The sequence below is a fragment of the Euphorbia lathyris genome, chromosome 1, assembly GCF_963576675.1.
Source record: "Euphorbia lathyris chromosome 1, ddEupLath1.1, whole genome shotgun sequence".
In the NCBI taxonomy this organism is placed as follows: domain Eukaryota; kingdom Viridiplantae; phylum Streptophyta; class Magnoliopsida; order Malpighiales; family Euphorbiaceae; genus Euphorbia; species Euphorbia lathyris.
Genome location: NC_088910.1, coordinates 60,323,713 through 60,395,801, shown reverse-complemented (window position 1 = coordinate 60,395,801; position 72,089 = coordinate 60,323,713). Strand labels below are relative to the sequence as shown.

At 37.4% G+C, this 72,089-nt stretch overlaps 2 protein-coding genes across 3 annotated transcripts; one reads left to right on the top strand and one right to left on the bottom strand.

Moving 5' to 3' along the window:
- The first annotated feature begins 2,592 nt into the window (after window positions 1-2,592).
- Window positions 2,593-3,780, top strand: LOC136206683 (probable carboxylesterase 6). Its single transcript, XM_065997861.1, has one exon. It carries the CDS (start codon window positions 2,605-2,607, stop codon window positions 3,598-3,600), a length of 996 nt encoding a protein of 331 aa, XP_065853933.1. The 5' UTR covers window positions 2,593-2,604; the 3' UTR covers window positions 3,601-3,780.
- A 33,185-nt stretch (window positions 3,781-36,965) lies between these two features.
- Window positions 36,966-45,079, bottom strand: LOC136234975 (serine/threonine-protein phosphatase 2A 65 kDa regulatory subunit A beta isoform). Of its 2 annotated transcripts, XM_066024480.1 has the most exons (13): window positions 44,936-45,079; window positions 43,815-44,231; window positions 42,889-43,135; window positions 42,178-42,290; window positions 41,924-42,003; window positions 41,300-41,441; window positions 41,130-41,210; window positions 40,614-40,718; window positions 39,981-40,163; window positions 38,793-38,885; window positions 37,722-37,861; window positions 37,564-37,630; window positions 36,966-37,390 (listed from the first exon to the last, which is right to left on the bottom strand). In XM_066024480.1, exons 2-13 carry the CDS (start codon window positions 44,205-44,207, stop codon window positions 37,271-37,273), a joined length of 1,764 nt encoding a protein of 587 aa, XP_065880552.1. In that variant the 5' UTR covers window positions 44,208-44,231; window positions 44,936-45,079; the 3' UTR covers window positions 36,966-37,270. The 2 variants fall into 2 exon arrangements, with proteins under 2 accessions (XP_065880552.1, XP_065880560.1); XM_066024488.1 differs by lacking the exon at window positions 43,815-44,231 and having other exon boundaries at window positions 44,936-45,060.
- Window positions 45,080-72,089: the final 27,010 nt, after the last annotated feature.

Genomic DNA, 72,089 nt, shown 5'->3' with positions numbered 1-72,089 from the left:
GTTGACTTTTTCATTTGATGTAATAAAAAAAAAGTGTGTTTTAGTGGAAATAAATAGATAGGAGTGGTAGAAGTTTTTATATTATAATGGAAAAATTGAAGTCTTGACACAAGACTTTTGACTTGTGAGATGATCGATAGCATAGCACTAAAAGAATCGGTAAAGAAAATGGGATGAGAAAGTTGAGAAATATGGACGACCAAAGGAAGTGGCTATGGCTATGGCTATGGTCAAAAACCACCAATCTCAACTCAACATCCAACACCCTAACTTTAGGTTGTTCCCCATTAGCATCTTTTCAAGCCAACTACTTGGTGTTCGGATGGGACCATTTTCTATTTTCTATTTTCTATTCCCTATTCTCTATTCTCTGTATGTATCTTTCTTCCCATCAAAAGAGGAACATGTGCTATCAATGTCATCATTTTAATAGAGCTACACCAAAATGCATTTTGACCTCCAAGATAGAGGGAACTTGTGGTCCACTCATCTTAACCATTTCACTGTTTATATTAAGTGACAGATCCATTGAATGTTTTATATGTTTTTATATAAAAAAATTAAAGATCTGTACACAATTTGCATAAATTTTTTTGACGCTTCTCAGGGACTAGTAGATACTCAAGCCTAATATTTTTAGATTAAAGGGGTTGAACTCAGTAACTAATACTTTTAAAGTTTGAGGCTTTTATATAGACATTTCGAATCCTTATTAGAATTAAATATAAATTCAGTTGATTTGTAGGTTGAAAATATCTCTAAAAAGTAGAAGATTGAAAAGAATTTGTTAACAAATAAATAAAAATAATCATCTACTTTTTCTTCGACTGCAAGCCGATTTTTGAAACGATTCAAGAATGTATAATGGTTATAAAACAACTATAAGTATATTGTGTTTGTTGACCGTTCAATTTGTAACCAGATTTTCAATGCTTGAATTTTTTTTCTAAACAGATGTAAGAGTGTTTGGTTTGCTCATTTTCATGCTTATATTTACATTTTTATTTCAAAAGGAAAAGTTTTTAGATGTTTGGTAGGAGCTCCTGTTTGAATTTTAAATAGTCATTTACAAATGAATCCATATTTTTTTGTAAAAAACAGATTTTTTTTAACAGAAAACGGTAGGTAAACCAAACGGACTCATAAACATATAAAATGGTTACTGAAATTACTTCCAATCATGCTGTTGTTTAAACTCCAAAGTAGACTAAAAATTTTGTAAGTTGAAAATTGCATAAGTTGAAGAATAACTTACTTTTTTTTTTTTATTAAAGATTGGTAGCAAGGAAGGGTAAGCGGCGAACACCTCAGCTATGCTGCACCTCCCATCACACACCCAAAAAAGCCCCGAATCAAATTTATTAAAAGAGTAAAAAAAAGTCATAATACAAAAAGAATAATAAAGAATAAAATGAAGCCAAAGAATTAGGAAAAGCGATAAGCGCAACGTCCTACACGATCATGAAAAAAAACCGATCCACAAAAATTCAGGACAACATCCCACCAAATCGATGTTGTTTCCGTCCATCCATAATTTGCAAGAAGAATAACTTACCTAAAATCATATTTGATCAACTCAATTTATCTTTATTTATTTTATCCTTAATTATTGTTGGGTAGAGAATTGAGCTTTTATTTAATTAACTTAATCCATATTCATGAAATATTACGAATTAAAAAGTAATTATAAATTTAAAAGAATTAGCAAAAAGATCTTTCGCAATATATTATGTAACATATAAATAAATTTATGTAATTTTGAACGAAAAGATTGATTTATTGATAAACCATTAATTTGTAGGATATGCTAAAAAGAAATCAGAAATGTGAAAGGCGAAGTTGGATTGCAAAAGGCAATTATAATGTAATGAAACTCCCAAAAACAAAGTTTTTACTATGCCCCAAAACATTTTGGGTAGTGTTATCCATATAGAATATTTATGTTTTTTTCAAGCATTCTCTAAGGTGATTCTTCCTGCGATGGTTGTCAACTATTAATATGAAGTGGACCTTTAATTATCAGCTTGAGCCTTTAGTTAAAACGGTTTCATGACATGGTATCAAAGCCAGTGTAACCACGGTGTGTCAACTATTAATATGAAGTGGACCTTTAACTATCAGCTTGAGCTTTTAGCTAAAGCGGTTTCATGACAATGGTGAAGCGGTTGACATTTGTGAGGCCTTTATGTAAATAGTTTAGGTTTAGATAATTGTGGTGTGAAATGGTACGCAGCTATTGTTACTAAGCATTTGTAGCAATTCTCTTTTATTTAGATGGTGCTTCTTATTCTTTATTTGGTATCAGGCCCTCATGGTTTTTTTTTTTTCTAAAAGAAACTTGAAATTTGGAGTGAGATGGGTGCAATTAACCTAGAATTTGTTGAGGGGAAATTTCAAACATATATGGACCACCGCACCACGTCTTGGATCATCACATGTGGCCACTTGGCGAGTCTTCATACCATATCCTTCACGTGATTTTGTCTTCCAATTTCCAAACAATAAAAGTATGTTTGTTTACACGTGTCTTTGTGAATGTGTATATATACAAACAAAACTTGTTCTTCATTTTTATCACTCCCTCCTCTTCTTATTTACACAAGAATGGTAGGCGTTAATCTAGATTCAGCCTTAAGCAAAGGTCGTCATCAACATCAACATGGCCCTTTAAAACACGAAATTGCTGGTTTAATTAGAGTTTTTAAAGACGGCCACGTGGAGAGACCACAGATGGTTCCATTTGTATCTTCAGCTTTGCCCCCAAAGTTGAGTCTCAATCTTATTTCAACTGACATATCAATTGACAATTCCACAAACATATGGGCACGTTTTTATGTTCCAACAAACCATTGTCAGAATCTCCTTCCTTTACTTGTATATTTCCACGGCGGCGGCTTTTGCGTCGGCTCACCTGCCTGGACTTGCTATCATGAATTCTTAGCCAAGTTAGCAGCCAAATCAAGCTGCATAATCATGTCGATTAATTACCGTTTAGCCCCTGAAAATCCTCTCCCTGCTGCTTATCATGACGGGATTAAAGCTCTCATGTGGTTAAAACAAAAGGGTTCAAGTCAATGGTGGTCAACCCAATGCAATTTCAGTAACATTTTCCTAGGCGGTGATAGCGCCGGCGGTAACATAGCCTACAACATCCTCAAAATGCTGGGATCTAAGTCTAACAACGAATTAGCTGCAAGATTATATCCTTTAAATGTAAACGGTGGCGTATTGATCCAACCATTTTTCGGAGGAGAAGAAAGGAGCAATTCGGAGAAGTATTTAGTACAGTCGGAGAAGTCAGCACTTAGCTTAGAAACATCAGATACATATTGGAGGTTAGCTTTGCCGTATGGTGCGAGTCGTGACCACCCATGGTGCAACCCTCAAATGGAAGAAAGTGTGGAAATTCCAATAATGGTGTGCATAGCAGAGATGGATATACTGAGAGATAGGAATATGGAGTTTGGGAATAGTTTGGGGAAGAAAAGGGTAGTGGTTCATAAAGGTGTAGGACATGGGTTTCAAGTTCTGAGTAAGTCTCAAATATCACATATTCGGACTCTTGAAATGATGTCACAAATTAATAACTTTATTAATTAATAATTCTCTCTATCTTCCTCTTCCACTTAGAGACAAACATTAGTGGCCAGTTCTATTACACTTCTTCTACACATTGTTCATTGAGCGTGTACATGTTTCTAAAACCAACTCTTTTGTGATTTTTGTATATAAAATATTGTCCTCCACTGCTTTATTTATAATAATTTGGTCAAAGGCATCTTAGAGCTCTTAATCTCTCAATTTGGTTTATTAAACCCTAATATTTTATTTGTACACATCAAACTCTTAATCATCTATTTTTATTTATCTTTTATTATATTAACCCTTGACTACCAATACATATGCATTGTGTCAGTTAGATTTTGTTAAAATGGATTCTACATGCTTCATCAGGCATCTTTTTATCCAAGTATCTTACAACAATATGTTAGTGTTACTCAACTCTATATTAATCACGTTAGGGATTCCAAATACTACTCAACTCTATGTTAATCATATTAGGGATTCCAATGTGTGAGAGAGAAAGTCAGAATTCTTTATCATTAATGGAGTCCTCCTATTTGTGGGGGTTGTGCAATGAGTTTAATGACTAAAGTATCCTTCGGTATTTGGCTAAATGGGCATGATTTCTATTGGGCTTCCCTTTTGGATGGGCTTGGATATGGGATTCTCGGACTTAGTTGGTCTGCAGACGCATATCCCTTATCAATTAGACTCCCGCCGAATGCGTGGTGACCAAACCATTTGATGTGAGGTTGTGGGGGTGGAGTGGAGCATAGCAAAAAAAAATTGCTTAGGTGTTTTGTACCTTGTGTCAGGCTTGATAAGAAAAGAGCTCGTGGGGGTGCCACGTGTCTACTGTAATACTGCCATTTGTCTGTGTCTGAAGATGAATTGTGCTTTATGCAAAACATGCATCATTAAGAGATCAGATGTGACGAATGTGTTAAAGTGACATGTGTGACTAATTGGCTATAAATGAAATTTAAGTAGTGCGACCCTTTATCTTCCTAACTATGCCTATAAAGTGAAGAATTTTGTCTTGCAAATTTTTTTGCTTCTTTCACATTCTGCTTAGAGCAAACGAAAGTGAAAGTTCTTTTAGTTCGTTATTCATGGCGAAGGTGGTAGGCAAGTGTGTCGTTGTTATTTGCTGCTTCGAGCGGGATACACTAACGAGAGTGGGGTCAATATCTTCTTCTTAAACCTTAATTCTTAGGCGTTTTCTAGTTTTTCTTAGGCCTGCTTTCGGGTAGTTCGGGTTTGTTGGTTACATAGTATTTCCGGAGAAACAAGTGGTAAGAGAGTGGGGTTTTTTTGCATTATTTTGAAAGATCTTACCCTTGTGGAGACTGGTCGTTTGAGATAGAGGAAAAGGAAAGGAGTGGCGGTGGAAAGTGACCAGTTGATGAAGGGGAATAATGAAAGACAACGATGGATAAACCGGGTGAACCCACTTCTGAATTTGCGGCCCCAAATCTCCATAGACAATGAGCAGGATGACATCCGAGTGATAACTAATCTGCCTGTCCCAGCGCTCCAGTTGTTTCGAACCACCTCAAGAAATTCACTTTCAAATAACCACGCCATATCGAACTTGAAATTCTGTTTCCTAAAATGTTGCAGATGATATGAAAAGTTCAGCAGCAGTGGGGAATGATCTGAGTAAGCCGAGATCAGTTTTATCAGCTTGTGCTCTTGAAAATTTGAAGCCCATGAAGCCGAATGGAATGCCCTATCTAAGTTTTCTCGAATCCATCCAATCATACCCCGACCTCTTTCCCAGGTGAATGGGTCCCTTGTTGCCGGGATTTCATGTAAATTGCACTAATCAATTGTATCAGTGAAATTCTTAATGAGCGAGAGCGGATATTGGGCCTCTTTGCTTTTCTGATGAATGCAATATGTAGTTGAAATCACCTATAAAACAGAAGGCAGAATGGATGATACTACAAGCAGATTAAGTAGATTCCAAGAGAGTCCCTGCTGGTTTCGATTAGCATAGATATAGAACCCTATAAGTCGCCAATCCCCCTTAGTTTGATCCGAAATTTGGACTTCCACATGGCGATCAGAGTAACCCACCATTTCTACTTCGTTGGTATTTTTCCACAATACCGTCATGTCTCCACTATGTCCCCTGCTACAAATAGCAAAACATCATTCAAACATCAGTAAATTTTTTACCTACTCGATTCTTTTTTTATCACATAAAGTTTGAATAAGAATAACTATAGATGGGGAATGAGCTTTCACTAGCTCCAGAAGATTTCGAATTGCCCGAGTATTCCCTAACCCCTGACAATTCTAGTTAAGACAACTCATTGGGATCGACGGACTTGACCTGCAAGTCTCACCGTTTCATAAGTGATAGAAGATGCCACATCAGTTTTAGAAATAGCTTCTTCCGATAATTGCCAGTAAAAGAGCCTTCAATTACACTTTCCAATATCTGCCCTAATTCAATTCTTGGCCTCTCCCGTCTTTGTTTTCTGTCATCAGTGAACTCCATTCCCTCCTCTTCATCATTGATCATCATAATGTCACTATCATCCTGATTAGCCCTTATCGAACCCGAGTCTCTAGGATGCCTGGTTGGGTGTGCATCTAATTTATCGCTCAAGTTAACAGTTGACTGTTGAGCGATACCGGGCAGATTAAATAATCCACTTACGGCTCCATGATTACTAGATGTTGGATGAATAGTAGTCTAAGCAAACAATTGATTTGGATTTTGAAATCCTGAACTCCCACCCTTCACAAAGCTCTCACCAAATCTACTGTTACTCGTTACCTGTAGCCACTTAGACCCCTCTTGGTCTCCTCCTTGACGTATTGGGGATTTGAGCCACCCCATTCTTGTTTTAGATCTTTTCCTCCAAAATACTCTCTCGCATAAACATTCCGAATGTCCTAGCATACCACAAAGATAACAAAACAGCCCCAGACTTTCATATTTCAAAGATATGTACGACCACATATCCTTTTATCAGAGATTCTTCTTGACATGATTTAGAGGTTTCCGAACGTCAAGTAGAACTCGAATCCACATAAAATGCCTACTGAATATTGAGTCATTATGTGGATCATATTCAACATAACTTCCAACGAAGTTCCCTATTTGTTTCCCAACATGTTCTGACATTACCCAACTGACAAATGTACACTTGCACCCAGGTATCCATAAAATGTAATTGCAATATGCCAGGGTTTGAGTTTCACTTCCATAGATCCATAATTAACAATTGATTATCAAAGGACCATGGACCCCCATCCAAGATTCGTTCCTTGTCTGCTATATGGAAGAATTCAAACGAAAAAAGGCTCTCAGACAGCTCATCAATGGCTTCCCCACATCTTGGCCTCCATAAATTAGCCATCTTAAGTTTCATTGCATTAAAATTCACTGTTTTATTATTGAGGGCTCTCTGCTATTTGTGATAATTTTCAGTACCTTTATGTTATTTTCCCTTTTTTGTATTGTTATATTAGATGCTTTTCTTTTTGTGCTTGACACCTGGTTGTAAAGGTTGTTATTTCCTTTTGTCCTGTTTTGCTTTTGGGCTTTATAACCTGTAATAGCAGCTTTGTGCAACCATGGGAGGATAAACAATCATTTTGGTGATATCTTTTCATTCCTCTGATATTCCTCAATATTGAAATCATTTGTTGCTCTTTCAATCATTATGGTATCAGAGCACCAGGTTAATATGAGTGTAATAAGAGACTGATTTTTTCACCATTATTTTTCATCTCCTTCTAAAGCTTCCATCTTTTTCTCTCTTCTTTAAAGTCTCCATCTTTCTTCTTCAAATTAAAAGCTATCTCCTTTATTCCCTTGTTGTTCTCTCTGATATTATTTTTGCCTGAGAACTGTTTGATATTTGTTCTTAATGGCAAATGGAACAAAAATCACCTACCAGGATATGCTTAATCCTCTATTTTTTTCACCCCTCAGATTGCACAGCCTCCATTCTAGTGGATAAACTTCAAGGTTCTCATATTACAGATCGTGGCGAAGAAACATGGAGATCAATCTTTTGTCAAAACGAAAGCTTGGAATCGTTACAGGAGGAGTTACTAGATCTACTGATGATGAAGCCAAAGTTGAGATGTGGGACACCTGCAACAATATGGTAATCGCATGGTTAACTCATAATATCTCTCCTACCATCAAGAAATCTGTGATGTTCATGAACTCAACTAAAGATATCTAGCTTAACTTAGAAAAACGTTTTCAACTCACAAATGGATCTAGATAATATAAGTTGAGCAAAGCGTTATTTGATGAAAAACAAAATGAAATGAGCATTAATGAATACTATACTGCCATGAGAACATTGTGGGAAGAACTTGATTCTTTAAATCTGTTGCTTGCTGTAACTGAGCAATCAGATGAAGTTAAAACCTTGCTTAGGACCATTGATACTCAGGGAGAGGAAGCCAAGCTGTTTCAGTTCCTCAATGGTCTAAATGACATATTTAATGCTCAAATGAGTCATCTTTTGCTGCAAAGTCCATTACCTTCTGTGGAAACTGCATCAGCAGCTTTGCAACAAGAGGAGGCTCAGAGAGAGGTGCTAAACTCAGTGAAATTTGATGGTGATTCATCAACCATGTATAGCAGAAATACATCTGATAAGTTTCAAGTTTGTACTGCATATGGAGGAAAAGGTCATTCAACAGATAGGTGTTGGACTATTGTTGGCTATCCTAGGTGGCATTCAAAGCATAAGGGTAAAAATAAATCCTCAAATTCTCAAACAACTGGAGCTAGGTGGAATTCTGCACCAACATACTCCAAGAATGCACAGTCTTTGAATTCATTTAAGGTTGCATCTAATGTTCAAATTGGAAACACTTCAGAAGGTTTGGGATTGTTGTTCACACCACAACAGTTGGAACAACTAGCAAAACTGATGCCTCAGTTACAGACAGCTCAACAGAAGGGTTTGAAAACTGATGACGAGATAGATACCCATTTCTCAGGGATGATATCTTGTCACTTTGCTGTAGAATTCTCTTGGGAGTGGATTGTTGATTCCGGGGCTTCCGATCATATGACACCATATCTGCACAGTCTCATTCAACCATCTGTGACAGTGAATGTCCCTGCGATCAACCTACCTAATGGAAACACTACAATGATTTCACATGTAGGAGATGCAATTCTTCCTACTGGCATAATGTTGAAGAATGTGTTGTGTGTGCCACACTTCAAACACAACCTTCTATCTGTGCAAAAACTGATTAAGGACAGCAATTGTGAGGTAATTTTTCACCCATCTCATTGTTTGATTGTGAATTGTTCTACTAAGAAACTTGTGGGAATTAGAAAAGCAAAGAATGGACTTTACTATTTGATGAATCATCTTGACACTCCCATTCCTAAGACCTGGTTGACTCTTAATGATAAACTAATTTGTCTCATTGCTGACTCAAATAGTGAATCATCTAACACCTTAGATCTTTGGCATCGTAGACTTGGTCATGCTCCTGTTGGTAAACTTAAACACATTCCTTGTGTCAAACCTCAAGCTCACAGCAAAGTATGTCTTGTTGAAACACCTTTCCACATGATTTTGATTTGACAAAATTATTTAAGTAGAATTAAATCTCCATGATAAAAGTATTCTAACACATTAAATTTAAATGCTTTGATTTATTTCTACTAATGTGTTTGTTCAATGTTAAGTAAAATTGAATTATAAGATTAAAGACATTAAGAGTGTAAGGCCCAAAAGCCCACAAGACAAAGTCAACGTCTGAAAGCCACACGACCCAAGCAGATCAAAACGTAGCTCAAGCTGAATGAAACTCAAGCCCAGCAAGGAGAAGGATCGAGAAGCCTTCGACCAAAAGGTTCAAGACGAAGCTGTTGAGTTATGCGACAAGGAAGTCAGGTCAGTGGCTAACCTGAACAAACTTGGAGACAAAGTATTTCTACTTTGGGTAAAGTTCAGAAGACGCAGGAAGCTGTCTGGAAGACTTTGCCAAAAATATGGAGACACTCTGACCAGCATGACGAAAAGCTGCTGAGCACTGCCGAAGACAGAAGATACAAGAATTTGATTGGCCGAGGATGCTGAGCACTGACTGAGTGAAAGCGACAGGAAGCTGTTTCCCTCCAACGGTTATTTCGAAATTCGAAATGACCGGTGCCTCAAGAGTCACTATAAATAGGCCTTTCAAATGCTTCTTTCGATGCAGATCTTCATCAAGTCGAAACGCTGACCAAATTGTTATTCGAAGTTCTGTATTAGAAAAACAAAGCAAATCTTACACCAATTCCAATCTTTGTGTAAAAGTCTAGAGTGATCTTAGTTCATCTAAAGTGTTCTTAGCAATTGTTGTTTAGAACAGAAACACTTATCATTTCTAGAAGTATAGAAAGGAGAAGCTGAGTACTTGGTCATAGTACTCAGCGGTAGAAATAGGATTGAGTAGAGGAATAGAGGAAGGTACTCTTGTATACTCAGTTGCTATTGTAAAAGTTTTGTGCTCTACCTTTAAAGAGTAGAGGATTCTGAAAAGCTCGGAAGGAATTCCGGGGACTGGACGTAGGCGGAGAGGCCGAACCAGGATACGTCTGCTGAGTAATTTCCTTCTAACCCTTAACTCCTTTATATCTTGCTTGCTTAAATACTGCCTAGTAAAACACTAAAATGAACAGACGCTGAGTTGAGTGAACTGAGAAGCTGAGTTCAGGAATAGACTTAAGTGCTATCTCCTCACTCAAGAATAGAAGCAGTCTTAGTCACTAGTTGACTAAGCTTGTGTCTAAAACTACCCAGTACCGCTGTGCTAAAAGACTAAGTTAAAGTCTTGTAAGAAAAGAAAATTAACTGCATATTGTGACAGTGACTGGGCCAGCTGCACTATCACACGCCGATCAACAACTGGTTTTTGTATTTTCCTTGGTCATTCACCAATCTCTTAGAAAGCGAAGAAACAATCTGTCGTTGCTAGATCATCTGCAGAGGCAGAATACCGTGCTATGGCTCTTACTACATGTGAAATTACTTGGCTTTTTGCCTTTCTCAAGGATCTGGGTCTCAAGAATTTACCTCCAACTATTCTTAACTGTGATAATCAGGCTGCGTTGTCTATTGCAGCAAACCCTGTGCTCCATGAGCGCACTAAGCACATTGAAATTGACTGTCACCAAATAAAGGCTGGTACCATTGCTCCTGCTCTGCTGATCAGGTTGTCGATCTCCTTGCAAAGATTCTTCCAGTCAAGAACCACAATCGACATGTTCACAAGCTTGGAGCTTCTCCTTTCTCTCCATCTCCAGCTTGAGGGGGAGTATTGAGGGCTCTCTGCTATTTGTGATAATTTTCAGTACCTTTATGTTATTTTTCCTTTTTTGTACCGTTATATTAGATGTTTTTCTTTGTGTGCTTGACACCTGGTTGTAAAGGTTGTTATTTCCTTTTGTCCTGTTTTGCTTTTGGGCTTTATAACCCGTAATAGCAGCTTTGTGCAACAATGAGAGAATAAACAATCATTTTGGTGATATCTTTTCATTCCTCTGATATTCCTCAATATTGAAATCATTTGTTGCTCTTTAAATCATTATTTATCAGTAACAAACCTGCCAACAAATCGCAAACCCATGTCAGTAGCTATATTGCAGTTCACGTCGCTTCCCAAAATCCAATCCATCGAACTCATCATCAACAATTGAAGGTTAGCCGTACTATCCTCCAAGAATGAAATCAATGGGAACAGTGACAGATATGTGAAGAAGTAATAGAAAATAAGGGCTAGTGAAAAGGAACTCGGAGTGTAGGTGGTACTTCCACGATTTGCGAGGTCGGGTAAGGCAGCGCTCTACGGGGGGAAAAGAGTCACAAAAGAATGGAACTCTCACCAGGGAGACAAAGACGAGGAAAACTCTCACCAGGGAGACTTTTTTTTTTCTTTTTGTCGCTTGAGCGCCCATTTTCTAGTTAAAGTTATGTAAGTTATCTTTATTTTTTTTATTATCTTGTAATTATATTTTTAGAAGTAAAAATATTTTAATATTTATTGAATTCCTAAATTTCCATACTGAATTAGATCAGATGAGACCCAAAGAGATACTCTAAATCTTTTAATTGGATTGGACCGAATTGGAGCATGCTATGCCCAGGCGCTAGTAACAGTTGATGAACTAAAGTGCTTGACAAACAAGAAAGGTTGTTGGAACAGCGGCGGTGGACATGCTGGACGGCTAGGGTTAGGGATCAAAGCTCAGATACCATATAACAGCATAAGCCCTAATGTGTGTGTGTGAATATAATATTAAGGTGTTAACTTATGGGATATGAATGTAAGGTTGGGGCTTGGGCTTGCAACACGTCACATGTTGCATGTACACCAACTTGCCATGCACGATACACCAACGTCCATAGGGTCCACGATCAATTATGGATCCATTATTTACATAACGCTCTTCCTATTAGATCGCCCAAAATTGTCCATTAATTAATTCATCATCCACTTCCACAATTACACATTCTGATTAAGTCCCAGCAACAACTTTATATTCAAGATTGTCATTATTCAAAACCAAATAGGATTCATACTCATACAATATATTTTCTTTCATCAACCTGTGAAATTGAATGCAGATCAAAGGCTGGATATAAACTTGTATAAATGGAGTACGAGTAGGTAATTAAAGGAAAAACAACTGTATTCTAATTTATGGTAGAAAGAGAAGAACCCCTTTTCTTTTTGTGTGTGCCACGTGAATACCAAAGGGAACAAAATATGCTTTCCCCTTTTTTCTCTGTCTACTTTCATCTATGGAAACGACTAAGAGGACAGATAAATACTTACAACAAATTTTCTTCTAATAACAAAGTATCTTTTGACATAAAAATTTACATATTGGATATTCTTAGTCTCGAGAAACAAATTTAATTAAACATTTGAGATGGTAGTTAAAGTTTAATAATATCTTTTAGACTTATATTAATCTTTGAGATATCCCCCACACATGAATGTCCCTAAGGTTTGAAGGATTAAACATTTTTGGGATCATGTGCTAAAGGAAAAAATTGGGTCTTATTTAATAAAAAAAATTAATACTTTCATATAACGATGATGTTTGTATAAAATTAAACACTAAAATGCTTTAACTTGGTCTTTTACCTAATAAAAATAATTTAACTAGATGATGTATAATGATAATAAAAAATTGAGCCCTTCAAGATTCTTAGACGGTTGATTTTATATATTTCCTGAATAAGTTAACACTCACTTAATTTTTGACATAACAAATAATAAAAAATAATTTAGTTAGATGTTGTATAATAATAAAAAAAATGGGTTCTGTGTAGGAAGCTGTTTGTACTCACTCCATCATCTACGCTTGACTATCATGCATTTTTTATTTTACCAATTAATAAGGTGATCATGATTCAAATTCTCGACCACTTGTTTAAAGAGACTCTAATATCATGTCCAAGAACTAATTGAACTAAAAATTTAAACTAATAGTTAAAGTTGAATCACATCTTTTATATTAATATTTAACAGTTACCGGAATGTTAAAAATGAAAATTTATACTATATGTCTTCATCCTTGTCCATCATATCATATGTGCCCAAGTTATTAATTTGATGCACGAAGTTAATAATTTTATATCACGTCATATATTTAGAGTTTATATTTTACTGTCTAGATTTTATATAATTCATTAACTACAAATATTTAATAAGTATAAATTTTAATATTTTATGGGATAAGATACAAATTTAGCCATGATTATTGGATGAAATCGGATTTAGCCTCTACATATAAAATAATGCAATCTTAATTTTAACGTTAATCATACGGTGCATTTTGGAGTCTCGTTAATGGAAGATGAGTTCTTTTATGAATAGCAGATGTGTAATTTCAGTCTTAGGCAATGGAGGTTAATATTAGGGTTAATAGTTATACTAGGTTTTACAGCAATTTTATCGTATACACTGATTAATAGTTAATACAAACAAGCTTAACTATTAACCTTAATATCTTGAGTTTTGAAATTCCATAACCACTCAGTTTCATTTTCTTTTATCTTTTTTATTCTATAGATCCGGTTTGTCGCTATCTAATTAAGGAGGAAGAAGGAGGCTTGTCTTCTTTCTTTCTCATCTACGATTTCTATTCTTTTAGTTTTTTTTCTAGTTGGATTTCATATATCTTGTTGTATCTCTTAATTCGTTTGATGTTTTTTCTTGTTTAACAAGACCGGAAATGGTAGATCTTATCCGTAAAACACTAGATTTACGGGATTGCGAAAGAAATGATTCAGATCCGAAAATTCCGAATGATTTAAATGAAGAAATCATGACTACAGTTGCTTCTCTACGAATTTGGAGTGACAATCAATATATGTTCCATTTGTTGTTTGTTTTAAAGGTACATTTAATGACTTTTTTACTCTTTGTAGTTTATTTCTTGCCTTCGTGGATCTTACTATTTGTAGTTTATTTTTTTCCTTCATGGATCATGTATTAAGCATAACCTATACTTATGTAAGGTTTTATTACTTACTGTTTTCATGTTATCAATGTTATCATTGTACTCATATTATCTAATGAAATTTTAGCATTCTGATCAATAAAAAAAATTAACCTTAATATTAACATCTATTAATAGAATGTGTAGAATGTTGGAGATTGGAGGATGATCAAAACATTAAACTACACATAAAAAATTCCATTATTTCTTAATTAGGTTTGAAATTACATCTTCTAGTAAACTTTAATTTTAAGGTTGCACTGTTTTGTACATCAAGAGATAAAATCGGTTTTTTTTGTAAGTGGATAAAAAAATTATTGTCCTCCAGTATAAGATTAAATTTGTACTTATGTGATATGATAACACTATGAAATTATTGATTGGCACTTAGAATGGTAAAATTTATTGGTTAAAAGTGAGTTGAAGTCCCAAATGACACTTTCCTGTTCCACAAAATTTTCTCATTGAATGACTTTATTCGAAAGACTTAAAAATAGTTTTTACATTTATATCTCTAACAGCAGTAATAACAATAATTTAAAAAAAAAAAAAAAAAAACTAAAGTGCCGTAGATTGAACGCAATTGAATTGCTACATTTGTACAAAGCAAATATAGTGAGTTAAGGTGTTCAAATATTAAAATCAGCTATACCTCCAATAATTTAAAGAAAAGAAAAAAAAGGTGTTGTGAAAATGAGGGGGGCGCCATTGCAGACCTCCATGAAGGTCCGAGGTCGAGGTTGATGAAACTGCTCGACCCTGGAGTTATCTATCTTGCTCAAATGAGTATTCCATACCTGTAACATTTATATATCAAAAAATTTACTTGTTGCTTCAATCAATGTAATTACGTGAATATACATATACATATATGTCTTTAATTATAAGAATGATATCTGTCAAAGTAATTTTATTTTGCATTATAGTGAGATATGCATATTCTCATCTCCATTAGGGCATAAATTAACAAAAAATGCAAAGTAATAAAATATAAATTATATCTTTCATTTATGTATGTGTATCTCTCTATATATATATATACCTGAAATGTAGTGGAAAAGCAAAAGGGAATATATAAAATCTTCTTTTTCTTCTTCATCTTCATCATGATCATGTATGGAATGGGATATTGAGAAGAAAAGAAGAGGTATAAATAGGGAAGATGACGAGTAGAATAATAATATGTAGTTGAAGGGTGAGTAGAGGATGAACAACCGTTCTCAGGTAATTAAAGTGCCTCAACCCCCATTTTCAACATTCCCCTCTCTTATAGCTACCCATCTTTCTCTTCGTTTACTCACTTTTTTCTTCTATTCTTTTCATTTACTATGTTATTAACTAATACCAACATGCTAAATTAAACTTTTGTGTTGTATACTATTCAAGCCCTCGAGACATTTGCCTAAGAAATGTATTAAAAATAATAACAAAAGCTATTCTTTAATCTTAATCATTAATTTAAACTTTTAACTTTTAAGTCAAATAATTTCTTGATAAATATTAATACGGAGCAAGACATGCAGTAGTTCTTGCTCCTGGAAATTACAAACACCTAAGTTACAGAAATTGAAGAAAAGATGAAGAAGAAGATGAACATGCAAGAGAAGAGAGAAGAAGCATATGAAGAGTTCGAAAGAAAAGAAGATGGGAAGAATAATGAGTTCTGGCAAAGTACAATAAATGATAGAAGACTTTCAAGTCTTTTACGTAACCCCTTGATCAAAGGGTATTTCTGACCTTTTTCTCAATAGATTATTCTAGAAGCAGTCCACCTTTGTAGGATGCACCACACCACATGTAAGCCAAGCCCGAATCAATCACAGTCATCCATCACAAGGCCTCTTGATCAACGGCTAGGATAGAAACACTTGTTATTGTCCTTGTAGTCCTTTTTACTTGTTGAGCAAACCTAGTAATTACGATACAATTATCGTATATAAATAAACTTTTTGCCCTCCTTATCCTTATAGACTCTCTATGTGATTGAAGCAAGTCAAATGCAAATCTCGAAAGAATATGATCGTAATTAGTTTTCATATAGTATTCAATGAGAAATTAAAAGCTTGAGCTTTACCTCATTCAATCTTCATATGGTATCAGAGCAAACTCTGAATTTCTGCTTCAAGTAAGCATCAATGGCTACCCCTATAATCAAATCTAGTAGCCCTTATCATCTACCCCCTAATGAGACCCCGACCTTGTCCCTTGTCTCACAAGCACTTGTCGGCCCTAACTACCACCAATGGTCACGAGTCGTCAAGGTGGCCCTCATGTCGAAGAACAAGTTTGCTTTCGTTGATGGAACATCAAAGCCCCTGCTTTAGACGATGCTATGTACAACCAGTAGGAGAGATGCAACAACATGGTCATATCATGGATACACCATGCCATCTCTCCCTCAATAGCTCGAAGCATCATGTGGCTGGATAAAGCGGACCAAATCTGGGCTGATTTGAAGGAACGCTTCGCCCAATCAGATTCATTATGGATCTTGGAACTCCGACGAGAGATCCACAGCCTGAAACAGGGAAACAACAACGTTACTAACTACTATGATGAGCTGCTCAACTTGCGGCCCATGCCCAAGTGTACCTGTCGTACTGCTTGCAGCTGTGGTGACTTCAAGGTATTGCGTGATCAACAAGACGCGGATCAGGTGATCACTTTCCTGCAAGGATTGAACGAGTCTTACTCAACTGTCTGCTCTCAAATCCTCCTCATGGAGCCACTACCTTCACTCAACAAAGTCTATGCTTTGTCCATTCAGCACGAATGACAGATAGGCCTTGCGCCTGTCAAAAATGAAGAAGGGAGTGAGAGTAATCCATTCACAGGATTCACAAACACACAAGGCAGACAAAACAACAATCGCAGTAATACAAGGTATGGAAATCGCAAAAATAACAACAAAAGCTCATCCCTGTGCACTTTTTGTGGAAATACAGGCCACACTGAAGATATCTGTTTCAAAAAAAATGGCTATCCCCCAAGTTATGGCAACCGAAACAAAGGGGGCAATTTCAGAACTACACAGCCTAAGGCAAACTCAACAAGCAACCAAAACAGAGAGCATGGTGATTCAGGTGAAGAAGATAACAGACAGACCAGCCTAGAACCCTTCTCCCTGACCAAAGAACAGTATCAGACATTGGTTGCATTGTCAACACTTTTGCTAAGGCATACCACTCTGGTATGACTCTAAACATTATTCCTAGTAAGCTTATCCAACCTTACTAGATAATAGACAGTGGAGCCACAAACCACATAGTATGCAATGTTAAATTCTATATGACATACTCCAAGATAGACAATTGTTGGGTGAACCTACCTAATGGGGACAAAGTTAAGGCCGAATACGTGGGCACTGTAGTGTTGAGTCCAGAACTTATTTTACATCACGCATTGTGCATCCCTAATTTCGACTACAACTTGATATCCACTAGTAAATTGCTAGCCACTAGTCAGATGTGTATACTTATAACTGGGTCCACATGTGTGATACATGATATCAGAAAATGGAAGAGGATTGGCTGGGCTAAGGAGCATGAGGGCCTATATTATATATTATTTAGAACATCCTATCCCTAGTATAGTTGATGAGCATTCTATCTTTTCAGTTAAGGCCAATGTATGGCATTTACGTTTTGGCCACCCCTCTTATGAGCGTTTAAAGGGCCTACATCTATCCTGTAGTGATTTTCATTCAATAAAAAATGCACCTTGTGACATTTGTCAAAGAGCTAAGCAGAAAAAAGGGATCATTTCCATTAAGTAATAGCATGGCTAACGACATTTTTGATATCATTCATGTTGACATTTGGGGACTAGTCAGGGAATCCTATTCCAATAAACATTATTTCCAAACTATACTTGACGACTATAGCAGGTATACATGGATTTCCCTAATGAACACCAAAGCTGACACAAGCATCACATTACAAAATTTCTGCATCTACGTCAACAGACAATTCAACAAGCAAGTCAAAATTATACGCTCAGATAATGGCCCTGAGTTTCTCATGAAACACTTCTATGCAACAAATGGCATTATACACTAGACCTCATGTCCGGAGACACCACATCAGAACGGTAGAGTCGAGCGCAAGCACTTAGACATCATGAACACCACTTGTGCTATCATGTTTCAAAGCTCGATGCCTAAACTCTACTGGCCTGAAGTAGTCAGCCATGCCGTGTACTTAATCAACAGGCTCCCTTCGACACCAGTTCAAAACCAAACGCCTTATGGACGCTTATATGGGGAGACGAGTAGCCTAGATAACCTCAAAGTATTTGGGTGTCTAGCTTATGCCACCACCCTTGACAGACACAAAACAAAATTCACAGACAGGGCCGTGAAGTGTGTTTTCCTAGGCAACTCACATGGCATCAAAGGATTCAAACTCTTAAACTTAACTACTAACGTGGTTTTCTTTTCCAGGAATGTCAATTTTTTCGAGCAGCATTTTCCTTTCTCAGACAACGACAACACGGCAAGGACATTATTCTGCAGTGAAGACAATCTAGACACTTTGCATACATCACTCATTGACGACGACGATGATTTTCAACCAAACACAGAGGCAGAACAAGTCATACAAAATAACATGCAAGAGATGGACGCAACACAAACTGGCAATGATAGTGATAATGAACACACAATTCCACCAGCAGCACAAACAATGGGAAGACCCATCAGAACAAAAAGAATTCCCACATACCTACAAGACTACATAGCCTTAGCTGCAGGATCCTCCCTGCCTTGCCTCACCAACTCGCCTCACGCCCTTTCCAAGCACCTCTCCTACTCCAAATTCTCCCCAGCAAAACAAGCCTTCCTGATCAACGTTGCCTGTCACGAAGAACCTGCATCATATAGAGAAGCCCAGTTAGATGACAACTGGAGACAAGCTATGAATACAGAGCTACTAGCTCTTGAAGCAAACCACACTTGGGATTTAGTCCCCTTACCTGCAGGAAAACGACCCATTAAGTGTCGATGGGTTTACAAACTCAAGCATAAGGCCGACGGCAGCATTGCTCGTTTCAAAGCTCGCCTTGTGTCAAAGGGATATGCCCATCAAGAGGGGGTCGATTTCACCGCCACCTTTGCATCTGTAGCAAAGTTCACCACCATCAGAATCCTTCTAACATTAGCTATTGCAAAAAATTGGCACATCCATCAACTGGATATCAACAATGCTTACCTGCACGGTGAGCTTCATGAGGACTTCTATATGTCTCTACCTCCGGGGATCCCCAAGGCCACGCCTCCACTTGTTTGCAAGTTACGCAAGTCCCTCTATGGACTTCGATAGGCCGGCCGTCAATGGAATGCAATGCTCACCACCACGGTTCAACAGATGGGATTCATTCAGCCCACGGCAGACCCCTCCCTTTTTGTCCTAGTTCGGGGCTCTCACACAACCGTCTTGCTCATCTATATCGATGATGTCATCCTTACCGGAGATGACTTTCTGACCATCTCCCTTGCCAAACAGCATCTTGACACCTCTTTCAGCATCAAATATCTTGGTGCTTTGCATTTCTTTTAGGGCTTTAGATTCTCCAGAACCAAACAAGGCCTGCATATGTCACAAAGAAAGTACGTTTTAGAACTACTTCAAGATAGACACTTTCTAGATTGTAAACCGGCCTCCTCCCCAGCCTTACCTAACTAGAAACCCAACCTGAACTCCACCGCTATCCCCGATATCACCCTCTACAAACAGTTAATCGGCAAACTACTTTACCTTACCCATACACGGCCTGATATCTCATACATAGTCAATCACCTCTCCCAATCCCTTACCTAACCCACTACAGATGATATGAATAAAGTACACAGGGTTTTGCGTTACCTTAAAGGGACCATCGGCTTGGGTCTCTTCTTTCATGCATGCAACGATCTCACTCTTCAGGCCTTTTCTGACTCCGACTGGGCTACTTGTGCCGTCACCCGCAAGTCCATTATGATGGAAATTAAGGCTAACGTATGGCAGCGGAAATATAAAAATTTTAACCTTTTTCCATTAACCCAAGATCCGTTAATCGTTATTTCATATAAAGAGGGATAGAAGGAAATACCTTTTGACGAACTATCTACCGTTGCAAGCGAAGTGCCCTCAACACTTACTCCGAGTTCACGAGCACAAAACAAAACACAACCCAAATCAAGTTAGTGATCAACCGTGAAAACAATCAAGTATAGATTGTCTCTAATCAATCAACACAAGATCAAGGATAAAGAGAAAGAGATGAAATTAATTGAATCGGTAGGAAGCGGTGGATTATTTCGTCCTCGTCTAGGGGGTCGAAATTCTCTATCTTGGTTGCTCTAGTGTGTTTCAAAAATCACTCATATAGGGGGTATTTATATTTTCTTGTATCTAAACCCTAGTTAGATAGAATTAGATTATTGACTAAGAATTTAATTCGGAATATAATTCTTATTTATTATCTATGATTATATCCTAAATATAAAGATAATAATAGTAACTTTATAGGATAATAATAGGAGCAACTTAATCTAATTAAAACTCCTAACTTATTTATTCTTTAATTAATTTAATTCACAATCATAATCTAATTAGAATTGTTAAAATCAAATTAAATTATTAATGTATTTTCATACATGAAAATCGCCCCATATATACTGGGCCTTAGTGGACTCAGTTGGGCTTCCATTAATTAATTAACATCTGTTTCTCTTTAGGGCTCCAAGTCTTATGTGTGACCCATTAGGTTCTTATTGCTTCTAGCCGTATGCAACTATTAAATTAATTTTCACAGAATTATATTTAATCTTTGCATAACGGAATGAGTACGCGAAATGTGATTAGCAAATCCGAAACATTCCCCCAGAGCTATAAGAAGACAGGTTGATTTTGTCGTTGACCTTTCCGTATTAGTTACAGTATAATTCGATCATTTGTCAACTACATCCTTAAACTGGATCTCATGACTATGGATAATGTCAAGTCACATATAGCGAGACGTTCATTTTACTTGTACAGGCCGAGTCAACTCCAATTAGATAGGTTAAGTGAAATCTGTATTTCAAGTCTTAAGCTATCACCTTGCAAGGATTTAGAGTCGAGTCTTCCACAAGCGATCCATGGACGTATCTCCCATTTATCGGGAGTGACAAATGCTCAATCCAATGTATAATTATCCTGCAATTACTTTCTGTGATACCCAACGTCTGTCGTTCACACCCCAGAGTCATCTCTGTTATGGATCGTGTTACAACAGGATCAAAGCATCACATTCCGTAATCCAGAATCACCAATTAACATTCCTTTGAGTCTAAGGATTACTTATACCTATTAATACCAATGAGATGAACAGGTGACAAGGATGAATCTACCCATCCTGTTATCTCAAGTCGGGTCCCCAATCCTAATGAACTTCTTTTCATTGGATCCACGTAACTGTCCAGATATCTGTATATATGAAGCTTGTGAGATCAGCTTTCTGTCTTGACAGATGACATTGTTATATGCAAGTCTCAGCAGTGATATATCAATCCTAAACATATTACTTGACTTGGGGTGGTTTTAAGTTTATTAGTTTATCATAAAGTTTCGTCTCACTTCATGCTTGTATGAACACTTTATAATCACTTTAAACAAACTTATGGATTTCCTTTTATTAGACTTTATTTAGTTCTTAAAAAGGGATTGCCTTTATATAGTTATGAAACCATATCTTATTAAAACAAACGATATAAAGAACACTTCATTTACATTAAGTTTGTATCCTAGAACAATTCTCTATAGGACACTAAACCCCAACACATTACCGGATATATCGTCTTCCTTGGGTCCGCCGTTGTGTCTTGGCGTTCCAAGAAACAAAGTACCGTCTCCCGATCTTCCTCCGAGGCTGAATACCGAGCTATGGCCTCCACCTCCTGTGAACTCCACTGGATCACCAACCTCCTTCGCGATCTGCAACTCACTCCGATGGCTTATTCTCTTCTCTTCTATGATAACACCTCCTCCATGCATATTGCTTAGAACCCCGTCTTCAATGAACGGAATAAACACATCAACATTGACTGTCATGTGATCCGTGAGCGTGTACAGTCCGGCCTCATCTGTTTGATGCCTATCTCATCGGCTCTCCAACTCGTAGATCTATTCACCAAACTGCAACACTCTCCTCACTTGCGCTTTCTCATTGGCAAACTTGGCTTGCAAAATCCTTACGCAAGCCCAATTTGAGGGAGGCTAATACGGAGCAAGACATGCAGTAGTTCTTGCGCCTGGAAATTACAAACACCTAAGTTACAGAAATTGAAGAAAAGATGAAGAAGAAGATGAACATGCAAGAGAAGAGAGAAAAAGCATGTGCAGAGTCCGAAAGAAAAGAAGATGGGAAGAATAATGAGTTCTGGCAAAGTACAATAAATGAAAGAAGACTTTCAAGTCTTTTATGTAACCCCTTGATCAAAGGGTATTTCTGACATTTTCCTCAATAGACTATTCTAGAAGCAGTGCACCACCACACCACATATAAGCCAAGCCCGAATCAATCATAGCCATCCATCACAAGGCCTCTTGATCAACGGCTAGGATAGAAACACTTGTTATTGTCCTTGTAGTCCTTTTTACTTGTTGAGCAAACCTAGCAATAGATTAAATATGTAATTAGTTTTCATATTGTATTCAATGAGAAATTAAAAGCTTGAGCTTTACCTCATTCAATCTTCATAAATATTATTGTTAAAGTAAATGTGTGCAACAATCGAACAAGCAATAAAGTGGTAGAAAATCGAATATCCTTTTTACAAGGAGAAATTGGTCTAAAACACAAAGTTATCTAATCTTAATAGCTCAATATATAGAAGTTTCTATAATTTTTATAAGTTCAACCTATTTTTTTTTAAGCATAACAGTAAGATATCAAAGGATAAAGAAGTAAATAAGCAATTAAAACAAAATCTTGAGAAAATCAAAACAGAAACACAGTTGCTCGACAGAAACAGAAATGGGAAAAATACACGGAGTAAGCATACAAGTTGAGCAGTAACAACTTAAGCAAGATTTCATAGCAAATGGTAAGAAAATTATGCACATACATGTCTATGCAGCATACAAGTCAACAAAATCATTAAACCTATGAAATCATTAAGCCCATGAAATTATATCTAAACAAAATCATTTATAGTGTTTGATTAGGTTAATGTTGTTACTATTTTGCCAATTATCAATTCGGTTCCGGGAGAGACAACAGACGGTAAGGAGGCAGCAGCTCGTCCATCCCAAGTTAGGTGTATTCCGGCATGGCAAAAGGATTACGTTATGAGTTTAGAGTTTGGTTTTAATTAAATGTTGTTTAATATTCTCTCCTAGTTAGATTAGGAGTCTTTTAATTGGGTATAAATACACAGCCAGGTCTGTCATTAAAGATATTCAATAATAACTTTCTCATTCGTCAATCTTCTCTCTAAAATTCTTAAGGAGTTGGCACTCACTCGAAGAGTGTAGTTTGATCGATACTAAAGGCGTATCAATTGGTGCTTTCATTGAGAGATATGACTGAGGTAACGGAGCTTCGTTTGTTGATGAAGGAATAAATTGACACTTTAGCTCAAAAAATCGAAGGTCTGGCAATAGAATTTCGTACGACAAAAAGGGCATCCGGCTCCATGGGGCATGGCGGAAATAATCAGGAAGATTCAGGTAACATTCTTCCTCGGTCCATGCAGTTAGAAATTCCTCGATTTGATAGGTCTGATCCCGAAACTTGGATTTTCACCATGGAGGAATAATTTGGCGTGCATGGAACGCCGACTGATCAACGGCTTCGTATCATTGGGTTCAACTTGGAAGGAGATGATGCAGAATGGTTCCGTTGCATGAAACAGAATAATATGGTGACAACTTGGGAATTTTTTTTTAGAAAATATTCGCACAGGGATTGAACCTTTAAAATTCGAAGACCCCCAAGGAGCACTCTATAAACTTCTTCAAAATGAATTTGTGGCCGAGTATCAAACCGACTTCAAAAAGATGATGGATCGCGTTACGTGAATCAATGAATCATTATTAATTTCTTTTTACACCTCCAGTTTAAAGTCATCTTTGCAGCGTGAAGTACTGATCGCTAAACCCGAGTCACTGGGGGATGTCTTTTCATTAGCCAGGGTTTATAAGGCCCGCTTGGAATATAATTGGTCGGTTGGAAGGGCCAATTTTCGGGGTAAGCAAACAAGCCATCTTATCCCTCAAAACTAAATACATCCAGTGACAAACATCAGAGAAAGCTCAACTGGAGCTCACACCAACAACGCTAAAACCTATTCCCTGCAACTGTCCTTGGTTGGTGCACCCACAACCAATACAAAAACGGGATCAACATTGTCAATCAAGTGGATATCACCGGCAGGCAGACAAGAGCGAATGAGTAAGGGACTATGATCCAATTATGATAAAAACAAATCGTCAAAGGGCATAAATACACAGGAAGATTCTTGCTCATGATAAGATCTAATGATAAGGAGGAAGAGGATGATGAATCCGAAAAGGAGTGATAAGCCCAAAATATACCTAAATATCATTAATAATTACGTTAGTTTTGTATTAAAATCATGTTGATTATATTCATTTAGAATACTTTTACGTCTATATTAGTTTCTATGGTGCAAAGTACTTAATTATTTGGTAAAATCCAAATAGAAGCTAAAATAGAGCAAAAATGAGAGAGAAATAACATTTACAAACTAAAAATCACTTATAATTCAGAAGACCGAAACAAAGAGTTGGGAAACGATCATCGAATAGAGAGAAAAGTCTCTGTCGCGACCGAGATTCCCAATATCTTGATCGCGACACGCGTTTTTCAGACATGAAAATGCGCATTCGTGCATAATTCTCCCTCAACCCAAAGCCGCGACCGAGATTCCAAGAATCTCGACAGAAACATCAATTTTCCTGCACAGATTTCATATGTTTTAATTCGAAACAACGCGTCTGTTCATCCGGATAGAAGCGACTCTTCACCAACGGATACGACCCTTCAAACACACCTTTTAGAACATTATAAATAGATGTAGAAATTCAGAATTAATGTTGTTCAATTGTTGTTCTAGTTCATAGTTTTGGTACACAAACTTGTTATAAAGTTACTAGTTATGTAAATAGTTTGAGATACAATATGTAGTTCTTATAGTTTAGAGTTCGAGTTTTGTTCGAAGATGAGTTTACACTCTGATAGTGGATTCAACGATCTCTATTTCGAGGATTCAGCGAGAAGAATTAGCGGCTGAAGCGCACCAGGGTCTGACAAGCCTACGAAGTTTGAGGAAAGGATTGACAATCCGGAACTCAAATTAGTTAAAATGCTATCCAAGTTTCTTCTTCTCTATTAACTTGATTCGATTCATAATAAATTAATAAGTTATCTTTTCAATTCATTTTATTTCTACTGTTGTTATTTTCAAGTTTAATCTAGTGATATTCTTTAAAGTAATAAACTGGTGTTTTCAATAAAAACCTTTTTACACAAATTACATTTCAATGGAAACTTTGTTGAACACTTAAAAGAATTAGGATTTATGGTTGATATGATCGATAGCTCGGTTTATCAAACATAGAACACCAATTTGATTAAGGTAGCAATCTGTTCCGACCGTAGAAAGATTGTCTGCAGTTCGAAGCCCAGTAATTGAATTAATCGATAAATTGTTACATCTTAATAATCTGGTCAAAGTTATAAGTTGCTTTCTTGCTTTGTGTAAACAAGTCTTGAATTCTATTTTAACCTAAACAAAATTGCTATAAATTGCAATCTTAACTATAACCAAAATTAGGATTAGAAAGCAATTTAAACCATTTTAAACCATTAATGATTTCCTATAAACCTCGAGAAAACGAATGTAACCAAGACAATAAGTTCTAATCAAATTATCATACGTTCCCTGTGGGATCGATATTTTACTACTACAATTGAAACCGTGCACTTGCGGAATTCGCCTAATAAGTTTTTGGCGCCGTTGCCGGGGAACGGTGTTGATATTTGATTTTTAATTACTGTTTTATTTTATTCTGAATCTTGGTTTATAGACTTATTTTTAATTTATGTATTTATTTATTTTATAGTTTTTATTTATTTATTTGAGGATGGTCACTAGGACTAAATCCTCATTGTTATTTAACGTTTGCATTCAGATTGTTTGCAGATAAACAGAAAAAAATCCAAATTTTCTCAAAGATGAACTGGAGATTTGATCATCAGTACAAATTCACAGAAGGAGTCTACAGGAAAGAAATTCGGATAGCAGATACATCAGAAGGGAAAATTCCTGAAAAGCTTGTCAGGAACTTGACAAATGATTTTACCAGAAAAAAATCCTTTCCAAAGACCTTTAACTCTTTTCTATAAACTTAAACCTTCACCAAAACATTATATCTCTTTGTAAAAAAAATTATTCAATTCCTACATAAAACCAAAATAATTTCTTCTTTTATCATATCATTTCCTTAAACACCTCTATTTATCTCTCTAAGAAACAGCAGATCAACTCTTCTCAGACAGATATATCAGAAAGTAGGAATGAGGAATACAATCATTGAAATTATCTTATCCGCCAGTAAGGAATTGTGTACTTTTAGCATAGTTTCGAAAGTTTCAGTTCATGTGCATATTTCTGTTCGTGCACAAAACTAGAAGTTCGGACATTCAACCAGAATCACTAGATCCTTAAATTGAGAAAACGCTAAAAAAATTTGCACAGTTGGGGATAAAGTTTTACTTTCAATTCCCGATTGAGATTGTTTTAAGGTAAGTTAAAATGGAGGGACCATATTTAAATCCGGTCCAGATAATTGCTTTAGTGTAATATTTAGGGAAAAGTACAAAAATAAACATTATGGTTACACCTGTTTTCGATTGCAGGCTTGTGGTTTAAAAATTTACAAAATGGTACCTTGAGGTTCATTCCGTTAGCAAACACATACCAAATTGACCAACGGTGTGAAAAGTCAAAGGAAAAAAAGTTAATTTGGTCCTTATATTTATTTATTTTATAAATTAACTACTCTTATTATCTAATTATCACAAATCAACCCCAAAATTAAAAATAAAAATCAAATACACCTTCTTCTCCATCTCTCTAATTTTTTTTTCTTTGTCTCTCCTCTTTGTTAATTTATCCCTCTAAAATCAATTGAATTTTCATCTCTTTCTAAGTCTAACCTTTAATTAGCTTAGTATCTAATTGATTAAATTAACAAAGACGAATAATCATCTTTCTCCTTTAATCCAACCCTTCACTTTCTCACTCTAAAAATTTCTCCGTTTTTCATTCTTCTTCAAGCAACGGAGACATACCCTTTTCGACTTTATCCCCTTCATCTCAAACCCTAAATTTTCTCTATCATTTAGTTGTTGAAATCCATTCATATTACCTATTCAATTTCAAAACCAGAAAAAAAATTATATGCATATGTATGAATACAGGGTATATCCGCAATTAAAAACTGAAATAACCTGTTAACCCAAAGGGAAGAGAAGAGAGAAACCCAGAAGACCTTTTCAAAGTTCATCTACATATGGCAAACCGGGACTGATTCCATAGATACGCTAGCAGTAAAGGTCCGGCCACGTTTAAAATGTGAGTTTGAGTTCGCGTTTAGGTCCCATTCAGAGATCTCTAGGTCTCTAGGTCGGACTAGGTCTAGGCGGGGTCAAGTTGAGCCTTCTTCCCCACCTGATGGAAGTGCAAGGGGATCCAGTAATAAAAGGAATTTGAAAGCAAATGGCTTATAGGAGGGCATGAAAGAGGAAAACCCTTTGGAAGAGAATGTTAGAGTTGGAGATGAAATAGAAACTGCAAGGGAAGAAGACGCGAAAAGTGATGTGGTGGAACTGGGCAGTGGAGATGAGGAGGAAAAGGTTGGTTTAATTGAATCTGTCCCTCTTTTGGGAGGGGAAATAAAGAATGATGATTCTACAAATGAAGAATGTGAACAGAAAAACAGTGGGTCGTTGTCGAATTCCACATTGAAGGAGGATTTTGAGCAAAATAACAACTTGGAGAATGCTGCAAAGGTTGATTTTAGTGAGATAAAATTAATAAAGATGAGAGAGAAGAGAGAAAGGATAAGAAATTAGAGAGATGGAGAAGAAGTTGTATTTGATTTTTATTTTTAATTTTGGGGTTGATTTGTGATAATTAGATAATAAGGGTGGTTAATTTATAAAATAAATAAATATAAGGACCAAATTAACTCTTTTCCATTTGACTTTTAACACCGTTAGTCAATTTGGTATGTGTTTGCTAACGGAATGAACCTCAATCTACCATTTTGTAAATTTTTAAACCACAAGACTGCAATCGAAAACAGGTGTAACCACAAGATTTATTTTTGTACTTTTCCCCAATATTTAGATTCTCCTTTTAGTTTTAAGGATTATCACATTTTTAGTTTTTAGTTTTTCATATTTTAATTTTTACATTTCATAGTTAGTTTAGTTTACACATTAGTCTTTAGTTTAAAAAACAATAGTTAGATTAGAAATAAAAAAATTTGATCATTAAAAGATATTTCTTATGTATCTTAACTATTCGTACTTAATTAGAAAAGTGTCTTTAGATTTTAAAAATCTCATTTGAATTAAAGTTACACAAATTTTAAGTTTCTATTTCTGTAGAGATTTTAAAAATCTCTACAATGACTTTTTTTGAAGTTTTGTAAGTTTCTGCTCATACAGAGATTATTAAAATCTCAACTGAGATTCTTATTTTAAGGTCTTTAGTAAATTTCTGCTCATTCGGAGATTATTAAAATCTCCACAAAGATTTTTTATTTTTCAGTCTTAGAAGAATTTCTGCTTGTGCAGAGATTTTGATAATCTCTATAGAGATTTAGGGAGTCCAACGCGCAGGTCTTTGCCAATGGGCAAAGCATGTCGCGATCGAGATTTCTAGAATCTCGACCGCGACACGCGTTTTTCTGCGTGAGATTTATTTATTTCTTCTTCCTTCCATTTTCTTTATGCATTAATTTCAAAATTTAACTTTAATTTTTCACTAAAAGATACCATTTCATTTTTCAATAGTCATGAGTTTTGGTTTGAAACCTATAAATTACAAATCTTCACATATTTTTCAAACTTACAATTTTAATTCTTAGAATTTCTGAAAACCTTATTTGTTTTAATTCATCAGTTCCAAAAATTCTTTCCATGTAATGTTGTGGATTCTTCACAAACTTTAATGCCAGGTTTGGTATCTACCTCACGTTCGAAGATCAAGAAAATTGGATATGAGAATTTTATTCATTGTATATTAGAACAATTAACCATTCTCCGTCCTTGATTTCGAGTTCTTGGAGAACAAAGGACTTGTCAAGCATGAATTTCGTCTTGAACCCCAGTTTCTTCCTTCACAAGAGAGAATGTTAACTATTCATAAAAATAAACTGGGTACAAGCACGTGGTATTCCCATTAACAAGGATGAGGAATAGATTAGATTTGTTTCGTTGTGTATAGACTACTTCTCTGTAACATTTCTATATTTTAAGTTATTGTTTGAACATCTTTAAATTTTTGTGATTGTATATATATGTTCCAATATTTATAAGCTCGTCTATTTTATGAATTTTAGATTAAGGAAAGCCCTTAAGGCTAACCTTTTATTTAATTTTTAGTTTTGTTTTTGAGTTTTTCCAGGTTTAAAATATCATTACAGGAACATTAGTGCAAGAAGAAATAATTTTTATAAGTTGAATATGTAAAAAATCCCTGTAGAGATTATCAATATCTCTACAGAAACAACAAGTCAGAAACTTAAGCAGGAATTTATTTCTCACTGAGAATCTCTGTCGCGATCGAGATTTTCGATTTTCAGCAAAAAAAAAATGCTTAAATTTGATCTTTTTCCATTTTCTTCTCTAATTCAAACACATTTTCTTCTTCCACAATCAATTACAAACCATATCACCTTTAATTTTTACAACTTTTTCACCTATCCAACACACTTCTTTTTCCATACGATATTTTTGATTTTCTATACACTTCTTTTTACTATTCATTTTCTTCCCTAAACTAAAACTCCATAACCTATCCCTCCATTTTTCTATCTTTCTCCAAATTTTTCTATTTTTCTCTCATAAAGTCCGAAATCTTATACACTAAGAAGGTTACTCATAAAGTTTCCTCTACCTCTAACAATCTTTTACGTGTTGAATATAGAGCTCAATTCGACATTGTTTCGGATGCGGAAGGGAAGCGGTATACGAGCAATATTCTCTTTTTGGATTTTGCTAAGAGACTTACATTTAGGAATTTAGGTTACAATTTATGAAGTTGGGTATGAGGAGATGGGTAATTGGTTTGGCTTTCCTACACAAAATTTATTGCTAAGCCCATGAATTTTCAAACCAATCCGGTTTGGAAATATTTGACGGATTTGGATGGATTTAATCCCAAGAACTCTTCTAGTAAGCCCTTTCAAGATAATTTCACTGTATTAATTGTCAGACTTACTAATGGGTGAGTCTTTATCTTACATACACTGATCTCGCAATTTAAATTCATGTTAAATATAGGCAATATACTTCGTGAAGCTATTGTGGGTACGCCATTTTCCCTTTCACATGACACAAGATATATAACAGACATTTGTTTTCGTGTTTCTGAATGTTTTTCACGTCACTAAATAAATTTATGTCATATGAAAGTTTAAGTGCAAACAACTTCAAATCACATGCGGCGTTACGATGACACACGTTTGTCATCCCAAGAAAATATGATTTTAATGGAAAAGGTACATAATCATTAGATGACACGACGTATATATAACTATCGTTGTTGTCTGAAAACAATAAAGCGGCAAATGAATTAAGTTACGTGGCCAGAACGAAAAGTATCTCAAATTTAGCGTGCTCAAATGTTTGACTAATATTTCAGCTTATATATAAACCAAAACCTACACAGCAAATTAGATTTCTTCCTTGAGCTCGATGATTCGGGCTTTAGCTCTTCCATCCCTCTCTTTGGCTAACTCCATGAAAGCTTTCTACATGTAAATCTATGATTCTGAAATCGAAACATAGAAATGGTAAGCTATATTTGTTCTCTTCCTCGATGTATTAAGGTTTTATTATTCCTTAATCTAGCTTTTCCTGATCAAACCTGTAATAATCATCAGATTTACTCTTGCGGTAGTTGTTCACCTGTTGGAATAAGGATTTATTAATTTTCAGACTTACCATTGAAAAGGTTGGATCTTTCTCTTAGATACACTAATTTCACTGTATTAATTATCAGATTTACTAATGAAAATGGTGGATCTTTATCTTACATACACTAATTTCATAATTTAAATTCATGTTACAGGTGGACAGGCAATATACTTCATGAAGCTATTGTGGGTGGTGCTGAGATGGGTACATCTTGCTCTTTTTATTTACAAATATTATTAACATCGGGGATTATGAACTGATCTGAGTCTCTTTTTTATTTGTGAATATTATTTGCAGGGATATTAACAATGCTTATATACATGGAAAGATTGATTGAAGAGTATAACATGGGAAGATTTTTTTAACTTATTGAGTACATGTAATTTAGATTGTTATCTTGTTCGAGAAGAAGTGTAGTAAGGGGTTATGAGTATGTGTATGAATGTAAATGTGTATGAAGTATGTAGTAAATTCTTGTTAAGTTGCTTCATGTTCCTTGGTTGATGTTCTATTTATGGTTGAATATGTATGAACTGATTAGCCATGCTCTTATATTTTAGATGTTCATCGAGTATGTGTACGAAGCATGTAGTAACAGGTTGTGAAGTTATAGGCATGCTCTTATAATTTAGATGTTCATTGAGTATGTGTATGAAGCATGTAGTAAAGGGTCAATGAAGTTATAAGTATGCTCTTATACTTTAGATGTTCATTCAGTATGTGTATGAAGCATGTAGTAGAGGGTTGTGAAGTTGCTTCATATTCCTTGTTTGATGTTCATTGGTTGATATTCCATTTGTGGTTGAATATGTATGAACTGATTAGTCATGCTCTTATACTTTAGATGTTCATTGACTCATTAAGTATACACTAATTTCGCATTTTAAATTCATGTTACAACCGGTCAAGCTTATAGAAATTGGACAGCAAAAATGGCAGTTGGACTTGACACTAGAGTCCCATGAGTTATCATTTTTATGCTTTTGTTGTCTTGTTCCACATCTAATTTTTAATTGGTCCTCATGTAATGTTTCATTCACTTCCTTTTAGTGGGGTTTAGCTTTGAAACTTCTCAGTCCTATTTGTTGCCCATTGTGTTTTTTAGTTCTCAAATTGGTCTTTGACAACTTTTATATCTGTTGCTCATGTAATGTTTCATTCACTTCCTTTTATATCTATTTCATTCACTTTCTTTTATATTTGTTGCCAATGTATTGTTTCATTCACTTCCTTTTATATTTGTTGCCAATGTATTGTTTCATTCACTTCCTTTTATATATGTTTCATTCACTTCCTTTTATATTTGTTGCCTATGTAATGTTTCATTCACTTCCTTTTATATTTGTTTCATGCACTTGAGTAGATATGCTGCAACATATGAGTTATATTGGCTGATGCATGTTAGGAAAAGGGTTGCATATATAAGAAATTGTTAGATATCTTGTTTACCTTACTTTTTATGTTCTTCTATTAAGTAAAAACAAATGAACATGTATGCACTCATTAAGATTGTTTGTGTGTTTGTAAGGTAGAATATCTACCATTAAGGTAACTTTGATGTGTTGTTATGACTTGAATAGGTATGAACTAATTAACATGCTTTGATTTAACTTGCGTTAGATGTCTACTTCAAATCATGATATATATAATTTTGTATTTCAAACTAGGGTTAAGTTGTGCATTACACAAAATCTACAAAAACCTATATCCACATGTTAGACAAAAAAAGTTAGGCATCACACATTTGAAAACTAATGGGAACTTAATCTTCGAGTTGTGGAACTGCTTAGTGCTTTCCCTCTTGCACATCATGCCCCCATTGCATGCTCTTCCCTCCATCTCCAAACAGTTGCATCATATTCTGCCTTGTTGTTGTTATATTGCTCAGCAACTTGTTCCGGTCCTTGAAATGGACCCTCAATGTAGGGCTCTATCATCAGGGTATATATATGCCACAACAGCTAATAAATGCATAGATAAATTAGACGAAAACATGGAATTCTGATGTAGCAAAGAAATAGATAAGAACTAGTGGCAAATCTAACTGTGGAAGTGGGATAAACAGGGAATGAAACAAGTTGGGAAAGAGAGATCATCCCCAAAGGACTAACATTAGGATGATAAATCCCAGTCCTGGAGAGAAACTGAGAATGGGAATAAATTGATCAATGTATATGCATGGTATTAGATTTAATATTACCATCTTAATGAGTTGTGTTATTACAATTTGAGGACTTGATGAGAACTAGAGAGGGTAACAGATGTGGATTTTGAATACACCTCCTTTATATGGGGTGTATTGGGGGCCTTTTATCCTCAATGCTCATCTTAACAGGTCTCCATCCAGAGGACCTGCATGCATCAAACATAAATAAGAAGGAAAACAGGAAGAAGAAGACTACATAAGTAGGTAAACAGAGATACCTTCAAAGCTGATAAGCCACCTTGGTGACTCTTGAGCGAGTTGGCACAAGTTCAACCAAATGTGTCTTTGGACACGTTCAAGTGAAGACATTAAGGTATGCTTTTTTTCCTGAACTTTTCTAAGATTAGGGCAAAAGGCAAAGTAAAAACAATGTTCTAATTATACTGGTTTGAGGGTGGAAAAGTGAAAGGTCGTGCTGAAGATGAAACAGTGGAGTGTACTAATATCTCAGGTTTAATTGCTTTGGAATTGTTGATTATTTGGTCTAATTAATGATTGTTTTTTGCTATGCAGATAATAAGATATTTGGGGATTTATTTTTTGGGGCATGAATATTAACCTTGTGTAATTCACATTGATGAGGTTGCTTTTATTTATTCTTAACTAGCTTCAGAAATTGAATTAAACTCGTGTATACAAATTATGAGCCATAGTTTCTATAATTGATTTCAAATCTTTGATATATAAAAATTGATGTTCATTTAGTATGTCTATTTTATTATTATAGTAAAAACATGAATTAGCTTCTAAACCAATCTGAATATTACCCAGAAATTTCATTGAAATACCAGACAAAGAAGAAAACAAGTCATTTTGAAATAAAAATGCCATATAAAGAATAATAGGAAGAGAAATAACGAATAAAATCTGTCATCTGAAAAAATCTATTGACATAATTGATTAAGACTCATGTCATCTGAAACACAATACAACAACAAAAATAAACATGCAAACTGTCATCACTATAACCAAGACGCCAATTTTCCATAAATTTTTTGACATTTTTGTTTAGTAGGCTGTCATTCAAGGGTCATATAGATGACATGAATAATAAATAAGCCGTCATTGAAATACTCGTAAAATAACAGCGTACCAATAGGCTAATGTCATATGAGGTTATTTGAAATGACAAAACGCAACCGTTGTCTGAATGGGCATCAGACGGCATCGAGTCCCATGACAGTTTTATATTTTTCGGGATGACGGTTTTGAACCGTCATCTGAAGGGGTTATCGGCGCAGTGATAAGTCATCTTTACTCTGACCCTTGAGGATGATTTCCTTCATGGCCAAATCCTTTACCCAAAATGAGTTAGCGAAAAATTCAATAGAAATATTGTTAGATGAAGTAAGAGATTTAACAATGAATAAGTTCTGAGATGCTGAAAGAACAAATAACACATCTTTAAACTTAAGATTTTTACCGTTCATCTGGCAATCAAAGGTACCAATAGAATAAATATGGAGTTTAAAACCATTACCTATAATGACTTCCTCAACATCGGGATATTCGGAATGACGTGCAAGATTCTCCAAATCCGGGGTGAGATGATGAGTAGCATTGGTATCCATGACCCAAGGTTATATTCGATTAGTAGTTACAAGATGACCTGAAAGCTGATTGTTTTGTCACTAGCCTTGATTGAAATTTGGTGAAGAACAAGCACGATAATAAAGCCTTTCCCGTTACAGTTTTAGCATGTTATTGTAGAATAATTGGTGTTAAACACCACTGAATTCGAATTGCCACATCCGGACTGAAATTGTTATCCATATCTATATGATGCATTTTGGCCATTGGATCTTCCACCTCGGGATTGCCGTCCACGATTGTTAAATCCCTCATAAGAAACATACTGAGGAGATGGTGATATATTTAAATCCATTATCGTATCTCGAGCAAGCTGGATTTCTTCACTGATCAATAAGTCAAATAAGTTACCATGAGTAATAGGCTCGAGTAGAGCTTCTAGCTAGCGACAAAACGGTCTATAAGTAGATCTCAGTCCTGTCATGATGCAATCAAAAAAATAATCCATATTCATAGAATTTATAAGGCTACCAACTGATCAAACAACGTTTTAGCTTTTTGCATATCAACAGAAACAAACTCGTTATTTTTCTAAAGGGTGAGAAGTTGATTTCTTATCTGTCGAATTTGAGAACAAGTTCCTGCATCAAAAGTTGTATGAAATTTGTCTTATGCTTCTTCGCATTTTGCAAGGACTTGGGAATTCGGAGCTTTCCGATCATCTACATTCATGCATGTTGAAGGAGTTGAGGCCTAGATGTAAGAAAATAAACTAGCACCTTACAAAGTATGACTTAATCCAACAGTTTGTTACAAAGTAAAACCGGCATTATTTCAAGAAGAAACTCTAGATGAATGAGATCCTAATAAGAAAAAGAATAAGAAAACAAGCCCGTTGATGAGGAGGATTCCATCGACACAGCTCTTTTTAAGGTTTGCAGAGAGAAAACAAAAGAAATAGAACATGGAGGATGAAAAAGATAAGATTGAAAATATCAAAAAAAAAAAAACAAACAGAAAAAGCAAACCAGAGAAAAATCGAAAACTTTCAAGGAAAGAAATTCGAGCAAGGAAGATGAAACAGGGGAAAATCGTGAATTATAAGGAAAGAAAGATCAAACAAAAAAAAAAGTCGACAATCAAAATTTCAGGGAAAGAAAAAAAAACCAAACAGAAAACAATGACAGAAATAATCGGAAAGTATGGTCTTTAACCTTTCATGATCTGATACTATGTAAGTAAAGTATTTTTATTAACAAAACGCAGGCTTTATATACACAGATAAAGTTGGTCAACCTAGAAAAACAGACCTATACCAACTCTAACTAGGATTACCAAAACCGAACATGCTTCCAAAGGGATAGAAAAAATGGGGATAGAATGGATAGAATGAGTTAAAATATCATAATTACCCTTCATAAAATAAAATTAGATTTTCATGGTTGAAACTCACAAACTAAAATAGTATTTAATGTACTAGTAGTATTGAATCATTAATAGAATATAAAAATAAACAAAATAAAAATATTTCAAAAGGGCATTTTGATAGGATTTTTTTTTCTATCCCTTCTATCCGGATAAATTCTATCCGGATAGCTTTTCCCTAAATTAACAACTTAGGAAAATGGAAAATCAATGCGATTGAGATATATATTAATAAAAAGAAAATTCATCGTCCAGTAGTAAGTTTATCAAAATTGTTATAAGTTATTCAAAAGAAATAGCAAGTCGGGTTCTTAGTTAACCTGAAAGCCATGGCTGAAATGTCAACTTCTTTTCCAGAAAAAGGGAATTCCTTGTATCAGATCATTTGCAATATCTTTGGATTGGTAGCGACTATTTTCTTAATTCGAGTCAACAAAATGAATAAAAATTTCTTTCTTCTCCCTTCGCTCCACATTCAATTCAACCATGAAACATGTCCCCACTTCAGCAAAAATATGAATCCTTACACTAATTACATGGAACTTCAAAAGGCAAACTTTTATAATCGGAAATGGAAAAAATTAAAAAGTTAACAGAAATGATAAGATTCATATCAGAATACTGGACAAGTTTACGGAACAAACTAAAGGCTAGAAGCATGCTACTTGAAATTTGAATGCCAAAAAAATGGCAGCTACACTTTATAGCTGCAGTCACTGACTAACTTGAAGAACGAGGCAAGCAACATGATGAACATAAATTCTGGCACCTCTATTAAAATTGCTCTCCAATAGAATCCCAACCATTAATCTCAGATCCGTCTTGTCTAGATCAACATTACACAGTGTCTAACTAGACATCATCACGTTATCAATTGATTGAAGCGCCTGGTTGGCAAAGAAACGGACATCGACATCTGGATCTTCACTTAGCTCAACCAAGCTGGGACGGATGCTCTTCTCCACAATCTGTCGGATAAACATGAAGCCAAGCAAAAGAAGAAGAAAAATTAAGTTTGCAAATATATACAAGCGCAGACAGAAAATATTACTTGCTATACAGTGCATAATTTACTTGAACAGCATGTAGATAACGATCAGTAAAAAGAAAATAGAATAAGGAGAAATATTGATGGACTTACAGACTGATCGACTATGGGAATGAGAGACTGGAGCACTTTTGCCACATTGAATTTGATGTTGGGTACTCTGTAAGGAGATTGAGCTCAGCACCCAAATATCAAAAGATTTTAATAGAACAAATTTACCATAGGTCAAAGAGTTCCATAAAGCCATGTACCTGTCTTTTGTAGCATTGACGACAACAGGAAGCAGTTTAGAGCATGTAATTTCTGATCCCATAACAGGGGCAAGAAGTGCGATTGCACGCAAAATTGTCATCCGGTACAAATAGTGAGGATTGTTCACCATATCCAAAACCTACACAAATTTAGTGCCCTTTTTTTATAGAAAGAAAACAGGCAGGTGGAAGTATCAAAGAAATGGGAACACTTGTGAAATAAATAAAATCTTGCAAGCATAGGAAAGCTCAATTCTTTGTATTTCTAGATGACATAGTTGGAAATTCGATGGGCCAAAAAAAATAGAAAGATCACCACCACCCTAAAATTTCAGAGGCATCCTGTTACGTGTGTATGGATCATTGTAGAGCACTCCCAGAATCAAATTGAGACTTTGGTAGCAGGAAATATTTGACTTTTTCTTCCCTTGTGAACTATATTAATTGTTGAGAGAACTCTTTGACATCTTGCATTCAGAATTTTCTCTGAACAAGACCACCACTTAATTTTATTGCACCTCAACTTCTTTTCCGCAGACACAACATCAGAACTCAACAACAACCTACTAATTACGTAATAACTGACACCCTTGCAATACCAATAACCCTACAGAAAATAAGCAACAATAAAAGCTAACAATAAGCCTATAATGACTACTCTAGTTCAGCTCTCTTTTCCATCTGCTGCAACTTTTCATCAGTTGCCCTTTCCACCTATTGCAACTTGCCATGCCTCCTTGTTTCCCATGAGTAAAACATTTATAAGTTTGCTTGAAAAAGAAATCACTGAGTCTTTTCACAGCACCAGTTCGACATACATGAATCTGAATCCACTTCCTATAAATCTAATTTCTAAACTACCCACCATTGCACTCAGAAACCACCATCAGCCTTCTACAGTATATAAACTATCTTGAACCCAAAGCAATTAGGCATGCATATCACAATAAATACACTTTGAAAAGCCTAATTTGTTCTAGTATTAGCCAAGTTTGGACAGGGAGACAGAAACTATTAGGTTGTCAATCATTGGACATCAAGCCAAAATGCCAGAAGAAAATGAAAACAAACCTGTGGAATTATGTGCTGCATTGCCCACTCTGGGCCAAATTCTTCAGCAAGGCGCTTTAAATTGTTTGCAGCAGCATCACGAATTGAATAAACCTGCAGTAAATAGTCAATCAAAATGGTATCAGTATAGGAATAAATTAACTATTTTTAATAAAGTCAATATAAAAGGTTTTATTAAGACTTATTGCTAATAAGGTCAATACAAAAGTTCTATTATGAAAACTTTCTACATTTTGACTATTAGAAAGTTTTCACACATATTCGATATAGCATTTTGAGTAACAATAGCATTAATGAGTCAAAATTTACCCCGTTGTCCTTCATTTTATGAATGGTTAAAAATGACACCTCTTGGCTCCTTAATTATAAATTATTGCCTTCTTTTTCTTTGTAACCCATTAGCCCCTTTATCTCAAACATCTAAATACAGAAGTTGGACTAAGGTGCCTGATGTAGTACCGGAGTCCCTCTGGGTTTCTCCAAACCCTTCAATGGAGGTGGGCTCTAGGAACTTAGTTATTAATCCATGCATATAAGATCAGCGCCTCTGTGTTTGATGGTAGACTTTGGTTCCTAATATGACCCAAAAATTAAAAAAAAAAAAAAACCGGCAACCTATAGGGACAAGCTTCATCTCACTTCACTTTTGAATTTCTCTGGAACTGGGAAGAAGTAATTCTTGGAAAAGGACTCAACTTCTTATTCACTACACAAAATATATAACCTTCAATAACTTGTATCTAGGTGGAAATGTCATCTACTATAAAGCGTAATTCTGAAGAGAGCCATTGAAGTCCTATTTAGTTATTTATTTTAATAAAATGCATACTTACTATCAAAACATTCATCAGCAAAGTCAACAGAACATGTCCCTAAGGTAATAACAAATTGATTATCAGATGTCAATAAAACCAATTTCCAAATTCCAAATGGAATATGAATCTGATCTGCAACACTACAAATTCAGTTTTCCAAACTTCAGTTGGATCTAATGCATTATCTCCCTGGGGAATAAAGCTATACATCCTAATTCCTAACTGCAACTAACAACTTTTGGCATCAAGTGCATGTTCCAATCTCTATGTAAAAAGAACAATTGTTTCAGTATAAAAGTCATGTATGACGCATGCACAAGTGAAAAGGGACTTGTTACATATTATGCTGTAGCACAAAGTAAAAAACACAAACCTTGTCCTGTAACCATTGCATGCAAAGAGCCCCAAGTTTATCGTCAAAGAACCCAACACCCAGCTGACTTGCCAATAATGGTATATACTCTATGATTGCAAGTCGAACCCTCCAATGTCTATCCTCTGCCAGCTCAACAATAGCTGGCAATAATGACTGTGAAAGTAGATCAATTCCAATAACCTGCAAGGAAAGCTTACTCCTGTATTAGACACTAATGCCGTTTATAGGGGGGCTCGACTTTTCCCTTTGTCAGCATACAAACAGCAACTGATAATTATAACAAAAATTCTTATGCATATATAATATATCTTTCTAGTAATTTCTCTTAGAAAAATCTTCCACAACATAAACAGTCACTAGTATATCCAGAAACAAACCATAAACAGGAAAAAAAAAAAAGAGCATTCAACTGAAACGAAAAGATATCTTAGATAAAGCCCCAGACAATTGTCTTAAGCAAGAAAGACCACAATAGAAAGAGTGATGCAAATGGCAAAGGGCATGTATTGAAGTCATTTGCTTTGCTTTGTTGTTTATAATAATAATCCTTGGTAGTTTTTAAGGTCGATACTCAATAGATAATATTCAGGGCAAACACCTTGAGCAGTCTAGTCTTGAGTAGCTGCAAACCTGATTCACTTGATCAAGCTTGCTGATTATGTTCAGGCGCACATCAGGAAATTCATCCTTCAGAAGGGAAAGAAAAATTGGAAGAAGCTGCTCAATAGTTGCATCCTGCATTAAAAACCAATTAAAAAATTTAGAAGCCCAGTGTGTTAAGGCTACATGTATGCTGTAGTTGTTGGCATTTGAAGAGCACTTGCACAAGTTAAAGAAAAAAACAAAGACTTGACAGTGTCATGCAAAAGATAGCATGTTTTTCAAAATAAACAGAATCAGATGGCAACTGATCCTTAAGAAAGGTTTAATGTACAGCACCCATGGGAAAATGGTTTTACCAGAGTCATGAAACCAAATTTACACAATTCATAATAATTTCAACTGGCAATACAGGGGCTGCTTAACATCACAAGTGCTGAAATAATTTCTCACAAAAGCATACATAAATCCCAATAAAACAACTCCACAAAACTGATCACGTTTCATGAAAAAGCTAAAGTCCAGCTTTTTATGTGAAATTCTTACCTTCCCTAGGACAGGAGCCATTCCCATTATAACTGAAGCCAAAGCAGATCGGACGTGTTGGGAAGAATCCGATGACAGCTCCTAACAGGGAGAAAATAGGAAGCACAGTTATTTTAACAGGTACAAGATTGTGAAGTGAAAACGTGACATTGTCTCAAAAGATTGTGCACCTTCACACAGGGGAGAATATGTTGAACAGCAAGTTCTGGATTTAAAATGCGGCAGAACTTAGTAACTTTGCCAGCGGCTGCTATACGTACTTCAGCCTCATTATCACGAAGTAAGCGCACATATGCAGGAACCAAGTCCGTCCTTGGAAAAGAATCATTGCAAATCATAAGGTTTTGAATTACCATATAAAAATCAACAGCACAATCATAGAAGTCAACCTTATGAAAAAGAAATAAGCATAAAGAACACATGCATACTAAAGCAGTGGGTAATAGACATTAGTACAAAAAGGCCTCCGTATTTATACCCTTTTGGAAAAATTGACCCAAATTATTTTTTTCTGACAACTCAGGCCCTTCAACTTATCAAACTCGGGATGAGGTAAAAAAAAATGCCCAGAAAGAAGAGGGGAAATGTAATACACATGTCAATAAAACATGGACAAAAGTTAAGTTGGCGCATGTGTTCCACCATCCTTTTCCTTAACTTGGTTTTCTCTTCCCAGGTTGACAAGTTTAAGGGCCATTTGTCCAGAAAAGTTGATTGGGTCAATTAGTCCAAAGGGTACAAGTTAAAGTTAATTTTGTACTTCTGGTCCTAAAGAAGTCGTTCAAATTATATACCTAGTAGGCTCTGGCCCTACAGCTTCACAAAGTTCATATAGTTGATTTGCAACCATGTAGCGAACACGCCAAGACTTGTCCTATGCTCAGACAATAAAGTTAAGAGTATCAGAAGTAATTCAAGAAACTATTTGTCTTCATATAAATATCAAATATCAAAAAATCCAGCACCAAGGAAAAAATGACCCAAGAAACTATGATCTATATGGTTTTTGTTTTCCCATTTCTTCTAGGTCTATAAACCAGAGTGATACCTGAGAGAAGTTAACAATAACGGGAAGAATGTGTGCAACACAATCCTGGGGCTCCAACAATTTTCCAAGAGCAGCACAACCCTCAACAGCCAATAGACGAACAGAATCCTGATCTGAGGTGAATTACAGTTAAAAATCACCAATTAGACTAGAAAGAGTGCAAAAAGATAAAAATTGAAGCCCTTAACTGAAAAATTATCTTCCAAAACTATTAACCTATTAACTTTGATATACATTCATTTACTCCCATTCATCCAACAAAGACCGATTGCTTTTCTTTTTCATTTAGCCCAAATTAGAATTTACTTTCCTTTCTGAAAGCATAGTTGATTTCTTAGCTATCTAATATACAAGTATGCAACCTATTTAATGTGGCTTGTTATCAATGAATATTATAATCATTCAATTTTAGTTGGAAGAACATATAAACATAAAAACATCAAGAAAAACATACGCGAAACTATTTTTCTAACTAATTAAAAAGATGTTAATATCTATGAAAACAGAAGCTAAACTTTGCAGGATGGAGAGTGCATTGCATATTCTTGATCACTCCACCAAGTGGAAAACTATACAAGTTTTCAGCTATTCAATTACAATTACTCGCACAGCTAACTCATTGTGTCTCTCTTATCAATACTCTAATCTTAAGAGGGGAAAAAAAGAGTCTGCAAGTGCAAGTGAGAGACCACATATTAAAAGTTTAATTACCATCCTGTGTAAGATCTTCAAATATGGTCATAATGTCAGCCTTCAAATGAGCAGGTTCAACAGTTGCAGCAAATTTCCCAAGATTCGAGGCAGCAGACCTTCTAACCATAGGCATGTCATCTTGGCACAATTGACTGTATATCGACCGCAATTCTGTCTTTAACATATCTGGGGCACTTGGATAGGCAATATGAAACAGCCCACATGCAGAAACTCTAGCAGTAAACCATTCCCCAGCTGCTAGTCTCTGATTATAAGAAGTTCAAACACATAGCAACCATAAATTTGGATTCATGATGAAATTTAATTTAGAACAAGAATAAATGCAAAATATAGCAAAACATAGATGAATGAATAAAGAAACAGCAAAACTAACTTCCTTGTTCCTCATAGACAGCAATATGGATAAGTAATATTGGAGTGGTCTTGCACATGCAAGCATCTTTCTCCTCATAGACAGCAATAGGGATAAGTAATATTGGAGTGGTCTTGACCATGCAAATCATGCAGGACACCAAATGGTTCAACACAGTTATTACAAATTATTTTTCAAAAAAGAAAAACAATGGGCACATCAAAGAGATGACATGGAAGAGTCACATGGTTATCTAACGCTATTGAAAACCCACTATTTAACTTTCTTCCCCACAGAAGGAAGCATCAAGAAAATAAATAAATAAGGAAAAAGGAAAGGGAAATCAAGACAGGGTGACCTGGATGTAAAATACGTGACAGATGATATATCAAGCAACTAGGAATGTTATCAATCCAGTAATTCACTTCCAATTTATACAATATCAGAATGTCTTTCTAATAGGATTTCAACAATTAAATTGGCTGCCGGAAATTCTTCATTAGATAAGCAGGCATGGAATATAATAATAATAATAATAATAATAACAAAAGAGTAAATTACAATTTTTCACCTTTACTAGGGGAATAAACCACTCAACCAAGTCAATCTCCCTCATCTGGGATCCAATTCTACACAAGGATTCCACAGCCTTGTCTCTCACACATGTTTCCTCAACAGTACAAAGGGTTTCCAAGGGTGGCAATAAAACATGGGCATGCTCCACTCCCCCAACATAGGGAATAAAAACACCCAATTCCTCCGCCATTGCAAGAAGAACCTCATCATCATCATCATTGTTTTCACTTAAAAACGGGATTAATTCCTTTCGAGTCCGCTCCTCTCCTAGAGCACGCGCAATTGTAGATAGTCTTCGTATTGAGTTTAGCCGAAGCTGGATGTCATCATTTTTAAGTTCATCAATGAGAACAGCTATTGGATATAGGGGTTCGTCAACCATAGACATTGTATCTCAAAGACTTCAAAGTTACTGCCATATAGAAACCACAACAATTCAAACTCATAAACAAGGATATATTTTATGGGTATATACCTCCTTAGGCATTTAACGGCCATCCACAATTTGAATGTCAAAAAAGTACCGACCATGTTGTCATTTTGAAACTGGACTTTGTCAATTCATTTCCAATTAGAAAAGCACAACGCTAAAAAGTTGGATCAAACAAGCACAACAGAAAAAGAGATCACTCCTTCGGATCCATAGAGTCATAATTATAGTCATAGAATGTCATAGCAACCAAATTAAACCTCCGAGATCCAAAACAAACCCTAGAAAAGTCACATCCTAAAGCTCTTTATAAAAGCATTGAAGGAAGAGACAAAATACGGGTTTTCCAATCTTAAAGACTCAGTATAATTGCTGAGAAAATGCGCGAAAATGAAGATGGTATCAAATGATTGGACACTTAATTAAAGCCCTAATAAAATTTAACAAAAAATAAAATAAAATTGAAGGCGCCAGATGCAACTCCATAGCTCTGGCGAGTCTACTCCAATTTCTCAACGTATACTACAAACGCGATATATGAGAAATCTTCAGAAGTTCATAATTTTTCTGGTTTTCTCGCCAACCAGAAAGGATTAAAAAGAACAATCCGATTGCCAAAAAAAAATCAAGAAACAATCGGTTTTAGAAATTTAGATATGCCAGTGAGAAGTATAAGGTGCTCTTACCGATCTCAAAGCGTTCCCGCCGGCTTCCTCTGCGAAGCTCTGAGAGAATTTATGAATTTTCTTTGTTTATCAAATTTGGTCTGCAATATTCTCTAATTTAAGCTTGTAATTTGAACTTGATGAGTAGTAACAGTACAGCCCAAATTAACTTATATGCAAACAGATACAAATACCAAGGCCCAGTTTCCTTAATTATACTATTACTTCTAAAATATACAAAAACATGTCCTCAAATATTTAGAAATTCTATCTATCAAAAACAAATATTTAAAAATTCTAAAGTTCCTTCAAAAGAAAAAGAAAATCTAAAGATCATATACTAGTTGTATTGTAATTCTGGTATTTTTATTTTTTTTTTTGAAACAAATTCTGGTACACTTCTAGTATCCCATTTATAACATGATATAATAAAATGTACTTTTTGAAATTTGTAAATATTTATAAGTATTCTTCTATTTTCACCCGTCTATTTTTTATGCTATTTGGAGTTTTGTTACAACAACAACCATCATTAACGAAGTTACATTTCAAAAAAAAAAATATTCTTCTATTTTCAATACATAAAGAGATGTATAACCCCAATTTATTTTGGATGAATAAATGATGAGAATTAATTTTGTTTTCTTATAAGTATAGTGTCTATTAGTATTATTATTTAAAGTAACCTATGTCATTCTTAGTAAGAGTAACTTTATTTTTAGCGTCATAAATGGTATAATTGAGAATTTAAACGTAACAAATTTAATCAATTTGAGATATAATCGAAAACATGTGTAACCACAAGATTTATTTTTGTACTTTTCCCTAAAATCTATATCTACTTTTCATTTGCTTGAATTGTGCAACGTAGGTAGTGGCTGGATCTTTATGTCCTTGTACCATTCTAAACAATTTCGCCTCCTAATTTCATGTTGGGCTTGGAAAATTATATGTGTTGTTGCTCCATATCTGCCAATAATAAACAAAATTCCTAGTCAATAAAGAGTACCAACACTATCTCATTTTCCTATTCAGATGACACACGATACATGACAGTCATTTTTTCCTATTATTATCTGCTAGTTTTTACATATCTCAATTATTTAGTAACTATGGAATAGTCTTAACCTATTATAGCCAAAATTATTCGAGGTGGCCAATTCCTCACATATAATTCCTGCATAATTTCCCACACAACATCATTAGTTAAACCTTGTGTCATTGGTTGGGCATGCACTCCATTTGGATGTAAACCCACTTTATTCCCAGGGATGTTTATGAGCCTTGTAAGAAATTCATTCTCTTCCTCCCTAACATAAGTATTAGGGAAATATTATGCACTACTGGAATGAAACCAACTTACAATGGCATAATGCCAAAGGAAGAATGACGGTAGAGGGAGATTGTCGCACCCTTGAGACCAAATAATCTTTATGTCAAACCAGCTCCGTTTAAGTGATTTTGATTTAATGACCCTCGTCACCAATCCAATGGATGTCCCAGAAGAAGGAGTGTGTCAATATGGTTGAAAGATATGAGAAAGATGATGATGAAGGGGCACGTGTGAGCCTATTCTTGATCAAGAAGGCCAATTTGAGTAAGAACATGCAGTTCTTATAGTGAGACGGACATTGATGTCAAAAAATGTTGAGAAAGGACAACGATATCAATTGTTTTGGACTTGATGGTTGGTCCAAGGAGAAAGATGTGATATGATCATTGGCAATGGTATCCAAGAGAAAATCATCAATCAGATCGCGATCAAAATATTCGATTTGACTCCCGAAACTCACCCAAACCCTTATAATATTGACTAGTTTAGAAATGTAGGTGAATTCAGAGTTGGACAGAAGTGTAAAGTTATAATTTCAATATAAAGGTATATGGATGTAGTAGACATGGATAATTGTTACGTACTACTTGTCAAGAGATAGAGGAAAAGGTGAACTCATCCTCCATTAGATTGAACCTTTATTGGTAGAGTATGAGATTGAAGATCTGCCGAGTGGGTTACCTCTTTTGAGAGATATCCAACACCATATAGACTTGGTACCTAGAGCAAGCATGTCGAATCTTCGCCATTATTGAATGAGTCTGGTGGAGAATGAGATTATGAAGGAGAAAGGAGAAAGTAGAAAATATGTTGGAGAAGGGACATATCCAAAAAAGTATAAGTCCATATACAGTCCCAACTTTACTTAAGCTGAAGAAAGATGGATCATGGAGGATGTGTGTATAGCCGAGCCACCAAGAAAATCATTATCTGGTACAATTTTCCCATTCTTGGTCTTGATGGTATGTTGGACCATATGAGTGGTTCAAAGGTATTTTCAAAGATATGTATGAGGAGTGGCTACTATCGTGCCATTTTTCATGTCGTGGCGCGTGGAGTGGTTGCCCTCGCGGGCTTTTTATTCTCTTTTTCCTTTTTTACCGCAAGGATTTCTCTTTGTCTACAATTCCCGAACCGAACTATAAACATTTTGTAATTTAAAATGAATAATAATAAGATAGGGTTTATTAATTAATCGAAAATAATTCCAAATTAATTAATAAGTTATAATTAAATTCACTACTAAATGATAATTCGGATTCGACCAACTCGATTTTATTTTTTTAAATAAACACATTTTTCAAGCAAAAATTCTTATTAAGCCAAATTCACGCCTTTCCATCCTTAATCATTTATGTTCCGAATATACTTTGATGTTTCATCAGAATTCTTAAATTAATTTCAGAAAAAGACGTTTTTCCACTTAATAAGTCATTCTGAATTTAGAATGAAATGTTTATGACTCGTTCAGATACTGAATAAAAATAAAAATAAATGTTAAAAACTTCGGAGCGAAAATGGGTATCTACAACTACTATCAGATCTAGATCAAAACATGGACGAGCGGAAGACTACTTTCAAAACATAAGATGGATTGTACGTGTGGCTAGTGATGTCATTTAGTCCAACTAATGCTTCAAGTACTTTTATGTGGTTGATGAACCAAGTGTTAAGCCTAGTAATTGGTAAGTTTTTTGTGGTCTACTTTGATGATGTATTGGTGCATAGCAAGATCTTAGAGGAGAATAATAAGCATTTTAGGATTGTATTTGGATTGTCAAGGGAAACTAACTCTATAGTAACACCAAGAATTGTGATTTTGTAATGAGCAGTTTGGTATTTTTAGGGTATGTGGTTAGGGAAGGTATAACCCGAGTAAATGAAGAAATTTTTTGGGCAATTAGAGACTGGTGCACATCGAAGAACATAAGGGACTTCTAAAGTTTATATAGGTTGGATAATTTCTCCAAATGGTTCATTCGTAACTTTAGCACCATCTTGGCTCCCTTAATTTAATGTCTAAATAAAGGAAGAGGATTCAAGTGGTGAGATGAACAAAAGAGTAGTTTCGCTCTTATAAAAAAGAAGTTGCATACAACTCTCGTCCTAGCATTTTAGACTTTGACAAGTTGTTTGAGGTATAATATGACTCTAGCAGAGTTGGATTCGATGGGATATTGATATCAGAAAAAAAAATTGATTTCTTACTTTAGTGAGAAGTTATGTAAGTCAATGCAGAAATTGGCTACATATGATAAGGAATTATATTCCATTGCGAGAGAATTGAAGATATAGGAGCATTGAAATGAATTCATCTTATACATAGACCACCATGTTTTAAAATATTTAGGAATTCATGGGCAATTAAGACATTACATGCATGTGAGAAGGTTGATTTCGTAGATAAGTCCTCTTACAAACTTATCCACAAATCTAGCACTCAAAACAAGGTGGCAAATGCTCTAAGCTAATGGGTGATCCCTAAAACACTAATATATAGGCTTTTTTTTACAGATTAATATATATATCCATGATTAATATGAGTATGCATGATACGATTAACATTTGATTAGTTTGTGATTAGTGAGGTGTTAAAAATTAACGATTGGTTAGTGAGAGTTAATTGAGTTAGGATATAAATGAATGGAATAAAAAGAACTTATCTGGTTAAATCGGATTTAAGGAGAGTTGAAATGATGTTTGGGAAGCAAGAACCTCTTTAAGTGTGAAGTGTCGCTCAAATAGGTTACAAAAAGGTGGATAAATATCACATATTCACCATAATTTGACAAGCCTCTTTCTTATCCATTTCAAACCATAAATCTTCATTTTTTTTTTTGGAAAAACATCTTCTTTTTACATCAAATAATAACCCCAAAGAAAAATCGTTTTGTTCTCTACCATTTTCCATAGCAAGTAAGGGAGTTGGGAAGCATAGATGGTGAAAGAGAGCCTTTAAAGATTATTTAGTTGTTCTTCCATCTTTTTCTTTAAGTTAGGAGCTTCTTAAGTTCATGTTTATTATTATAAGGTGATATATGAATATTTAATTGGTACTTTTGTTGAGTTTTTGTTTTATTTAAATCGGTTATTTGTGGTTTGATCGAAAGGTGTGCATGATGTACCCTAAAAAGAAATATATGAACCTATTTTCAGTCATCTTGTGCCTTATTTTTCATCTAGTTAGAGTGAGAATTTGGGAAAACCTTAAAGAAACAACCTCTTATACATATATATGTTAACTAGCTCTCTATAAAATTTGGTGTTTTAATTCAACATATAGATGGAATTATTTTGGTTGGACATGATTGCTTCGAAATTGAATTTTATGTGAGGTAGCAATGTTGAGATGACAGTTTGAGGACCTTAGTGGAAGAATTAGGGAAAATATATTAATAAAAAGTTGTTCATGAGTATTTAAAGTTTATGTTTGTAAAAGTATATGACTTGACATTGTATTTATTATGAGTTATTTGAAGTTTATTATTCTTGGTAGAAAGCTAAGCATAAGGAAACAAAACAAATAATTTTGCACATAATATATTATGTGGATATTATATAAACGTGAACTTTGGATACACTGTGTTAATATCCAGTTTTGATAACTAGACTGCTAAATTTAAATATAGGTTATTATATTCTTATTAATCAAATTAAGCCTTAGATAATTTAATTCCAAGATAATATCTAAATTAACAGTTTAAGTATACAAATTATTTTTTAATAAACTACAAAGTTGATAACATCCGAATATTATCTAGTGGAAAATCCCTGAAGATCCTCATAATCAAAGGACCAAAGAGCATTTAACCTAACCAACAGTCGAGGTCCGCCAGCTAGATGGTGTATGAAGGAAGACATACGCCTTGAAGGGACCACAACATATAGATACGCCTCGTGAAGGGCAAAAGCCTTCACGGGGTTCGCATCTGCCAAAGATAGAAGGTTTTCGCCATCCAGCCTTGATCAGCTCAAGGATATTGGCGCCGACTTCTAGAGGAAAACAAACATCATTAATGACTAGAAATAGCTCTATAAATGAGCTAACAGCCAGACATAAATAATGTAACAATCTTGCATTAAATAAGAAGCTTTCTAGTTACTAGTCGATGGTTACTAAATCCTAGTATAAATAAACCATGCCCTGAGGCATTGAGGTACACATTATTCTAACCCTACTTTGTGATCACTGTTTTATTCTTAAGAGTGTTACTGACTTTGGCATCGGAGTGCTCCCAGCCGATCCCAACGGCACCCCACAGGGACAAAATCCGGTGAAGGAAAATTGTCGAGATATCAATTGGTGCGGTGAGCGTGGAATTCTAATATTAATAGAATTTACACCACGAATACAGAATGTCTTCGGAAGGGCACAACCCTCCCACTGAAGGGACCCCCATAACACCATCTATAATAGGAATCTCAACCGAACACAACGCTACGAATAACATTACCTGTACATGAGATGTTTCTCTACCAGAAGATGGCGTAATCCAACCAGCGCATGAGTGGCCGCTAGAATCTTTTCTTGAACAAATGGTGGAATCCGTTAGGCGGGAATTGGGAAATGAATCTGCTGAACGAGCCAGAAGAATATTATAGGGAAATGAGTCTGCGAAATGGCTCGAAGAATATTTCAAAACCCACTCGTCCAAGGAGGAACAAGGGGAAGGCAGGATATGGCAGCAGATCATGTTGTGGATGGCGTTGGTTATGTTGCTGGAACTACAAATCCTAGCAATCAAAGATCCTAACCACGCATGGGACGTTCTCCCGAACATCATTGAGATAGATCTCATTCCCGTTTAAGGAACTCACCACACCCCCGTCGTAATAACTATAGAGGGCAAAATGAAGGATCAATCTCACCACGACGGTTCAATGTGTTGGTCCCTTATAACGTAACAAGTTAGTTCCAAAGGGGGGATAGGAACTATTTAAAAATTAAGTACGTTAAGGCTGACTTCTTTTTCTTTGAAAAAGGATTACACAGCACGTTGAGTAAGTAAGACACTAGCTTAGTCAACTGGTGACTAAGTCAGCTTCTTTCGCTGAGTCAAGAGATAGCACTTTGAGTCTATTCCTGAACTCAGACACTCAATACACACAACTTAGCTTGACCTCTTTACTTGGTCAGTTTTGATTAAGCAAGCAATATATATATTAAGGAGTTTAAGGTTAGAAAGATGTTACTCAGTAGATTTATCTAGGTTCGGCCTCTGAGCCTACGTCTTGTCCCCGGAACACGTTCCGAGCTTTCAAATTCTCTACTGAGCTCTTTAACGGTAGAGCATCAAACCTTTTACAACTTAGAAGCTGAGTATAACAAGAGTACCTTCCTCTATACCTCTACTCACTCCTAATCTCACGCTGAGTACTATAACCGAGTACTCAGCCTCTCCTTTCTAATCTCTAGAAATGATAAAGATTTGTCCTAAACAACAATTGCTAAGACACCTTAGATGATTGAATAATCACTCTAGACTTTTACACGAAAGATATGAAATTTGGTGTAAGAATTTGCTTTGCTTTTTCTTGCAGAACTTTGAGTAGAATTTTGGTCAGCGTAATGGCTTGATCAAGTTCTGTGTCGAATGAAGCAACTGAAGGGCTCTATTTATAGAGACGTCTGAGACATTGGTCATTTCGAATTTCGAAATAACCGTTGGAGGGAAACGGCTTCCTGTCGTTGTCACTCAGTCTTGCTCAGAGCTCTCGGCTAATCAGATTTGAGTATCTTCTGTCCTCGGTCAGTGTTGAGCAGCTTTTAGTCAGCTCGGCAGAATGTCTCTCCATTTGTGGTAAGGTCAACTAGACAGCGTTTTGTGTCTTCTGAACTTTACCCAAAGTGGAAACACTTTGTCTGGAAGTTGTTCTTGCTCAGCTGCTGTCTTGTACTCTTTGTCGATTCAACTCAACGGCTTCACTCCGAAGTTGTTCAACGAAGGTCTTCTAGATCCTTCTCTTACTGAGTTGCGTTTTGATCATAACGACAGCGTTTTGCACACGCGGGCCGAGTTGTCTTGATCTGTTTGACTTGGGCCTTAACTTCCGTATGGGCCTTGGGCTTTTTATTCTTTATGTCTTATAAACAATTTTAACTCAACATTGAACAAACACATTAGTATAATAAATCAAAGCATTTAAACTTAGTGTGTTTAGAATACATTTAATTTTACTTAAATAATTCTGTCAAATCAAAATCATGTGGAAAGGTGTTTCAACACAATGCCACCGTAGAAACAGGAGTTTAGGAAGAGCTACGGAAGCAAAATCAGAATGTTGAAAGATACGCCTATCAGGTTAACAGGCATTCACCTTTCACGGTGTGGATCCTGGGCTATGAGACTGATCGACGATTCAAAGCTCCCCATTTACCCCAGTACTAAGGGGAGGATAATCTAGATGCCCACACCAGGAAATACAGGGAGTTGATGGACATATACGGAGCTAATGAATGGATCCTATATAGAATGTTCTCCACAACTTTGAAGGGCTCAACATACAGTTGGTTTCAATCACTTGCTACTGGAACCATTGATAGCTGGGAATAATTTAGCCGAGAATTTTGTGCAAAATTTGCAGGCAGCATCCTACCTATAATGTCTAGCCAAATGTTGTACGGGCTCAAGCACGGAGAAGGCGAATCCCACAAGGCGTATATAGACAAATTCAATAAGCTCTGCATTAAGATTACGGATGTTGATGTCAACACAGCAGTAGAAGTGATTATAAAAAATACCAGATGCAAAAGGCTGCAAGAAAAGCTGGTTATGCACAGGCCATGGAGCCTCGTAGAGCTGATGGAAAGATGCAAGCAGTTCATGGAGATAGACGACATCAATAGAACCTCGGATTCGCCAGATAGGAAGGGAAGAAATGAGTTCAGGAGGAGAGACAAAGAAAAGGTTGCATATACACCATCGAAAAGCAGGAGGAATCCAAGGGGCCCAACTTATACACCCCTGAACACTCCTAAACATGAAATCCTCTTATGGCTGGAGAAAAGCAAATTCAAGCGGGACATTACATATCCCTAATCCAAATGAGGAGAGCATGTTGTTATCGTCATGATTTATAGCATTTTTTGTACTTAATTAATACGTTTTTAGGGATATTTTGATAAGTTTTAATAATGGTTTTGGTATATTTTCTTCATTTTATGCATCTAAGTCATTTTGTATGTTTTTCAGGCACTTTCGTAAAGTTTTCGACACAAATAACCAAAGTCGAGGCTTAAGGCGAGAACTCGAGAGTAAAATGGAGTGAAAAAAATGAGTTTTCAGTGATTTCCCGTATGCATCTCGTCGAGATGGAGCTGGCAGTAATACAGGTCTAATTGTTCACACTATGACATATTTGACACATTTTCGTATTTTCATCATATCTCTGTCATACGGACTCGGATTGAGGTGATTCAAAATGCGTTGGAAAGCTAAGAGAACTACAAATGACTAATAATAGTCATCGCCAAATTCGAAGTGTAACAGGCTCAAAAAATTATCCTAAGTTGATGAACATGTTGAAGCATATATATATACATATATATATATATATATACAGTCAGGCTATAGAGAGGGATTCCCTTACTTCTTATTCTAAGGGAAGAATATAGTTGTTCTAATTACCAAACAATATTAGAATTACTGTATTAAACCAATTCAATTAAATTAAAATCATCTCCTTCTCTCATACGATTTACAGTTTATAGTCCTCTCTCTCTCTCTCCTTCTTCTCTTAAACCTCACGGCTCCCTCTCTCCCCCTTCCCTTAAACGGTTCAAAACTCCAGCCATAAATCGGTGAGAAGCATTCCATTACTCAAAATTTATTGCCGATTTCTGCCTTCTATCGATTTTTCATTGTCAATTGCTCATAATTTATTGTCGTTTCTGTAGATGGATCGGTTGTCATATGTGATGATAAAGATGTTGTTAAAGCAAGTTGTGCTAAATCATATGCTCCTTTCCCACCAGGTATATATTTAATTAGTATTTACTTAGTTTAATTGATTGATATTAGTTGTTAATTGAAAAATGGATGCAGGGTTCATGTTTCATAGTGAAGGGGGATTGATGAGCTTTGAGCATCCGATGAATAAGATAAGGGCAATGCAAAGGATAAATAGTGGATGGGTTATTTGTGGAGCTAATTTTAAAATGGATAAGTATACGAGGATTAATAGTTTACCTCGTAGAGGAAGTGAAGCCAATTGGACTCAGTGGGATTCTCACGATGCCTAATCGTTTTTCTACAATGATCTCTAATTTGGTTTTATTATGATGTTCTTCTGGTTCTGTTGTGTTGTGTTTGTTTTCTCAGTTAATGTAAATTCAAAAAAATAACTAAATGGCTTTTCACTCTCATCTTTATCTACTATCTACAATATTGGGCTTCGATTTTTTTTGGATTTTTTTTATCTGAATGGATGGATGATAACAGAGGGTATAAATTGTTGGGATAAAAATGTACTGTAAAATTTAAGATATTTATACACAATTTACCAAAAAAAGATAACAGAGGGTGTTCTTAATAGCCCAATGAAATGAGGCTTCAGAATCATTAAGAATCAGTGCACAGCCAAACAATACTGGTTGCCCATGCTGATTTACACCAATGAAAGCATTTCCACTCAGACAATGGTCAATAAGCTAAAGCTGCACACTTATTTGAGAACAGTTGAACAGTATAAAATAGGCTGAATGAAATAATAATGTCTGTACAACTTGACTCGATTAAATTAACATTTGGTTCTTTAAGAATTGGGGGTCTACAACGAGGAACTGTTTTTCTATTGAGAGTAGAGATTCTAGTTTGAGTGTCTTCTTTCAAAGGGAGATGGAAATGAATCCCACGCTTCTTTGCCTTCTTTTTTTTCACCTTCTTCTCCTCTTCGACCTCTACTTACAAGCGTTGATCTGTCTTCTTCCTTACTGTCTTATGAGTCTGTCTTGTAATGCCTATTCTCTTCCCCCATTGCTTGTACTTACTACCGCGGATGCCTTCTTGCTTAAAGAGCTTTCTGCAAATGAATCTATAGCCTTGGTCTAAGAATAGCGGCTACATGGCTTCAACTCCCCGTAACCTCGCCTTCGAAGAGTTTTTCCACAATATAAGGATGGATATGACTAGGGTCAATGGTAAGGGATCTAGTTGCTTCTGTCTCTAACTTACTTTGTACCACTGCTGCTTCTTATTTTGCTATTTTAGGTAGTACTGTTGTAGTGTAGGTTCTTCTCCCTTTGCTTTGCTGCTAGAGGATTTTGAACTTGAACTAGGCCTTATGCTGCTAGGTTAAGGTAGTGGTGGGGATTTTCTTTCTATGGGAGGACTATATCTAATATATGTTGGTTGACACTAGGATAGCTCTTCTTGTTGCTTCTTTCTCTTTGGATGTATATTGTTCTTTGATTTCTTGATTACCAAATGACAAATGAGGCTATCCTCTTAGAAGGGAAATAATATTGGACACTGGATGTTGCATTCTTCAACTCATTTTCCTCTTTTAACTATTTGTTTTCTTTAATTACCTGGCCATTTCCTCACTGGTGTTAAAGTTGCTAGAATTCCCTTTATCAGTAGTAATTACATAGCTTTAATGGGAGTGCCGGGAGGCTATTTCTCTTTTATTTTGGCTGGGGAATCATACTCTGATTTACCATTCTCATAAAATCCTTTGAGAATTTCAACATTCTCGTAGTTGGTCCTGTCTCTTTCCCATCTCCTAACTAAACATCCATAAAAAACGATCCAAATTTTCTGCTGAAATTCAGAGTGCTTTACCAGTTGAAATTGTCAAAATTAGGAGGAAAACGATGGTTGCCAGTGAAGTATTTATCCAGAAGACATTGGAATGATATCTCCAAATGAGAATGAGAAAGACTCAGGCACCTTCCAAGGGGTTTTGCTTTCTTGGAAGTCATAGAAGTCTGGTCCATTGAAGCTTGTAAATGCCTCTAGCTTATCAAGTGCACCGGCCTAAAAATACACAATAATATTGCATCAAGTTCAATGGAGGCATCATATTTATTCTTATACTCACAAGTTCCTGCCATTGGCCGCCAGTGGTTTTTTGTAGCTCCTTTTGAGGATTCTTCTTATATTAAACAGATAGCTTCATCAAGAACTTTTTGTCTATATGATGAGGTTTGTTTTCGTTTACCCCCTTGGACGTTTTCTTTCTCATCATTCACTTATACAGTGTGATGCAACTAAATAAAGAACTATCAATTTTTTTGCAATAAAAAGTATTTAATTTTTTTATTTTCATGTTCTAAGTACTGATGATGCACATATGATAATTGAAATGTAGTTCACGATTATTTTAATGACTTGTGGACTTTATAAAATGATAACCAGGCATTTTCTCTATCTCTAGCTGTTTTTAAGGTCTTATCTCAAGAGAATTTAATCAAACTAGCATAAAGAAGTATTGAGGACTATCCTAGTTATTTGTTATTAAGTTTGTAGTTTTTCTGTTATTTGCCTCTAAATAGTACCATTACTCTCTGTGTCCTTTGTTAATTGGGTATTTGTTTTTTGTCTGTTATGGTGGCTGCGGCCTTATATTGTTGTGTGCGTGTCTCTGTTCATTATGATGAAATAAAGGGAGTATTTTAGAGGCAATCATCTTCTTCCTTCTTCTGTTATTCCTCTGTATTGATATTGCTCGATTTACTCATCATGGTATCAGAGATCAGGCAATACGAAGGGGAATAAGAAATTTGCTGTTGCTTCATTTTTTCCCCATCATCAATCTTAGATTTGAATCTCTCTCTTCTCATATACTTCCTTTTTTCTTCTTGTCTTTCTTCTTCTTTTTCTCTTGCTCTGTTAGTTCTCACCATGGCTAACACCAAAATCACCTACCAGGAGATGTTAAATCCTCTCTTTTTGCATCCATCTGATGGTACAAACACAATTTCTATTGATAAGCTGCAAGGTTCATCTGACTACCGAGCATGGCGTCGAAATATGGAAATTAATCTTGCTTCAAAACGCAAGCTTGGATTTACTAATGGCACAGTGAAGAAACCAACTGACGATGAAACCAAAGCAGAGATGCGGGACACCTGCGACAATATGGTAATTTCCTGGTTAACGTTTAATGTTTCTCCGGCTATTAAAAAGTATGTAATGTTTATGAACTCTGCCTCTGAAATCTGGAAAAACCTAGAAAAAAGGTTTTCTCTTACCAATGGATCTAGAAAATATAAACTCAGTAAAGAGTTGTTTGAGGAAAAACAAAATCACCTATTTATTAATGAGTATTACACTGCCATGCGAACTTTGTGGGAAGAATTGGATTTTATAAATTTGTTTTCTATTGTGACTGATCCCTCAGAAGAAGTAAAAAACTTGCTCAATTTCTAAACGGATTAAATGATACCTATAATGCCCAGCGAAGCCAACTCCTTTTGCAAACTCCATTGCCTACAGTGGAAGTTGCATCTGCAGCACTGCAACAAGAAGAAGCTCAGAGAGAGGTCCTCAATCCTCGGAAATTTGATGCAGAAATGTTTGCAATGTTTAGTAAGGTGCAATCGGACAAATCCCAGGTTTGCACAGCATGTGGAGGAAAGGGACATGGCATTGATAGATGCTGGACAATAGTCGGATATCCAAAGTGGCACTCCAAATCCAAAAACAAACCTCGAAATCAAAATGCTTCGAACCAAAATACAAATTGTTCATTCTCGCCGAGATGGAACTCTGGGTCTTCCGATTCAAAAACTCAATTTACACCTAAGCTGGCTGCAACTGTCCAAAGCCAAAAAAATGAAGATGCCTCAGCAGGGCTTCTTTTCACTCCTCAGCAGCTGAATCAATTGGCAAGACTGATGCCACAGTTCCAGTGTCAACAACAGCGCGGATCTGAAACAGACGAGGAGATTGAACATCATTTCTATGGAATGATATCTTGTCAATCTGCAATTGTTTCACCAACTGAATGGATTTTGGACTCTGGAGCCTCAGACCACATGACCCCTTTGCTTCAAAATCTCATACAACCCATTTTATCCCCTACCACACCTCATGTTCATCTCCCCAATGGTCATACAGCAGCAATCTCTCACATAGGAAGTGTCATCTTGCCCACTGGATTGAAACTACAAAATGTGCTATACGTGCCTCATTTCAAGCACAATCTTTTGTCTGTGCAGAAACTAATTACTGACAATAAGTGTGAGGTATCTTTCTATCCTTCCTATTGCATAATTATTGATTCTATTACAAAGAAACTGATGGGAGTGGGCAGAGCCAAAAATGGCTTATACTATTTGATTAATCATCTCACTACACACTTGCCTGCTGAATGGTTACATGCTGTGGATAGACATATATGCTTAGCTGTTGATGCTGAGACTACACACACTGCCTTAGAAATGTGGCATCATCGACTGGGTCATGCACCTTTGGGAAAATTACAGTACATCCCTTGTGTAAAACCTCACATTTCACAACCAGTCAAACTGTGCATAACTTGTCCTTTGTCCAAATTCACAAAACAACCATTCCAATTAAGTCAATCTCATGCTCTTGCACCATTTGACCTTATCCACATTGATATTTGGGGACCATATAAAGTGTTGACCAGGGATAAATACAGATATTTCTTGACCATAGTTGATGATCATTCTAGGAATACTTGGGTTTACTTGCTAAAGCAGAAGTCTGAGTCATTATCTGTGTTGGAAACTTTTGTGAACTATGTCAAAACTCATTTCACTAAACTTGTCAAGTACCTAAGATCTGATAATGCACTAGAGTTTGATGATGTTCACTGTCAAAACTTCTTTTCCACATATGGAATCATACATCAAACTTCTTGTGTCAAAAGGCCCCAACAAAATGCTCGTGTGGAACGAAAGCATCGACATATTCTTGAAATTGCTCGAGCACTTTGCTTCCAGGCAAGCCTTCCTTTATCTTTTTGGGGCGATTGTGTTCTTACAGTTGTACACATTATCAATAGGTTGCCATCTCCTGTCATTCAAAATAAAACACCCTATGAAATGGTATATCAACAATCTGCCTCTTATGATCATCTTAAGGTCTTTGGTTGTCTTGCATTTGCCTATAATCCTACCTTTCCTTCTGATAAACTTTCTCCTCAGGGAGTCCCATGTGTCTTCCTGGGTTATCCACCCACACAAAAAGGCTACAGACTGTTAAACCTCACTACTAATCAAATTTTTGTTTCTCGAGATGTCTTGTTTTATGAGCATATATTTCCTTTTCATCCCGAATCTGCTAAATCTTATATGCATCCGCTGCCTTCTTTTCAATCACACACCCCAAATTCTGATCTCTTTGATGAACTATCTTTATTTGCTCCTGTTGATCATGACACTTCAACATCCTCATGTCCTCAGTCCCCTACATCACCATCGTTATCTTCTCCTGCTGCTAGTTCTTCACCAGAACCTACCTCTCCCTCTCCTTCATCATTATCTAGTCCAGCAGCTCCCAATTCTCCTATTTCCACTCAAATAATGCCTTCCCTTCCTGTGCGCAGATCTACTAGACATCATGTTGCCCCTTCTTGGCTCAAAGATTTTTCCACCTCTCATGTTTCCCATATGGCAGATGCTACTGTTCATCCCTATTTTACTTGTTTCCTTGCTTCTATTACCTCTCATTCTGATCCAATTCACTTTAAAGATGCTGTCAAACATTCACATTGGGTCGAGGCTATGAACACTGAGCTCAATGCCTTAGAGCTCAATGATACTTGGGAAGTTACAGAGTTACCTCATGGGAAAGTTGCTATTGGTTGTAAATGGTTATACAAGACCAAATATAATCCTGATGGCACGGTAGAACGATATAAATCCCGACTTGTCATTTTGGGCTGCCGACAGAAATATGGTGAAGATTACACAAAGACATTTGCTCCGGTTGCCAAAATGACAACTGTGAGGACTATCCTAGCTGTTGCAGCTATGGAAGATTGGTTTTGTTTGCAAATGGATGTTACCAATGCGTTTTTACATGGTGAACTGAATGAAAATGTCTACATGAAAATGCCACGGGGTTATAACCACTATGGATGTCGAATTCAAACTGATTGGGCAGAGTCATCTCTTAAGGCTAATTCACCTTAAGTATGCAGACTTAAGAAGTCTTTGTATGGCCTTAAACAGGCACCAAGACAATGGTTTTGCAAGCTATCTACCACTCTTGTCTCTTTGGGCTACCTTCAATCTAAATCTGATTATAGTTTATTTGTCCTTCAAACTGCAACAACTATAACTGTGATCCCTGTGTATGTTGATGATCTGCTTATTGCAGGGAATTCCTTTTAGTCTATAGAACATCTCAAGTCCATGCTCTCAACTGTTTTTCATATGAAAGATCTCGGTTCCTTGAGGTACTTTCTTGGTCTTGAGATTGACAGATCTAATTCTGGATTTTTTGTTTCTCAAAAGAAATATGCCTATGATATTGTCAAAGAATTTGGTATGCAACATTGCAAGCCATTGCAGCTGCCACTGGACAGTCAGCACAAACTCTCTGCTGGCAAAGGCGATGTTTTAGCCGATCCAACCTCTTATCAGCGGTTGCTTGGCAAACTGATTTACTTAACTATCACCAGGCCAGACATTGCCTTCCCTGTTCAGTTACTTACTCAGTTTTTACATCAGCCACGAACCACTCATCTTCAAGCTGCGAAGCGTGTTGTGCGATACTTACTTGGAACTATTTCTCAGGGAATCTTGTTGGCTTCCTCTTCTGCAGCTAAATTAACAGCTTACTGTGATAGTGATTGGGCAAGTTGTCCAACTACAAGGAGGTCAACTACTAGTTTCTGTATTTTTCTTGGTCACTCACCGGTCTCTTGGAAAGCTAAGAAACAATCTGTTGTTGCTCGATCCTCTGCTGAAGCCGAATATCGTGCAATGGCACTGACAGCATGTGAGGTAACCTGGCTATCTGCGCTTCTTAAAGACCTCGGTATCAAACACTTGGCGCCTACAACTCTACATTGTGACAATTAAGCCGCCTTATGTATTGCTGCTAATCCAGTTCTTCATGAGCGCACGAAGCACATTGAAATCAACTGTCACTATATGCGTGATCAAGTCAAGGCAGGCAATATTATTCCCACATATGTCTCTTCCTCAGACCAGATTGCAAATCTTCTAACCAAGGCTCTTCCTGTTAAGACTCACCTCAAGCATATTCACAAGCTGGGAGCTTCTCCTTCGTCTACCTCGCCAGCTTGAGGGGGAGTATTGAGGACTATCCTAGTTATTTGTTATTAAGTTTGTAGTTTTTCTGTTATTTGCCTCTAAATAGTACCATTACTCTCTGTGTCCTTTGTTAATTGGGTATTTGTTTTTTGTCTGTTATGGTGGCTGCGACCTTATATTGTTGTGTGCGTGTCTATGTTCATTATGATGAAATAAAGGGAATATTTTAGAGGCAATCATCTTCTTCCTTCTTTTGTTATTCCTCTGTATTGATATTGCTCAGATTTACTCATCAAGAAGAGCACAAGTTCTCAAGATACAAGCATACTGTCTTCTAGATGAACTTTTAAATAGACAGCGTTTCGTTTTATGTTCTAAAAATCACATGATGTGCTTGCTTATCAAATTTGTTACTAGTGCATTTTATCATCTCTATCCTTTTCCTATGTCAGATTGTTATTTTTCACCTGATTAGTAATGTATTTGTGGATATACTTGTAGCATTCCTACGTACATGTAAGATTCTTTAAATGAAGCACCTAGTTGTTTATGCATCAGGGTGAAAATGTAATGGCTTACAATCCACAAATTCAGAAATAATTTTTTTTTGAGCAATTAACATAAAAAAATCAATAAAATGCAGAACCAGCAGTAAATTTAGAGCAATGAATCCGCAATTGCTTCTCACAGATTTCTGGCGGGAGTCTTGAGAAATAAATTATGAGCAATTGAAAACAGAACGAGGGAGAAGATGATGATCTAGAGAAAACAATTTTTATAAACAATCTTCCATTTAACGTTGACAATGGGGAAGTGAAACAAAGATTCTCTGTATTTGGGGAAGTTAAATTCTTTGCCCCAGTCCTTCATCAAGTTACCAAGTACGCCTACTTGACATTGCTACATTCATCTCTGCATCCTTTCATTAATTAAAATACATAACGCTGTGCTCATAGCAGGAGACCCAGGGGTACTGGTTTTATCAAATTTATGACAGCAGATGCAGCTGATGCGGCAGTTATTGAACTAAAATCGACTCGTATTGAATGCATGCTTTTAAATTTTGCAGAAATGGCAATAAATTATGAGCAATTGACAATGAAAAATCGATAGAAGGCAGAAATCGACAATAAATTTTGAGTAATGGAATGCTTCTCACCGATTTATGGCTGAAGTTTTGAACCGTTTAAGGGAAGGAGGAGAGAGAGAGCCGCGAGGTTTAAGAGAAGAAGGAGAGAGAGAGGACTGTAAACTGTAAATCGTATAAGAGAAGGAGATTATTTTAATTTAATTGAATTGGTTTAATAATTCTAATATTGTTTGGTAATTAGAACAACTATATTCTTCCCTCAGAATAAGAAGTAAGAGAATCCCTCTCTATAGCCTGACTATATATATATATATATATATATATATATATATAACTTTAAATAATTTATATATTTAAAACATGAAAATGAAAAATTTTGAAAAATAAAAAAACAGGAAAAATGGTAAAAAAAATTGTAAAAGAAAAAAAAACTAAAACATGTGAAAACATAAAAGACGAAAAAAACGTAAAACATGAAAAGTGATAAAAAAAATGAAAAAACGTGAAAAACGATTAAAGCATGAAAATAGAAAAAATATGTGAATAACGAAGAAACAGAAAAAATGAAAAAAAGAACGTGAAAAACGAAAAAATAGTGAAAATGAGAAAGCAAAAATAAAATGTGAAAATAAGAATAACGAACAAATAATTCACTTTTCATGTCTTTTCTATTTTTTCACGCTTTTCATGTTTTTTCGTTTTTTAGTTTTCTTCGTTTTTTACCATTTTCCCGTTTTCACATCTTTTTTTATATTTCATGTTTTAATGTTTTTTTTGTTTTTTTACTATTTTTACTATTTTCATGATTTTCAGTTTGTTTTTGTGTTTTCTCGTTTTTCATGTTTTTTTGTTTTCCACATTTTCCTATTTTTATAGTTTTTCCCTATTTTTATTATTTTTCACGTTATTCATATTTTTTATATAATTCTTAATCTGGGAATACGGAATAGTGATCTAGGGCTCCGTCGGGGAGGTCTTGCCTTCTCATGGATCGGCCCTGCGCGGGGATCGGTCCCTGCGGATACTCCGAAGATTAAGACAGTTAGTTATTCTTAGAGAGCTTTTTAATCTAGTGTGAGTGAAGTAGAGAGGTTATGAGTTACCCGATCCGTGCTTCTTCCTTTAATGGTCTATTTATATCGGACAGACTTGGGCCTGGGGGGCCCTCTACTTCTCGGACGTTGGTGGGCCTCTTGGGCCTTAAGGTGATAATCTGAATCAAGTAGTCCCCCCCGGCCAAGTCAGCCAAGTATTTCATGCGAGGAGATATTATCTTGAAAGGGTTTTTGTCCTCTTTTAACAAGTGGTGGACAGCTGGACGTAAAGGTGCCCGATTTCCCCGCTTGAGACCGTTCAGAAACTGCGCATGCGTTGTGGATATCAGTGCATCATTTATTGCCCCTTCATTAAATGCCTCTGCATGCGCCGTAAAAGACACCTTGGACACCGTGTTCTGCCGGCGCCTCCGTTTTTGGCTGGCTATAAAGTGCAGGGGTAAACCCTCTTTTTCGGCTTACTTTGCCAGAATCTTTTCCCTCTTTGTCTTTGTACCGTCCCGTGCTACTTTTGAAGTCACTGTTTCCTACCGATCGCTTCGTCGGTGCTGCCGTTCTAGTCGCGCTTGCTGGGTAGCGGACATATTAGTTGACGGAGTTTTGCTGAACCTTCCTTACGACACTAGTCGTAACCGTTTGCGAGGTCAGACGTACCTCTAATTTTACGCGGCAATCTTCCTTACGACATTAGTCGTAACTGTTTGGGAGGGGGAGTATGTCAGAGGGTTCTTCACGGGGAGCCCTAAGAAGATTACCGCCAGTCACACCGGGTGATTTTACGCTTCGCGAACTCGGATCGTAAAACGGAAAAGGCGAGCGAACGCGGGAGAGGAGAGTGCTTCTGTAGCGATAAAGAGGAAGAAAATCCTAGAGCGTGCGTCGCCTAGTGTCGAGCGGCCGCTAGGGGGAGTTGCCGCCGGAGTTCTTGAGGTAGTGGTGGTGGTACCAGAGGGCTTGATTACCGAACAGCGTCCCCTGGCTTTGATTTACGAGGAAATGCGCCAGAGGGTATGGACTCGTGCTGCGGGGGTCACTAATATTGAAGGTCGGCGATTTGAGGGAGTGGAGCGGCCAAAAAGGCCGGAATCTTTTTCGGTCGAGGACGCGCATAGTATTATTATTGCCGGGGATTTGGCCGCTATTTCTGCGGTGTATCGATTGGGGAAGCCCTACGAGTTGGTCACGCTTGGGGAAGATATCCGTGCTCATCATGCGGGTGGCGCGAACGAGCTTATCGTTTATGAGGAGCAGCTTGAATCGGGGATGCGTTTGCCCCTACTTCCCTTTTTTGTGGAGGTTCTGAAGGAATATGACTTATGCCCTGGTCAGATCCATCCGAACGGGTGGAGGATGATGGTGGCCTTCTACTCGCTATGTCGGTCGGCTGGATATCGGGCAACTGGATTGGTATTCCGCGAGTTCTTTCGGCCGAATAAGGGCCCCTGATCTCAACACATTACCTTCTCGCACCAAAAGTTCAAGGTGATTGGCGGGTTGAAGGATAAAGTTCATGAGTACAGGCACTGTTACTTTTTGGTGCGAAAGCTGGACGGCGACTTCCCTTTTCGAGTAGTGTGGAACGAGGAGCCCATGGATCCCAGCCGTTTGCTAAAGACCCGAGAAAAGTTGCCTTTTGAGAAGCAGCTTGTGTCATACTTAAAGGGGCTTCCGACAGATAAAGATCGTAAGCAAGACGTCGACGAGCTTGTGCGTCACTTTCTAGCCGCCGGGTACTATATTTGGAACCAATGGCGAATGGCTCAGATATCCGGATGGACAGCAGCGGATTTTGAGAAGTGGAAACGTGGGTACGATTTCAAAGCCGGAGGGTTAGCGGAATTAGAAGCGATTTCTGTGAACGTCGCTGTTGTAGGTGAGGGGTCGGGGTTGTAGGTTTTGTTCATTTCTTTCAATGTGTTGTTACTATGTGATCTATGTCGTCTAAATTTTCCGTTCTTTCTTATCGTGCAGGTCCCGGAGATCCCCGTGTCAGCATGGACTTTGATCCAAATGAATTTGGTGTTGGCCTCGACACTGCGGAGGAAGCTTTTGCTGTTGCTTCCGGATCCCTGGCGTCGTTTTCTTCGCTCGAAGATGCAAACCAGGTGGTTCAGAGCATGGGGGGCATGCTCTCGGTGCACGAGGACCTCGAGGTTGCTGGGGACATTCCGCAAGGGATGCCCATGGAGGAGCAGGAGGCCGAGCAAATTGCTGGGGTGATGGCTATGGAAGAGGAGCAGGTTGAGAAACAACTTCAAAGGCCCCTTACCCGGAAACGTAAGAAAGATAAGGGTAAGGCCGTTGTTGGGATGGAGAGCGACCAAGTTCGTGCTGGAGATGATATTGGTGGAGAAACTGACAGCTCTAAGCGAGCATGCACCGAGGGTGGTTCCGATCTCGGAACAGGGATGATGGATCGCGTAGGCGATCATCCGGAAATGATGAAGAGAATGGACATGAAGATTGCCAAGTTCCGTGAGTATGTTATGGACTTGTCGGTCCATTCGAATATGGCGACATCTGAACTAGCTCGGGCGATGGCTCGCGTAGCTAAGGTGCCCAGGGAAGTTGTCCGAATGGATGGCATGTCCAAGATGAACCTTGGCGTGGAGACCCTATCGGCGCTTGGTGTGGTAAGCTTTCTTGATTTGTTCACCTAAATTTGTTTCCAACCACTGTGCACTGAGTTGTGCTGTTCTGACACAGGCCATTCAAAATGCGAACACTATCTTTGACATGTGCCTTAACGACGAGAACCTGTTCCGGGATATAGAGCAAGGCCTGCGGAATGCGGTGAAAGATCTGGAAACTGCGAATGGGAAAGTCGCTGCCGCCAGAGAACTGTTGGAGCGTCGAGAGGGCGAGATTGCCGTGCTGGCCGAGAAGCTAAAGGTGGAGACAGGAGGCAGGGTAGAGCTGGCAAAAAAATTGAAACTTGATGCCGAGAAAATCCGCTCTTATAGAGTGATGCTCAAGTTCGCCACCCTATGGACTCATCGAATGAAGGAGAAAATCGACGAGAGAGCCAGGCAAGCCGACGCACTGTCCGAGGAGAACGAGAAACTGAGGCGAGAGCTTGAAGCTGCTCGGAAGGAGGCCAGCGAGCTGCGCGCTTTTGCAGGTCAACGCGAGGAGAAGCTGATCAAAATGGATAGGATGATGCTGATCGCGGCTGCTCACTCCGCCGGGTATGACGTGCCTCCGGAGGTTGTATTTTGTCCAAATGTGTACGATAAAGCGGCCCAAGCGAAAGCCGTAGAGTTCTGCGCTCGTTTCAAGAAGAAGTGATTTTAGACTGTTATTTATTGTTTTTGTTTTTCAAAGGTGTAATGATTTCTGTACGGTTGGTATCTTTGTGGATCTTGTGGCAGTAATGTGATCATCACTTTGCATTCTGATTTGATTTGAGCTTGCATGATGTGTTTTTCAAGTCTTTTCCTACTTTGCTATAAATAGGAGTCGATTTCTGCTTGTGGTTTTTGTGCATGTGGTGCTCCTATTTTAAGCACTCAAATTTCTATTTGCTCCTTTTTCTTTACTTCTAGCTTCGCTGTGATGTCACTCCGGGATGTTGTAGATTCTGCTAAGGTGCTCGAAGTTCAGAAGGCTATATCGGCAATGCCTCATCCCTACATGTATTGTCCCCCGAGGGATGATCACGAGCTGGACAAGAAGGTGCGATATGCTTCTCCTGTATGGATGCATCGGAGTTTTTCGCAGAGAAGTCGAAACGGGGAGAGTGAGAGTTCCGCACCCTATACTGGATCCGCGACTGACTCATGCGAAGTTGTTATCAGGGCCTTTTCTTCCACTGAGAAGAAAGTCTGGTCGCAAGATGGGATCGGGTTCCTCAACCCTTATGAGTCGGTGGTGCCCGTGACAAATCCTCATCTTGCCTGGGTTAGGCGGCTGCTAGCCGATGAACTAGACCGGGTTATGAACCTTCCTCTTGTGCTGGAAAACCGTCGTCTAGGGCGCCATGCTTCATCGAGCCGTCCCCATAGGGCGACGTTCGTCGATCCGGTGAAACCTCGCAGTGTAGTTTTTCTTGAATTCTCGAGACAGGGATTCCTGGGGCCGATCCGGCACACCGAGTGACTCATGTGGGGAAAGCATGCTTGTACCATAGGCAGAACAGGCACAATACCGACGAATGCATCGATTGGTGAGCAGTGCATCAAGCCCTTATGGACGCTGATGCCATCCCGAACCCTGACGGTATCCGTGCTAGTCTCGAGTGATGGCGATGTGTTTGATCTGTAGTTTTCCGTGTTTTGGCCGTTGTTGAGGCCTTTCTTCTGTTATGGACTTGTGTAATGTTTGGCTGGGTATGAAATATAAGTCTATGTGGTTTTGCTTCTTCGTGTATACCCTGAAATTTTCTTCCTTAGTGAGCGTTTAATATGTTTGTCTAGTGCTGGTTAACGAGGCATGATAATGTAGTTATAACACGAGATTGTTTTGGCGGTTAAGAGACCACCAGAGGTGCTTGACTAACCTAGTGGATAGCATTTTGATGCTTTTGCAGTGGGGGACACAATGCAGTGTCGGCCCATAAATTATGGACAACAATATGCGATTGCTAGGCTAGTTCGAAGGAGATCTAGATGCCCGATAGGCCGTTGGGTAGCATATAGATGCTCTTGCAGTGGGAAACGCATCGTTGTGCCCGCTTTAGAGCAATCGATAACAATATGGGATTGTTGGTCGATTACGTAGGCGACCGAGATGCTCTTGCAGCGGAAAACGCATCGTTGTGCCCGCTTTAGAGCAATCGATAACAATATGGGATTGTTGGTCGATTACGTAGGCGACCGAGATGCTCGATAGGCCCTTTGGATAGCATATAGATGCTCTTGCAGCGGAAAACGCATCGTTGTGCCCGCTTTAGAGCAATCGATAACAATATGGGATTGTTGGTCGATTACGTAGGCGACCGAGATGCTCGATAAGCCCTTTGGATAGCATATAGATGCTCTTGCAGCGGAAAACACGTTGTTGTGCCCGCTTTAGAGCAATCGATAACAATATGGGATTGTTGGTCGATTACGTAGGCGAGCGAGATGCTCGATAGGCCCTTTGGATAGCATATAGATGCTCTTACAGCGGAAAACGCGTTGTTGTGCCCGCTTTAGAGCAATCGATAACAATATAGGATTGTTGGTCGATTACGTAGGCGAGCGAGATGCTCGATAGGCCCTTTGGATAGCATATAGATGCTCTTGCATCGGAAAACGCATCGGTGTGCCCGCTTTAGAGCAATCGATAACAATATGGGGTTGTTGGTCGATTACGTAGGCGACCGAGATGCTCGATAAGCCCTTTGGATAGCATATAGATGCTCTTGCAGCGGAAAACGCATTGTTGTGCCCGCTTTAGAGCAATCGATAACAATATGGGATTGTTGGTCGATTACGTAGGCGAGCGAGATGCTCGATAGGCCCTTTGGATAGCATATAGATGCTTTTGCGGTGCGAGGGCCGAAAACAGGGAGTTCGCTTTCGATTCTCGTCAATGTGAGGTTTTTCAACAAAACACAAAGAAAAGAACGAGAAACTTTTATTGATGATTTTCCTTACAAGCTATTGATAATACTTCTTCAATGTCTGTATATTCCAGCTATTGTCGTAGACCAAACCGTCTAAAGAGGCGATCTTGTAAGCTCCATTTTGGAGAACGGTGTCGATCTTGTATGGTCCTTCCCATGATTGGCCGAGCTTGCCCTGAGCCAATGGGGACTGTGCAGCTGCGGCGTCTCTGAGCACAAGGTCCCCGACTTGAAAAGTGCGAGGGCGAACTCTCTTATCGTGATAACGCGCTATGTTCTGTTTATGGGCCGTGATGTGCAATAGAGCATTGAGGCGCTCTTCCTCTAGTCGGTCACTAGCTTCCGCGAGCTCTGCGTTATTGTCGACCTCTTCGAAACTGGTCTGTCGGGGGGAGCGAAGGATGATTTTAGATGGTGCCATTGCTTCTGCTCCGTAAGCGAGGAAAAAAGGAGTGCGTCCTGTTCCCAAGTGAGGGGTAGTGTGGTATGACCACAATATTGCCGTAATATGGTCGGGCCACGCCCTGCCTTGGTCGGAGAGGCGCGTTTTGATTCCTCGCAGGAGCGTCCGGTTGCTTACCTCAGTGAGGCCGTTGCTCTGAGGGTGCGCGACCGAGGTGTATCGTCCTCTGATACCCTATTCCGCGCAGAAATTGCGGAACTGACCGCAGTCGAACTGCCTCCCATTATCCGTGATGAAGGAGTGAGGGATCCCGAATCGGTATATGATTGCTCATTTGAGAAAACCGATCACGTTATCAGCTGTTATCTTGGCAATTGCTTCAGCCTCGACCCACTTGGTAAAATGATCGACCGCCACTACAACGAAGCGCTTTTGAGCTAGAGCCATCGGGAAAGGGCCGAGCAGGTCAATGCCCCACACCGCGAATGGCCAAGGTGTGATAATGCCCTTGAATGGAGCCGCCGGGGCATGATGAGTGTTGGCGTGTAGCTGACATGCCTGACAACTGCGAACTAGACGTGTTGCATCGGAATCCATGGTCTGCCAGTAGAGCCCCTGGAGCCGGGCCTTCTTTGCAATTGTTCGGGCGCCCTGATGTCAGCTACAGACGCCCTGGTGAATTTATTTTAGACAGTGATCACCCTCCTCCTCAGATATACAGCGCAACCAGGGATGCGTGGCAGATTTTCGATAAAGTAAGTCTTCATGCAGTGCATAACGCCAAGAATGTCGGACAACGAGGGACGCCTGCATCCGATCTGCGGGGAGTGTTCTGTCCTGAAGATATCTGATAATTGGACTTCTCCATCCCCCTGCCGCGGCATCTGCCAGATCGATACTTAGCGAGCTTTCTACGCGAATGGCCGGGGCCCCGGTGACCTCAATGATAGTGTTCGGGTCATTAGTCTGTTCGCCCGTTGCAAGAGCGGCGATAGCATCCGCTTCCTCGTTCTCCTCTCGTGGTACCAGTATGAGGTCGAGGGCTATTCCTTTCGTTTTGAGGTCGTTGATCAAGGATGTGGCGAGGGCTAAGTATTGGCACATCGTCGGATCTTTCGCCTTGTAGGTGCCGCTGACGTGGCTAACGACGAGCTTTGAGTCCGAGTATATCGTCAGCTGTCCATTCACTATGGTTTTCGACAATCTAAGAGCTGCGATCAAAGCCTCATACTCTGCCTGATTATTTGTGGTTGGGAAATTGAGCCGGACGGCGTACCGCATGTGAAGATTGTTGGGTCCTTGAATGGCTATGCCAGCGCCTGCCCGTCCTGGAGTGCAGGACCCATCTATGCTCATAGTCCAAATGTCGCTGGTGCGAGCCGTTGTTGTCTTGGGGTTGGCGGTAGATGAGCTGGTGAATTCGACGATGAAGTCGGATAGTACCTGAGCTTTGATCGTCGTGCGGGGCTCAAACCGTACGTCAAACTGGCATAGCCGAACGGACCAGTTGGTGATTCGTCCGGAGACCTCTGGTTTTTGGACAGCCTTTTTCAGCGGGTAATTGGTTCTGACCACAACCGGGTGTGCTTGGAAGTACGGTCTCAAACGCTCTGACGCTTGAGTTATAGCGAACAGAGCCTTTTCGACTTCGGAGTATCGGACCTCGGCTCCCTTCAACACTTCGCTCAGAAAGTAGATTGGGTAAAGCTCCGTCCCCTCTTCCTGAGTTAAAACGACTCCTACTGTTTCATCGGCGATGGTGAAGTATAGGTGAATATCCCGCTCTAGTACTGGCACCGACAGCAGCGGGGGAGTGGCAAGGAAACTTTTGATGTCGTTGAACGCAGCCTGGCAGTCCGCAGACCACTTAAAGGGATGCTCCTTTTTGATTGCTTTGTAAAAGGGCAAACACCGCTGTGCCGAGCAAGAGATGAAACGCCCCAAAGCGATGATCCTTCCGTTGAGTCTTTGAACCCCTTGCAGGTCACGCGGTGGCTCCATTGCCAAAACTGCCTCGATCTTCGTGGGGTTAGGCTCGAGGCCCTTTTCTGACACCACGCAACCCAGGAACTTACCGCTGCGAATTCCGAAGAAACATTTCTCCGGGTTTAGTTTAAGGTTATAGGCTCTAAAAATCTTAAACACCTCCGCCAAATCTCGCGGATGGTCGCCTTCCTCGGTGCTGAGGACCACCATGTCATCGATATACACTTGTACTGTCTTGCCAATGAGATGTGCGAACATCTTATCTACCAATCGCTGGTACGTGGCTCCCGCATTCTTTAACCCAAAAGGCATGACATTGTAGCAATACGTGCCTTCATGCATGATGAAGGAGGTTTTTTCAGCGTCGGCTGGGTCTAGAGGGATCTGTTGGAACCCTGCGATAGCATCGAACTGAGACAAAATCTTGCGACCAACAGTTTGATCAAGGAGCTGATCTATATTAGGTAGCGGGTAAGAATCCTTGGGGCAAGCTTTATTAACATTCGTAAAATCTACACACATGCGGTACTTTCCGCTGGCTTTCTTTACAAGTACAACGTTAGA

Coding starts and splice junctions, on each gene's coding strand:
- LOC136206683 (XM_065997861.1), top strand. CDS start 2,605: ATGGTAGGCGTTAATCTAGATTCAGCCTTAAGCAAAGGTCGTCATCAA.
- LOC136234975 (XM_066024480.1), bottom strand. CDS start 44,207: ATGTCTATGGTTGACGAACCCCTATATCCAATAGCTGTTCTCATTGAT. Junction 41,442..41,923: donor GTAGGGCCAGAGCCTACTAG/GTATATAATTTG, acceptor TTCTTTTCCAAG/GACGGACTTGGTTCCTGCAT. Junction 37,631..37,721: donor GTCAATGCTACAAAAGACAG/GTACATGGCTTT, acceptor ATCTCCTTACAG/AGTACCCAACATCAAATTCA.